This window comes from Mesocricetus auratus, unplaced genomic scaffold (assembly GCF_017639785.1).
Source record: "Mesocricetus auratus isolate SY011 unplaced genomic scaffold, BCM_Maur_2.0 Super-Scaffold_100020, whole genome shotgun sequence".
NCBI lineage: Eukaryota > Metazoa > Chordata > Mammalia > Rodentia > Cricetidae > Mesocricetus > Mesocricetus auratus.
The window spans coordinates 33380391-33452479 of NW_024429201.1; positions in this window are offsets into that span (position 1 = coordinate 33380391).

Consider the following 72089-nt stretch of genomic DNA (forward strand, 5'->3'; position numbering starts at 1 on the left):
TGGGGCAGCCCCGCCTCAGGTGAGGGGTGGAGCCAGGTCCCCTCTGCCCACATCATCAGGGTCAGTTCTCCCTTGCCAGTGGTGAGGGGTAGGGCTCTCTCTTCTGAGTTCAGGGGCAGCAGCTCTCCCATGAGGATTGGGAGCTTCTCTTCTCTCTTGCTGGATACTCCGGCGAGGGGCAGGGCCAGTTATCCCAGGGTCACCAAAAGGCATAGCCACCTCAGCATGGCTTTCTGATTCCATCACTCACGGTTCCCCTGGCGCCATGAGGTGACACTGGGCCTCAGACATCAACACAGACCCCAGGTGCAGGTGAACCACGGATCCAGGTAGAAGCACAGGGTGCTGCTGGTGGTGCGGCTTCGGGACACCAACAAGTTGCAACTCCGACCCCAGGCTTCCATGTAACTTTTGGTAGCCACACAGACCCCAGCTGTGGTGGGACCACGGACCCAGACATGGTCCTCGGTAGCATCCAGGTCTGGATGTCACCATTGTCCCAAGTGGCAGGGCAAGCCACTCAGATTGGCACGGCCCCAGCGGCAGAGTGGGCCTCAGACACTAACTTGGCCACAGATCTCAGACATCCATGTGACCTTAGATGGTAACAGGAACCTCGCACAGCAACACTGACCCTGGCTGTGGTAGGACCACAAACCGAGACATGGCCCTTAGCTGCAGGGGAGCAAGCTTTTTAAAGATAACTTGCCTTAAAAATAGAACTAGAAAGGAGGAAGAATTCCGTGTCCTCTTCTGCACCGGACCCTGGTGGAGATGGTCTCGTTTAATTCTTACCGTATCTCAGAGAAATAAATGGTATTATACCCACTTCATAGGAAAAGAAACTGAGGGTTGGGGTGGGGGTTATAATAAGATACACAAATTCCTATGGCTCACAAATTTTAGGTTCAGAAGTCTGGCGCTTAATCTCAGGCCCTTGGCTTACCTATGAGAACATCCACGCCTGTGCACAGAATCTGTGAGAGAAGAACTCCTTCTGCCTGCTGGATGCCCAGCTCCAGGTACTGGCAGGGGAAGAGGAAATCTCACCCCAGAGTTGTCCTCTGGCACCCACGACATGCCTTGGCATGCACATCTTACATACATCATGCACATATACATACAGTAACAATAAAATTATTCATCAAGAAGACCAAATGAGAGGAATGAAGAACAATAAATATGCAGTAAATAAAATGAGGTAAATTAAAACAATTAAAGTATTTGAAAGCAATAAATACCACATTCCATTTTAAATTCTTCTTTTATGTCTGTGACCTGAATAGTAAGGGAACTGGATGTCTTATCAAACCGGGGAATTTTGAAAATGAAAATGGCAGTCCTAAAATTTCTTTTGGGGATTAGAATATAGATAAGTAAAGTGCTAGCACATGCAAGCCACTACAATATTTAATACTACCAAAAATAATATAAAAAAGCATTATGGCTGGGCATGTACAAGTCAGGAGCTTTAAGAACAATGAAGGTTTGGAAAATATTTCATTCTGTGGAAAAATGGTTACCATTTTGCTCAGGACAAGAATGGCAAAAATCCAAATTTATTGTGTCTTCAATGTTACTAAACTTCCCTCAATCTATAATTTTTCTTTGTGAAATTTTACTCCAGTTTCCAAAACAGAATCCCATAGGAGAAAAGATTTTAAGTAGCATAACTGGCTGAATATATTGTCTATCCAGCAGTGCTTATATTTTCATATAAGACTATGTCTGAAGTTAAAGAAATGAAATTGTTATTATAAGGTATCAGATAAATACCACTTGAGTATTTGGGGAGAAAGCAAGAGTACCCTTGGCATTAATATAAAAAGAAAGCATACTAACTGTGAGGGGGAAGGGCCAATCCAGCTGAAGTAAAGTACAATCCAGAAGAGAACTCTGAGTCTCATCTCTTTTTTTTTCTATAGACAACTCAGAAAGGCGACTATAGTACACAGGTGTCCTTCCTGTTACCTTCTCAGCTGTCTTTTTGTAAAAGAAGCTGGGTGTCCCCAGTGAATGCTCTAAAATATCTCTCCATTCAAGAACCAGGCAATCAAACTAGTCAAATATACAAGTGAGTGTATGTTTACCTAAGACTGCAGCGGCATGCAGCAGAGTCTGAGGCATTCAAACACATCAGTGATTAAGAAAAAGAGGTGTTCTATAATAGCAGAGAGGAGGCCTCTGACTGTTAAATCCCATGGCTTTCCACATTCAGGACTCAGACCTCCACCCTGAAAAGTCAGAACACTAAACAGACAGCAGTAAGCAGTAAAAGAGACCAAAACGAAGCCTGCGGCGTGTGAAGTCTCCACATGAACACACACACACACACACACACACACACACAGAGAGAGAGAGAGAGGGGGGGCGTTTATAGTAAAAACTGGAGAGTGCGGGGCTGATATTTAGAGATGGATCCCTTCTTGGTTGAGACGGGAAGAGTTACCCCTGGGAGTCAAATGATGACTGCAAAGATGAAATGTTTTACAGATGGGTGAAGAAGAGGTAGAAGGGACTGAGCAGGTAAGGGAGGGGTAGGCTAAAAGAACGGTGTTTTTTACTTAGTAACTCCAAAACAAACATTTCCATTAAAAATATATGACACAGGCAGTTAAAAAGTGAGTTATAGCTGGAGAAAGTAGCAGCATCTATACACTGGGGAATGGAAATGTCGTTGTAGACACAGGAGGCAAAGGAAGTAACAGAGGAGTAAAGGGGCCAAATCCATCAGGGCAAAAATGCAAACATGGAGTTTTCACGTTAAGCATCACTAAGAGGGAGGAAAGCAAACCATCAGAAGTGATAAAGTAATAAAAACAATCACACAAGATAGTAATAAGAAGATAAGGAAGTAGGGGCAAAGCAGAGCAAGGAAACAGCACAATTCTTTACTCAGAAAATTCTACCCTCAAACTCCCCCCATTCCCACACACGCACTCTGAAGAAGCAGCCACACAACTCTTTTCCCAGACACTGAGAATGTCTCTGGCCCCAGACGTCACCCCTGAGCCCCCCCCTTACAAAAATTCTCTGCGTGTGTGACCATCTCCTGGGAAAAGCAACTGCCCAGGCCGCAGTGCCTTGGTTGGGCCTTCATTAGAATAGTTCTCTCAGGCAAGCGGCCTCGCCAGTCATACACCACCGGAATCCCATATGGCAGGCACAGTCTGGACCTCGCAGAAGGGAAATCTGCATAAAGTAGGACGAAACCAGGGCCAGCACAAAAGGCGAGACACACATGTAGCAGCACTGGCTCCGTGCCCTCTGACCCAGCTCTGTGCCTGTTCCCACACTCGTACAAGCCCAGGCGAGTATGTCCTAGGGCTTGTTGGAAGCCGCAGCCTGTCACAGGATGAGCATGGAGCTGAAAGGAAGCTTAGAATTAGTCCCCCGACAGTGTGTGGATCAATTTTAAGATAGTGTCTTGTCATCCAAAAAGAAAACCTACATGTGGCTGTAATTAACCCAATTAGCCTGTGTCTAACATTGTCCTACGGTCAAGAAACAGCCCTGTAGAGAGATGACCAGGGCAGAACACTGCTTTGAAATTAGCAGATTGACTCAGGTCTTTCCTTTCTGGGACTGGAAGGAGCTGGCTTAACAATCTTGTGTATATGCCTGTGTGCTGTGAGTGACCCCAATCGTTTTTTATTGTTATTGCTTTCTTTCTTTTCTGTCTTCCTTTTTTTGTCATTATGATTGTTTTAAGTAAAACCACTTTAAAATAAAGGTATGCTTGTATCAGTAGTTCCAGGGGAAAATCAACTGACAGTCAGGGTTATAAATAACAATGTTGTATGGTATTGCAAGCTGTTTGTTATATGCCATATACTTTAATGCACTAAGAACCTTCTCTTAAAAGAATGCACACGCACATACACAGTGGACACCAAATTCAAGATACTCGATACGAAAACCAGGCCAGCACTGCTCCCCGGCTTCTAAGCGTGCCCACTCCCTTAAAAAAATCAAAAAGGTGTGAACTAATTCTCAGTATCAGTCAGCCACTTCATAGTTGGCAATATTAAATTACAATTATAAGTCAAAACTCATGAAAAAATTGTGACTCTGGTTCTTTATTTCAAGGTAGATAGTGTTTTTTAAGCAGAAATGTTTCTTTAATTTTCCTAATTTTCTACATAATTTTTCTACATACATTTTAAGGTGTTCACTGCACTATGACATCAACTATATCACTGAACTTAGTCTTTTCATTTAGAATGGGGGAAAGCTTTAACTCTTCTCTAGCGAGCTGTTGGTGTCCGTCCACTGCTTGTTTAGAAAGAAATCAGAACTCTGTGCAAGTAATTGGGTTCTTCAGAAACAAGGGAAGATAGTTTTCTCTCCTTTCCAGGCATGCCAGGATCTTAGAAACCTGCATCAAACATTTTGCAACTAACATGGTCTCAAAGGGCTCCTCTCTGAAGACTGTCTTCTATTGATTTGCCATGTGTCTTGACACATGATACAAAATCCAGGCAAATCGCTGTGCTGGAGTCTGCAGACTCCATTCACATGGCCCCATGAGCTGCTTCATGGTCACTAGAAATGGTCAGGATTTCTCTGTTCTGAAGATGTAGGCAATTATCATAATACCCACTATGCATGCCCCATGTCGGGAGGCACTTGGCAAATTAGCCAGCCACAGTATCCTGCAGCCCACCTGATTCTGGTCTGCTCTAGGCTTGTGTGGGATTATTGCAACAGCATTCTTGTTTTATCGGAGTGTGCTGACAGATTCAAATGCAGACAGGGGAGTGGAAAGAGGAAATGTGAAGCATGGGAGGCATCCAAAAAGAAATTAAAACCATTGTTTTCTGTTGCTGCTAAGGGATCTCTTGCTATTTGCTCATTTGTTTTCTAAGTGCAGGAGTTAGAATCCATGCATATGCTAGGCCAGTCATCTCCCACTGAGCTATGCTGCTAGCCTGGGCCATTTTTTAACCTACTTAATAATAATATCTCATTTGAAATCACAAAAACTTGTTTGTTTCTGATTTGTTTGGGGATGTTTGACAAATTGGTCCATAATCATAATTGTTAACAGGAATATTATTTAAGGCATGGCTGTAGCTCTATGATACCAAGCTGGAGCAGGAGCTTAGTACATTGAGGCCCTGGAATTTAACTCAGTCTAAAAGAAAAAAAAAAAGATTACTGCTTAAATATTGTATTATTTCCAAAAAGTCTGCTGTACTATGGTGTTGTACCACTATAAGGCATTATAATGCCTGATAATGCTTACTAAGCATATTATACTGACTTCTAATCAGTTATAATGTCATACAGTTTTATATGACATGCATTACCTATTATTTCTTTAGTAAGAATTCTGTAAGATATATTTACTTTAAATTGTTCTAATTTAATGTTATTTCTTATTAAGTTAAAATCTAAAGTATAAAAAGGTGACATCTTTAAAAAGACAAAATTATAACTTCAGGACAAAACATTCTTGCTAATAATAGCTGTGTGTTCTGATGGAAAGTTAAAGCACACTTACTGTGCATGTCCTCTGGTACTCAACTGCATGCAATGTTGATAAAGATTTGAGAGTAAGTGAAATGAGATAACTAGAGGTATGCTAAGATTATCCTCTACCATAACAAACCTTCAGGATGCCAGCATTCTAGCATTAATACTGCATTTCCTTGGATCTATTTTTAAGGAACAGATACCCAACTGAGAAGGCTCTAAGTCATACCACTAACACATTACCACCAATGGGAGCCCTGAAAGTACTGCTTGTTATAATTCAGTGGTCTATGGAAGAAAGAAGCAGGGCTTAGCTCTGAAGTGCTAGACCGACTTCACCCTTGTATGTAGGAGGCATTCCCAGCTTCTGCATGTAAAGCTTCAGTGTAGCCAGTCACCTGCACTGTGGGCTGACTGATGTCACCGGTGAGGGCATCACTTACCTAGAGCATCCTGCTTCCAGATAGTGAGGAACATTTGTAATGTGCAGCAGACAACAGAAGGATTTTATTTTTTGCAGTATTTAGCGACGTACATATTCTACAGTGTAAGTCATATTTTAAGCCACTCGTTTTTAAAGCACGTGTCCATGTGTTCACAGGTGCCTGCCGAAGAAAGCAAGGCCCCAGAGGGACACAGCCAGTGCTTTGGAAGCCCTTGGTTCTCTCTCTACAGTGCACTAAACCCACGAACATTTCGGGTAATTGGCAGCAGGATTGTTGTTCTCTTGACATTTTCCCATTTTCCATTCTGCCAACACTTTTCCGAGAGCATTTTACAGGACAGGAAAGTTAACTTCTTGTAGAACAATCTTAAAGTGTTACCAAGTGAAACAATTAACAGGCTGAGTTGGAAGGCCCTGAAGAGCATCCTTTCTGTGTGCTACTGCCCCAGCAGCCCTCTCCTGGCCTCCCATCTCCCATCACCTCAGCAACAGAAACCCTCTGGTGCACAGGTTACTCTGCTGGGTCTTTGATAAGACCACACTCCCTGTGGGTGGTCTGGCTGTTACAAGTGTTTACACACAAATACATTAATGCAGCCATTTCAAAGCAACTGATCCTTCTACTTTTTCACTGAAAAGAAAAATCATCCTAGCAAGTCTTTGCTCCCTAAAATGTTGTTTTTGTTGTTTTAATCTAGCAAATCCAAATGATGAGTAATTTTCATGCTGTCGATAATTCCTGGTTTCCTATCACCCTTCTTCCATGTCATCAGAAGCTCATGCATTGATGCATTGTAGTGGTGTTTTCAGCTTCCTGTCCTCTGACCATCTGCATGTTTTGCTGCACTGCAATGATACTTAGTATCCTGTCAGTTCCCTGGTGACAAGGAGCGCTATCAGACATTAAGCATATTCCCCATAGCACAGGTTGATCAAGGTCTCAGAAAGTGTAGGGGTATTTTCTTCATGATCAAAGGAAACATTATTTACAACAGCTGTACTCTGAAGACGAAAATCTCTGATTCACTTGTAGATTTCTAAAAAGCAGGTTGTAGTAAGAATGAAAGGGCCTTACTTCTTCGTACTCCTTCATAACTGCTAAGGAGAGAAACGGCAGGGCTTTTCCAGGACTCTTTCTGAGATCTGAGTTCTGAGAAAGTTGCAAAGGTTCTTAAAGTTCTGGTGGCTCAGGGAAGAAGCAACCAAATTAAATGGTTTGTTTTTCAAGGTTGGGGATGAGGAAAGAGTAAACAGTGAATTATTCACAGGGCCTAGTATATATAAATGTTTGTAGCTGGGCCTTGGTGGCACACACCTTTAATCCCAGCACTCAGGAGGCAGAGGTAGGTGGATCTCTGTGAGTTCGAGACTAGTCTGATCTACAGGAGTGAGTTCTAGAACAGGCTCTAAAGCTACACAGAGAAACCCTGTCTCAAAAAACAAACAAACAAACAAAAAACAAAAATTTGTGGGTGCCTATATTTTTGTGTGTATGCATGCGCGTGTCTGTGTGAGTGAGTGTGTGTGTGTGTGTGTATGCGTGCACTTCATAAGAGAGACAGAAAGAAAGAGAAGAGAGAGAGAGAGAGAGAGAGAGAGAGAGAGAGAGAGCAAAGAGGAGGAGATCTAAGGGACATTGATTGTCACTAAACAAACATAGGTGGGTCAATTTCAAAGGAAGCTAAAGAGAGAAAGAAGTGGGCTTATAATAGACATTGCAGGTGCTGGTCTACCAGTTCCCTAGCCTCATATCCAGTTCCAAGAGCCCACCCACCTCCGGCTTCCCCGGATGTGTATCTTTGGCGCTCTCCCTCCTTGTTAGCACAGCTATCCTTGTTTTGCTTTTGTTCCATCTGGCTTCTAGCTTTGCTCTCCTCTTCCCTGTAACCTCTGGCACTCTTCAGAGGCCCTGTGTCATGACCTTATGCATGTTTTGGGTTTTGTTTTGTTTTTTTCCAGGTCAGACATCCTTGAACTTCTCCCTGACCCTGAATCTTGTTCTGGCCACACTCTTATTGTAGTGCTGCTGACCAGAGGGCTGCCTGGAAGGACTATGGACAGTGCTAGCCTAGCTAAATAGCCTGAACCGTGCGTTTAAAATCCCTTATTGACACCATCTTCACAGGGATGGAGTATGAGTCAATTTTGAACCTGAAAATTTTGCATGGTTTCCAAATTCCCTGAGTATGTCCTCCTGTTTCATGTGATTATCACTGTGCGGCATGCTGCCGGCTACCTAAATCCCATGCAAATCACTTGCAAGACGCAGGCTCAGTGGAAACTCTCCCCCATGCACAATAAAAACCAGGCATTATTCCCTACAAACCTAGCTGTGAGAAATGAAAAAGGGAGGTTATTATTATTTTTAATATTAATAGCAACTATTAACTGTTAATTTGGCCTAAGTCATCTGGAAGGGAAATCCGTGCTGCTTGCTTGTTAGTCGACCGGAATACATGATAATGTTCTGTTGTGTGCTATGTGGCATACTCAGTTGCTAGGTTACCCGGAACATCAGGAATTCAGGGAACAATGTACTTATATCTTTTTCAATTTTGAAAAATAAAATAGGTATTGACATAAAATACAGTGTGGCACTGAAGTAATTTTGTAGTGGAGAGATCAGAAGAAGGGGGCCTTTCATCTCGGTGACAGCAGTTTACTCCTCGTGGTGACTTACTGAGGGCAGGGGCAGGACAGCACAACAGGAAGTCAGTCTCTGGCAGAATGCTTGTGGTCCCTGTACCCCAGCAACTCTTTCTTGAGGCAGGCTCCCCAAAGCCATCCTGCAGCTGCTGCTCTGAGCTGTGTCAACTGGTCCTACAGAAACCTATGACAGGTCCAGTGATGTATGGGCCTGCAAGGGGACAGCAAAGGCTTTCATGCTAAGAACAAATATGACAGATCATGCGAAGGTCCTCAGCTAGCCAGGGCCATGCCAGGAACTTTTTTTATGATGATGATTATTATTATTATCACCTTCCTACTCCGAGATAATGTCATAATTTACAGTCAGGCATTGTGTGACCCAAATGATTGATGCCACTTGGACATGAATTGGTGGGGTTAATAATTATCATTCAGTGTGGCCCAGCATGGGAGGAAGCACTCTCAGAAAGGCTGCCTTTGCTTTGATATTCTGCTCGGGACAGGAAGGTGGACTTCTGGGCATCAACACTCCATCACAGTCTGCTCCTGACAGCATCCCTAGGCCCTGGTGAAAACTAGGGACCGGGAAACCTCAACGCTCCCTCTGTTCTTTCCAAGAATACTTTTGATTTTGTTTAACCTTCAGCCCTAGATGCCTGCACTGAAGTTCCATTGAGAGGTGCAGCCCGAATTCTCTGATGAAACATGAGCTACATTTGCAAATACAAAGCCAAACCCCAGACAGAGAATCTGCTCCATTACTAGCAGCATTTTTTTGGTGGGAACCTAAGCTAGAATAAATTGCTCCCATATTCTCTTATTTATTCATCCTGGAATTATTCCAAATGCTAAGAAGAAATCGACTATGATTGGGGTAAGAATCTTAATTTTAAAGTGATTAAAATTAATTGGGCATACTGTAACAAAATTTAAAAAAAAAAAGGTTGGAGGAAACAGATCTGTTTTCTTTCAAGGTGGAAGATATTGAAAGGCAATTTTGTAAACCTTAAAAAATTTTAAATTGAATCCAAGCTAGAAATCCAGGCACCGTAGCACCTGTCTCAGACCCCAGAGCTCAGGAATCAGAGATCACAGGATCATGGGTTCAAAGCCAGCCTCGGATATGTAACAGTTCCAGAGAAGCCTGGGGTACATGAGCCCTGTTTCAAAAATAAAGCAATGCAAAATGAGATCATACAACAAGCTGAAAACCAGGACACTGCCCTAAAACTCTTGAGCTATTTCTGCTGCTCTCTCAGCAAATGAAGAGATAACAATGCATGTTGATGAAGTTTTTCAAATGCTAACATAAAATGCTGCAGCCATTAAGAGGATCTACCCTCTGAACATCAGAGAAGGCTTCTACAGTGCTCATGACAATATAGACCTTCAGAGGTGATCAGTGTCAAAGAAGAGAAAAGTACCTCCAGCGCCATAAAAATCATGCTGGGAGCCATTTTTTTCTGTTTGGAGAGGCACTGCTTTGTTTTCAGCAGTGCTAAAGAGGAGAACGACTCTTTAAAATGATTAAACTCGGACAGCTTGTGCCATTAAGTAGCAGCATTCATTTTTCTCATACACAGCAGTTCACCTGTCCCTCTGAAACACATTATCAAGCCATCACCATATAAGCATCATTCATCTTGAATTTTCTTTTTAACTTTATACCTATATTCAGTAATACCTTTCCTCCAAAGGCCCTAAAGCACTTTAAAAACAGATGATATTGTTACTATTTTACTGGCAATGGCAAGGAATTGTATCTACTATGTCTAACACACTGTCCCTGGAAGGATCAACATATCCTAGTGATAAAGTTAGTTCTTTGTAAACAGAAGGGGAAAAGGGCAGAGTTATTGGGTACTGAAATAAGGCAGAATTGTTTCATAAGCACACAGTTATTCAGTAATTGTGAATAAAATCAACTCTAACAACACATCAATGTCTTCAAAAAGCAACTTAGCTTAGTGTCCCACTTCTTTAATTCTGAATAAGTCTTGTCAGCTTTTAACAGACTTTCCCAGGTGCCATAAGAAATACCAGACTCATCAGTACGGCATATAGTGGCTCTCCACCATTTTACCATAAACTATGCCAAATCATCTCCTGAGCTCTTCTCTGAGTGAGCTTCCACCTGTTCCCCACAAGAGAAAGCTCTCAGTGAGTCTCTGAGAAAGCCAAAGTAAAGCTATTGTGTTCAGGAGACTAGTGAGGTTACATGATCAGCAGGTCCCCATTGCTCTCATTCCTCAACTGCTTTACTACCTACCCATACATATGTATGTATGTATGCATATATGTATGTATGTATGCATGCATGTATAAACTATAATCTCTGACCCACATATGAGAGAGAATGTGAGCTGCAAATCTTTCAGAGACTGGTTTATTTCATTTAACATAATGCCTTCCAACTCCATTTTCATGCAAATGTCAAATTGTAATCTTTTCTTTTTCCTCCTCCTATTCTTCCTTCTTCTTCCTCTTCCTCCTCTTCTTCTTCCCCCAACCCTCCTCCTCCTCCTTTTCTTTAGACATCCTCACTCTGTAGCCCTGACCAACCCTAACTTATTGCATAGACCAAACTGGTCTTGGTCTTGACCTTAGAGAGATCTGCCAACTTTTACCTCTCATGTGCTGGGATCACTGGTGTGTACCACCATGCCGAGTCTTCAATTTTCCTTATGGCTGAATAAAATTCCATTAGTTATATTACCACATTTTCTTTATCCATTTGTCTGTTGATACCCATCTAGGAAGGTCTTATTTCCTGGCTACTGCAGCAATGAATATGGATGTATATGTCTCTGTAGTGGGACTTGGAGTCCTTCCACTAGAGACGTAGGAGTGCCATAGCAGAGTCATTTAATAGTTCTACTTTTGGAAAGCCTACAGGCTGGTTTCCATAATGTCTGTACTAGTTTACACTTCCACCAATAGGGTATAAGGGCTTGATGGGGGATGTCCTTCTGTATGCTGTGAATATGTTTCTCTTATTGGTTGATAAATAAAGCAGTTTCAGTTAGTGGACAGGCAGGGTGTAGCCAGGCAGGAAGTGTAGACTAGGAGAATTCTGGGAAGAGGAAGGCAGAGAGAGACGGAAGGTAACAGCCAAAGGAGTAACATGCCAAAGCATTATGGGTAAGCCACACCATCATGGCAATACATAGTTTAGTAGAAATGGGTTAATAATTAAGAGAGAGCTAGCCAGTAAGAAGCCTGAGCTATTGGTAAACAGATTATAATTAACATAAGCCTCTGTGTGGTTATTTGGAACTAAATGTCTGCGGGACCAAGTGGGACAGAAACTTCTGTCTACCAGAGCTTCCCTTTCCCCACATCCTCTCCAGCAGGTGTTGTCATTTGAGTTATTTTATCATTATTTATATTTTAAGTGGATGAGTATTTGCCTGTATGCTATATGTGTACCACCTGCATGTCTGGTGCCTGCAGAGGCCCAGAAGAGAGTGTTGAAGCCCCAGGAACTGGAACTACAGACGACTGAAACCTACCGTGTGAGTGCTAGGAACTGAACCCAGTACTCTGCAAAAGCAGTCAGTTCTCTTGAGCTAACTGCTAAGTCGTTTCTCGGGTTCATCTTTTGCTTTCCTGATGCTAGCCATTCTGACTGAGGTGAGACAGACACTCAAAGTAGCTTCAACTTTCATTTCAAAATGAGTCATATATTCCAACACTTAGAAAACCCACAAAGTAAGAGAGTCCCAGAAATTTGATTTCTGAAGGTCAGAATTATTTCAGGGTTTTGGGTTGGGGAAGAAAACTGAAGAAAGAGGAGAAGCCAAGGGGAAAGTTCCTCTGTGGGGACAACTGGAATCTGATCCATTTCACCTCTAGTCTGTCATTGTCATAGCACGTATCAAGAAGCTTCCGCAGACGGCTACACTGGGCACGGCTTTCCCAAGATTCTGCATGTAGCATGAGTCTGTTCCTCCTGTGTCTTTTATTTGTAAGGAATGGAGATTTCTGAAGAGTCATTTGTCATCATAACTCTTGATGCTGTGTAAGCTTTTCCTCCCCTGTACATTAGAGTCTTCCTTGGGTCCCTGTTTTGCTGAGAATTCCTGTTGTGGGTTGCATTGTAGATTCTTCATCAGGCCTTATTTTTAATACAAGTTGAGCCCTTTGACACAAATTTTCTTATCCAATTTTTTGTTGAGGTATTTTTGTCTGGGGCTTTTAAAAGTCAGTATTGACCCTAATGAACTAACCTCTTGTTCTGACCTTTTGTATGTCAAGAAGCTGTATGTGAGACAGAGAAAGAGCAAGTGTCCTGTAATGTGTCTATGAGAGAAAGAGTGTGTGTGAGAGTGTGTATGTGAAATGTGTATGTGGAAGGGAGTGTGTGTGTAATGTGTGTGTCAGAGAGAGTATGTGTGTGAGAATGCATGTGTGTGAAACTGTATGTATAATTTATGTGTGAAAGAGCACTATAGTATGTGAATGAGTATAAGAGTGTGTATAATTTGTGTGAGAGAGAGTGAGTGTGAAAGAAAGAGAATGTATGTGGAATGTGTATATGAGAACATAATGTGTGTGTGTGTGTAAGGGGTGTTTTGTGTAGTGTGTGTATAATGGACATGTGGTACAGTCTGTGTGTATTTGTGGCTCATATATATATGTGATTGTGGTGTGTATGTGTGGTGTGCTTAGTATGTGGTATAGAGTAGGGAATGTGTGGTGTATGTGTGTGGTTTGTGTATGGTATGGTATTTATATGTGTGTAATTTGTATATGGTATGTGTATGTCTGTTTGTGATTTGTGTGTGTGTGAGAGCAGTATGTTATGCTGTGGTGTGTGTAGTATGGGATGGGGGATGTGGTATGTATGTGTGTATATGGTTTGTGTGTGATGTGACATGATGTCTTTGCATATGTGGTGTGGTGTTAATATTTGTGTGATGTGTTATGATGTATATACCTGTGTGGTATGGTGTATATGTGGTATGTAGGGGTGTCTCTGTTGGGGGACATGTATTTGGTATGCAAACATGCAGAAGTCTGAGGAAGGCTCTTTTTTGCCCTCTCTAATGTAACAGAATATTTGTTTAACTATGCAAAGATATGTTGCATTTTTAGCTATGTAAAGATATATTGCATTTGTTTATATTGTGGAATATTTGTTTAACTATATAAAGATATGTTGTATTTGTTTAAGTATACAAAGATGTGTTGCTGTTTTATCTTGCCTACCTAAGGCACCTGATTGGTCTAATAAAAAGCTGAAAGGCCAATAGCAAGGGAAGAGGGATAGGTGGAACTTCTGGGCAAGGAGAGAAAATAAGAGAAGGAAATTAGGCTCAGGGGAAGAAATAAAAAGAAACAACAGGGAGATGCCAGGGCTCCAACCAACAAACTTGGAAGAAGCAGGAAAGTAGGACATACAAAATGAAAGAAATGTTAAAGAAGCTCTGAGGCAAAACATAGATGAATAGAAACAGGTTAAGCTAAAAGAGCCAGTGGGGCACGCATAAGCTAAGGCTGAGCATTCCTAATTGATAATAAGTCTCTGTGTCTTTATTTGGGCGCTGATTGTTGGCCCAGAGAGAATTCTAACTCCAAACTTCAATACAGGGCCCAAATTTTACAAAGGGCCAGAGAAACCTGAGGAAAAAAATGATATGGCTTCTTTAAGGGGTGCAACAGAGCACTTGAGCAGCCAGCACACTTAGTAGAACTAGATAGCTAAGCAAAAACTCCTGCCACCATTAAATGCAGTTCTCCACCAGGCTCACTGATTGGAAGGGGGTGGAGACCCCCAGCTGAGTCTCACAGCAGAGGGTTAAGCAGACACATAGTAAACAGGTCCAGACCAAGCAAAAAAAATCTTTAAACAGGTCACAGAGTGTGGATGTGCTTAAGAAAGAAAAGAAAATTGGTATAGACAGTCATGGGAAAAATATAGCTTTAAAACAATTAAGTAAAGTCTTTAAAGAAAGAGTATAGTAATATAAAAATGAGCCACATAAAGTTGAGAAATACTCAGGGAGTCTGAATCTTGTATGATGTTTGGTTGATTTTGATTTTTTTGAATGCTGATGAGCTCATGACAGCTGCTGAGAGACATAGGTTGTAAAAGGAATTGCTTAATTAAACCAGCCTAGATAATTTAGGAATGCCTTAGCATTAAAATGGAGTTCAGAAAATGTTTTGAATTGGGAAAGAGATTATACTTTTGTTTCCATAGGAAATGAAAGTTTGTAGATTCCTTCAAAATTAATAGATAGCAGACTTGATTTGGGGAGACAGCCTGAAAATCTTGGCAATAAATATAAAGAAATAAACCTAGAAAAACTACAAGACAGACGATGTATATGCTGATCCCTCTACTATGGGAACAGCTCTGAGACTGGATGAGACAAGATATATCTTGTTAGTTACAGAGTCCTTATGACTTATTATTACATGACATCCTTTCATATGAAATGGATAGTGGTTTGGTGATATAGTCCAGACATACTTATAAATTCGACAGATGTCCCTTACCTGCTCAAGCATAAAACAAAAAATCACATTTGGATGGCTTGGGTTCAATGCACAGCCCACACTTGTGTTAATTCAGATATGTTTCTTACCTTTGAAAGTTTGTGTGTTCTCAGAGCAAGGGAATAAGACACCAATGAAAATGGGTGGTCCATGTGATCCAGCCTTTCAGAGTGTCTCTGCTGCAGTTTCCTCAGAGTTCTGCATTCAGAACAACTTCAAGACTACTATTGAAGATAATTCAGCCCTCACAGATTATCCTAACCAGGACTTCAGATAAGCCTTGTAATTTCCCATTGCACATAGACGGGACAACAAATGTTATAACTTGTTTCCTTAGGCATTGATCATTTTCAATCTTCTCCAGGTTTTCTTGGGAGTCCATCACCTCCAGACAACAGGAAATAGTACAAGAACAAAACACCTAGATTATCAATAGGTGGAGTGGGTAGATTTTGATCAATAGGTAGGTTATGGATATTTGTCATTATTTAGTGGAGATGTAAGAATATAGGATAAAAAGGAAACTATCATCTCAAATATTTTACATTTGTATATTGATACAAATTTATGGTTATTTTTGTTATGCCATATATATGTTTCTACTCTTGTTTAAGGTACTGTAACTATGAAGCTCATTAAAATGTAATACAAAGTTCTAGTGCATAAAAGCAATTATTATAAACTATTTGAAATAATTAAAAAATTCAGGTTAATAATTATCATTTGTAACAGTCAAACTAGTAGCGACATCAGGTTTGCTTTCAAGGTTAAACAGATATATTTTAGATAGGTGGTGTTCAAATGTTTCAAAGACATACAGAATATGGCATTTAAGGTATTTAAAAACCTAAGGATTTTCATGACAGTGAGAAAAATCTGCTACTGGCAGCACCAATCGACTTCATAAAAGGATGTTGGGTTTCAAAGAAACTCCATACGGAGTTCGCTTTATTGTGGAAAAGCTAAGAATTTGGGCAAGAAACTGCCTGTGCCTCAACTGCTGACAGTTTACTGTATTGGAAGACTTTTCTTCATTGATGTTGGTCCTGCTGGACTGGTTTCTTTCCACCCAGTATGTGCAAAGCTGCTCCAAAGTTGCTTATAAATAAAAATTCAGAGATTAAATATACATTTATAATTGTTTGACTATTGGCTCAGGGTTCTTACTGGCTAACTCTCTGTTAATTAACACATTACTATTAATCTGTGTATCACCACATGGGTTGACTTAGTGGCGATACTGGGCCTCTTGATTCCCTGGTGGCTACATGGCATGTGTCCTTATTTTTTCATTTTTTATTTAAATTAGAAACAAGCTTCTTTTACATGTCAATCCAAATTGCCTCTCCCTTCCCTACTCCCCTGACCCCACCGAAACCACATCCCATCCCCTTTCTGCTCCACAGGGAGGGTGAGGCCTTCCATGGGGAATCTTTAAAGTCTCTCACATCATTTGGAGCAGAGCCTAGACCCTCCCCCACGTGTCTAGGCTGAGGGAGTATCCCTCTAGGTGGAGTGGACTCCCAAAGTCCATTCCTGTAGTAGGGATAAATACTGATCCACTACCAGAGGCCCCATAGATTAACCAGAACGCCAAACTGACATACTCATTCAGGGGGTCCAGAACAGTTCTATGTTGGTTTCCCAGCTATTAGTCTAGGGTCAATGAGCTTCCCATTGCTCATATCTGCTGTTATTGTGGGATTCTCCAGCCTGGTTTTGACCCCTTTGCTCATGACTCCTCCCTCTCTGCAACTGGATTCCAGGAGTTCAGCTCAATGTTTACCTGTGGGTATCTACTTCTTCTATCAGCTACTCAATGAAGGCTTTAGGATGGCATATAAGGTAGTCATCAATATCATTATCAGTGAAAGGCATTTAAGGTAGCCTCTTAACTATTGCTTAGACAGTTGGGGACCACCTTGAGATCTTTGAACATTTCACAAGTGCCAGGTTTCTCTTTGAACCTGTAATGGCTCCTTCTATTATGGTATGTCTTTTCTTGCTCTCCTCTGTCCTTCCACTCTATTCTTCCTGCTTTCTCATGTCCTTCTCTCCCCTTCTCTTCTCCCCTTCTCTTCTCTCCTTCTCATTCTCCTAACTCCCTCTAACCTACCCCCATGTTCCCAATCAGCTCAAGAGGTCTTGTCCCATTGCCCGTCTCTTAGTGTCCTCCTTGTTTCCTAGCTTCTCTGGTGGTATAGACTATAGGCTGGTAATCCTTTGGTCTATTCTAAAATCCATGTATGTGAGTGCATACCATGTTTGTCTTTTTCAGACTGGGTTATCTCACTCAGGATGGTTTTTTTTCTAGTTCCATCCATTTGCCTGAAAATTTCAGGATCCCATTGGTTTTTTTTTCCACTGAGTAGTACTCCATTGTGTAAATGTACCACATTTTCTCTATGCACTCTTCAGTTTAGGAGCATCTAGAAGTTTGACTTCTTCTTTTCCAATTTGTATCTCCTTAATCTCCATTTTTGTCTTACTGCTCTTGCTAGAACTTCAAGCACAATATTGAAGAGATATGGAGAAAGTCGATAGCCTTGTCTTGTTCCTGATTTTTACAGGAATCATGTTGAGTTTGTTTTGGATTTGGTGGTGGTTGGTGGTGGTGGTGGTGGTGGTGGAATTGTGTATGGATTTCCACCCTTATTTCTTTTGGCTGTTGGTAAGGTAGAATTATCTATTGCCTATGTTTTATGGTTGTACTTAACTTCCTTGGGTTAGAGATTTCCTTTCAGAGCTTTCTGCAGGGCTAGATTAGTGGATATGTATTTTTAAATCTGGTTTCATCATGGAATATCTTGTTTTCTCCATCTATAGTGATTGAAAGCTTTACTGGGTATAGTAGTCTGGGCTGGCATTCATGGTCTCTTAGTGTTGGTAGAATATCTATCCAGGACTTTCTGGTTTAAAGAGTTTCCATGGAGAAGTTGGGTGTAATTCTGATAGGTTTACGTTTAAATATTACTTGGCCATTTTCCTTATATGCTGTTAATATTGTTTCTTTATCCTGTATGTTTGATGTTTTGATTATTATGGGGCAAGGGACTATTTTTGTGCTCCACTCTATTTGGTGTTCTGTAAGCTTCTTGTACTGTCATTGGCATGTCTTTCTTTAGGCTGGGAAATTTTTCTTCTATAATTTTGTTGAATACGTTTTCTGTACCTTTGAAGTGGCTTTCTTCACCTTCTTCTATACCTATTATTCTTAGGTTTGGTCTTTTCATGGTGTCCCATGTTTCCTGGGTATTTTGTGTTAGGGATTTGTTGGACTTAAGATTTTCTTTGGTTAATGAATCTATTTCTCCTAGTGTATCTTCTATGCCTGAGATTCTCTCTTCCGTCTCTTGCATTCTGTTGGTTATGCTTGCATCTGTAGTTCCTGATTGTTTGCCCAACTTTTCTATTTCCAGCATTCCCTTAGTTTGTGTTTTCTTTATTGCCTCTATTTCAGTTTTCAGGTCTTGAACTGTTTGAATTGTTTCCTTCATCTATTTGATTGTTTTCTCTTTGTTTTTCTTTCTTTCTTTAAGAGATTTATTGATTTCTTGTATTTTGTTTGTTTGTTTGTTCTTCCACTTCTTTAAGGGATTTTCTTATATTTTTTGAGGCCCTCTATCATTTTCATGAAGTTGTTTTTAAGGTCATTCTCTTATGTTTCATCTGCAGTGGGATGTTCAGGTCTTGCTGGTGTAGAGTCCCTAGACTCTGGAGTATCATATTGTTTTTTCTGTTGCTGAATGTTTTTATGTTGTCCTCTTCCCATCCCTTCTTCCAGTGGGTGCAGAAGGAGTCTCTTCCTCTTCTGGTGGGTATGGGACCAAGGTTCTCTTCCAGTGGGTGAAAGCAGGTCCAATACTCTGAAGGTTCTCCTCTTCCATTGGATGGAGGTGGGACTAATACTGGGGCCTTGGCAGTCTCTGGGTGAGCTGGACCACCAGAATGACATCTCCAGTGTATCCCCAGGCCTCAGGAAGCTCCAGGCAGGGCTGGCATCTGTCCTTTGTCTTCCTTTTCCCTGTTTCTTTGTGCAGGAATCCCACCTAGCTAAATTCTGTCTGCCCATTGGCTGAAACAGCTTTATTCATCAAACAATAAGAGAAACACATAGGCACAGCATTCAGAGGAAATCCCCCATCAGTAGAGTGTACAAACTGAACAAGTAGGACACTAAGGAAAAAGACTGAAAACCTTTGCCAAGACAAGTTGGAACAGTCCTTCAAAATTCTGCTTCACAGAAAAGTCTGTCAGATATTCTAGGACTATAGGACAAAGATTTTGCTTGGCTTTTTTTGCCTTCCACCCAACTCCCAAATAAATCACACACAGAGAGAGGCTTATTCTTTCTTATAAATGCCCAGCCTTATGTTTGCTTGTTTCTAAACTACTTTTCTTAACTTAAACTATCCCGCCTACCTTTTGCCTCTGCATTTTTCCTTTTTCTACTTCTGTCTATCTTTCTTTCACTCTTACTCTGTGTCCTGCTGTGTGTCTCTGTGGCTGTGTGTCTGCATGTCTGTGTGGCTATGTGACTGTGTGGCTGTGTGGCTGTGTGGCTGGCCCCTAGCATCCCCCTCTCCTTGTTCTCTTGCTCCTTCTTTCCCTCCCAGACTTCCCCTCCTATTTGTTCTCTCTGTCTGCCTGCCCTGTTTATCCTTTCTCCTACCTCACTATTGGCCAGTCAGTGCTTTATTAGACCATCAGGTGTTTTAGACAGACAAAGAATCACAGCTTCACAGAGTTAAATACATGCAACATAAAATAATGCAACACATCATTTCAGCATTAAACAAATGCTACACAGGATAAACAAATGTAACACATATTAAAATAATATTCCACAAAACGAAGATGCCACAATGCACAACATAAAGATGCCCCAACGCTGAGAGGAACTTTGGGTGACTGTCCAGACAGCCAGTTGATACTGTCATTTCTATAGTTTTGGAAGTTATTTGCTCTATAATTCTTGTTTACTCAGGGAATATTACATTCTTATTGGATATTTGATGATGTTAAAGAAAAGATATGTATAATTATATTTTTACTCATTACAAAATTTAGAAAAATAGATTTACATAAGAGATATAAAGCTTATAAAACTGTGAAACATAAAAGTGTAAATTGTTTATCTAAGAAAATGCGGAGGTCTAAAAAGATAATTTTGGGTTGGTAACACAAGTTAGTACAGAAAGTAAATAGGTACAAAACTTTGTACTCACAAAAATAGGATAGATAATGAAGTATTTTCTCTGAATTTTCCAAATGCAAATGGACTACATAATGCAAATGTTATCTTACTTGATAATTATTCTTATTGTATATAGTCTTGCCATGTTAAAGTAATAAAACCTTTCTTTTTATTTAGACAAAAAGGGGAAAGGTTGCAGAGTATTTGGTTAACTATGCAAACATGTGTTGCATTTTTTAAGTATGTAAAGATGTGTTGCTGTTTTACCTTGCCTGCCTAAGGCACCTGATTGATCTAGCAAAAAGCTGAATGGTCAATAATGAGCAAGAATGTGTAGGTGGAACTTCTAGGCAGGGAGAGTAGGTAGGTGGAGGAATTTAGGTTTGAGGAAGAAACAAAAAGAGATGACAGGGAGACACCAGGGGACAGACAGACAGACAGACATGGAGGAAGTAGAAATGTAGGGCATACAGAGTGAAAGAAAGGCAAAAAGCCCGATGCAAAAATGTAGATTAATAGAAACAGGTTAAATAAGTTAAAAGAGTTAGTAGGGCAAGCCTAAGTTAAGGCTGAGCATTCACAATAATAATTACTAATTTATTATTACTATTTAATAATTATTAATAAGTCTTTGTGTCTTTATTTGGGGGCTGGTTTGTAACGTGATAAATGAAAGTACTGATATTGGGGTTCAAACATCAAGCTGATATCAGAAAAGCGAAGCAAACAGCCAAAGGGGTGATCTTCAAATTGCTCCCAACTTCAGTGCTCCTCAGATTCACTCAGACTGCTATGATCTCTGCAATGTGACTAGAGACTAATTCTCTGACCAAATGTCAGCTCTGAGACCCTGCTCCTGCCTTATGTACTTCCCTAATGCTGGGATTAAAGGCATGTGATCCCAAGTGCTGAGAACATCTTTTTGTGTGTGCTGTTTCTCTTTAGGACTGGATCAATTTTGTGTAGCTCAGTGTAACCTTGAACTAACAGAGATCCACCTCCCAAATGGTGGGGTAAAGGTGTGTATCACCACTGTCTGGCTATTATAGCTGACTTTTACTTTCTGAATCCTCAAGCAAGCTTTAGTAAATCATAAATAATATATCACCACAGTCGCTGGTGGTCCAAAGAAAATTCCAACTCCACTCTACCGTAACCCTTTTATAATAGGATTGATCACCGAAACTGAAGCTCACTGCCTCAGCTAGACTAACTGGCCTATGAGCTCCTGAGATCTGTTTCTGTCTCTCAATGTGAGGATCATAATAGATATACAAAGCTTTTATGTGGGTTCTAGGAATCCCAACTTGGGTCCTCACGTTTGTGTGGCAATCACTCTCATCTACTAAGCTATCTTCTCCCCAACCCTGCTCTGATCTTACTGGTTTTTGTGCATTTATTTGCATTTTTCCTCTACCTTCTGGAAAATTATCTCAACCTGCCAAATTTCTATTTAAATATCACTGTTGCAATACATTGTGTTCAATTCTCAAAAACTCTTCTGATTTTGTTTTCTGTGTATGTTTTGTAATTTCATCCTGTTCTTAATTCACAGATCTGGTGTGCTCACTCTACTCTCTAAGTGCATTATGTTAATAGCTTTGACTTTGATGCCCACATCTACAGACTCTACTACATTATTGGGTAGCTCTCTTCACTATCACTGTTGCTTTCTGTCTCTCAGTCTCTCGCTCTATTTGTCTGTCTCTGTCTGAATGTCTCTCTAAGTATCTACATGTCTCTATGTCTCTGTATCTCTGTCTGTCTCTCTCTATGTATCTCCATCTCTGTCTTTCTCTCTGTATCTCTGTTTCCCTTGCCTTTCTTTCCTTAAGAAAAAAAGCATTTCTGTTTAATACGTGTGATGTTTATAGTGTATTTGGTCAAACCCCATTCCCTTCCCTCATTTCTCCCTTTGTCCTTCCTACCTTTTTTCCCTCCCAGCTTCACATTCTCTGCTTTTCTGATTGGAGGCTTTCCTCTGTCAAAAGTTACGTTGATGTTCATTCACATTTTAGTATGATTTAAGTGTGTGTGTGTGTGTGTGTGTGTGTGTGTAGTGTAGTGTGTGCTTTGAACAGTAGAACTCTCTGACCATGAAATAAAACTTCTGAAACTTGGAGCCTAAATAAAACATATTCTTTTAAAATAATTTCTCTCAGGTGTTTGTGGCAGAAATGAGAAATCTAATACATGACCCAGCTATTTAGAAGCAATGTATTGAGGCAGAATTTATCAGTTGTTGAGTTTCACAGAAATTTTAGCTGATTCATTCTTGCTTTCAGTGGTAAAGGCTGTCTCCAAGTTCTGAGACCTTCTGAGTTTCTTTACCAAAAATTGACTTGTTCCTCTTGGACTCAGTTTTCAAATTATGCTAACCCATTTATATCATCAAAATCTGTTTATTCCATTCTGAATATGCTATGTCAGTTCATAACTCTCATATTTTTCACTCTAATAAGGTAAATATATGTATTCATTAAGTTTGATGTATACACCTTTTTCAACCCAATGGAGTGGGAACTCCCTGCAATCAGCAATATAATTGATTCTGCCTTCTGTCTTCTGCCTTCATCAGCTCTTGCATACAACATATTCTCAATAAATGTCTACTTTACTATAGAGTTGGGAAACCACCTGAAATTCTATCCAGAAGCTTACAAAAACTACTCCCTTCAAGGCATTTGAACAACACTTTTCTATAAGAACAACATATTTAGATTAAAAACCTGTCATCACCAATTGTTGGAACTGTATAGATCAGCCTATATATCTCTTGTCTCATTGGTCAGATTTTTTTCATTGACTCAATAAGTGGTTTTCACTTATCCTCCACTTTTTAACCAAACACCAAACATAGCATTACTTACAATGAAACAAGAATAAAAGATCTCTGTTATTTCAAAACATTGAAGACAAAGGCAGGCAGCATCTCATTGTAAATAGAATTCTACACTGTGATAGAGAAATGCAGGTCTCTCTGGGTTAGACTTCACACTCAGTGTTGAGAGCTCTTGGCACTGCTATTGCAACTTCAATGCTTCTGCCATGAGTGACATTTTGATTCGGTGACATCTTCAACTGTGATATGAGTATTGACCTTCTACACAACCAGGGATGAGGTAATGCACTCTGGGTACAAAGAGAAAAGTATAAATTCATATTTGCTTTTCATGATACAGTGAGTATTCTTAAATCCGCAATATTTTTTCTCCATGGCTTCTTCTATGAGTATATATCTTTTTAAATTGCTCTTCCTCATTGTGCCATCATTTTAAACTGAGATTGTTTTTTCAAATGTGTTATTTGAACTGCTGTGGTTTTATTTTATGTATTTTAATTGAAGTTTTAAATTTTGTGCTTGCACCCCATGGAGTAATAACTACAAAGAAGAGAATTTTATTAATTGGAAAAATAAATTTGAAAACAATGCCCTAAATAAGTTAGACAGATAGGTTATAGATGAACCTCTAAGAAATATATGGATATCGGTCCATCTATGCTTCTTTTTATTCACTAAGGACAAATAAAATGGCAAAAGAAAAATCTAAACTACTTTCAAAACCATACTATATTCATAGACCTGTTCAGTTATGTGTTGAAATGAAGTTTTCACAAATATTACAACATTATAAATTAATAACCACCAAATAGTCATGATAAAACGCATTCTGTTAGGCACTATAGAGGAAAAAAACAATCCAGTAAGAACAATCACTTCCTATCAAGAACTTTAAAATCAAGAGACAGAAATGCAAACAGTTTAAAAAACAATATAAATTCTGGGTGAATAGATACAGATACAATCTACAGAGGCAGAGGTAAAGGACTACTTCTGTGATAAATTTAGCTTGTTTTACACATCAAATTCCAGATTAGCCTAATGATTAATTAACTGAAATAAAATTAAATTTAAATATAGAAGAGGGAACCCTTTAGGCTGAGGCAAACAGTTAGGCTTTATTCAAGAAGTAAAACATTCAGTCTGCATGTTAGCAGCATTTGTCATCAATGAGAATTACTTCTGAGAAACAATTCAAAGAGAAGAGCATCCTCTTTGTCCCACAGTTTCACAGGTTTCAGTTCACGGTCATTGGCTCCATGTTTCTGAGTCAGAATTAAAAGGAACATCATAGTAGAAGAGCATGATGAAGTTGACCTCATGACAATCAGGAAGCAGGGAAGGCTGGAACAAGATACATCTGGGCAGGGTATACTCTCTGCTTCCTGCTTCCTCCAACCAGGCTAACCCCCTTGTTTTCACCATCTGTCAACAACGCCAAGACTACATCTGTGATGCCAGGGTTACATCCATGGATGTAACCATTTTTCAGTGATAATTTCAGTAGCTAGTAGCCTCTGAATCTTTCAGATCACTTCAGGTCTTAACTAAAAATTCGTCATTCTAGTTGTAGAAACAAATGTGTGAAGCACAGAGAAAGGAATCCTGAAGTTTAGCTTGCAATCAGTAAATGAAGTAGCAGGTTGAGAGAGAAGAAGGAATCAGGAAGGTATGCAAGAGCCATGCAATGAAAGACCTTTTGTTTATTGTAAGATGATTGAACCGCAGGCAGTGGGAGTTAGTTAAAGGATTTTATGTAACCAAATAACAAAATCATAGTTTAGTGGTGTCACTGTGATGTGAAGGGTGAACCACAAGAGACAGAAAAGGAGGCAGAGGGGCTGTTGCACTGAACATCCAAAAAGGATGGAGAGAAGATTCATGCTGTATTTAAGGAAAAACTTCTTCAGAATAGGTTACTGATCATATTAAGCTGTGAAGAAGAAGGAGACGTTAGGAATGATAGTAGCAGATGTGCTTCGAGTGACTGTGTAGATAACAGTTGCATCTCTTGAGGAGAGAGGACATAATAAGAAGTTAGTAGTCTTAGAAGAGAAGGTAGGTGGTACCTTTGAATGAATTGGTACAGGAGATTTCTTCCTGAACATAACACCAGTAGCACAGACACTGAGAGGATGTGGAGAGAGGGGAACTGTCCTCCACTGCTGGTGGGAGTGCCAACTCGTACAACCACTTTGAGAATCAGTATGGAGATTCCTCAAGAAAATGGGAATCAGTATACCACAACATCCAGCAATTTCACTCTTAGCCATATACCCAAAAGATGCACATTCATACAACAAGGACATCTGTTCAAGCATGTTCATAGCAGCATTAGTTGTAATAGCCAGAACCTGGAAGCAACCTAGATGCTCCTCAACTGAAGAATGGATGGAGAAAATGTGGTACATTTACACAAAGGAGTACTACTCAGAGATTTTTTAAAAAATGGAATCTTGAAATTCACAAGCAAATGGATGGAACTAGAAGAAACCATCCTCAGTGAGGTAACCCAGTCACAAAAAGACAAACATGGTATATACTCACTCATAGATGGATGTTAGACATAGAGCAAAGGATTACCAGTTACATTCCACACCTCCAGAGAAGCTAGGAAACAAGGAGGAGCCTAAGAGAGACATAAATGGTTCCCTGGAGAAGGGGAAAGGGACAAGATCTCCTGAGTTAATTGGAAGCATGGGGGGAGAGGGGAGGAGGTTAGGAGAAAGAGAAGGGGAGAAGAGGAGGGAGAGAGGACATGAGAGAGCAGGAAGATCAAGTCAGGAGAAGAATAGAGGAAAGCAAAAAAGAGATACCATAATAGAGGGAGACATTGTAGGTTTAAAGAGAAATCTGGCACTAGGTAAATGTCCAGAAATCTACAAGGATGACCACATGTCTGGAGTGAATCAGTCACTGTGACTAAAAAGATAGAAGATTCTGTTTTGTGAAGTTTTGGTCATGCATTCATCCCTGGATCTAAATGGGGAGACCAGTCTTACCCAAGTTGCAAAACTAAGATTGCAGACCACAAAGTCTCATAAAATTAAAAAAACAAAACTATCACATAACCAAGCAATCATACACACACACACACATGTATGTATGTATGTATGTATGTGTATGTATGTATGTATGTATGTATGTATGATTTTTAAAACTGAAGGAGTTGGAAAGAGAGCTCAGTAGTTAAGAGCACATACTGCTCTTGTGGAGGACTCAAGTTCAGTTCCCAACAAATATATCTGGTGACTTACAACCACTTATAACTCCAGTTTCCGGGGATTTGATAATCTGTTTTGGCCTCTAAGGGTATCTGTACTTGTGTGCATATAACCAGATTTTTATGTGTTTGTATGTATATAAAACACAAAATTAAATTAAATTAATACTTTTAAACTAATAAAAACAGGATCTTGAGCTGTAACATGTAGTCTTCCCACCAGCTGCCTGGGCTCTGCCAAGCTGTCTGAACCCCCAAATAACACACAGGAGCTATATTAATTATGAAGCTGTTGGCCATTTGCTATGATTTCTTATAGGCTAGCTCTGACTTAATTGTTAACCCATAATTACTAATCTGAATATTTCCATGTGGTCTTTGCTTAGTGGAGAACAGGGTCCAGACCTCTTACTCCTCTGGCTTCCTACATCATGACTGCCTGTGCCTCTGTTTCCCAGAATCCTTCTCAACTCCTAGTCCACCTATCTTCTTTCCTATTGGCCAACAGTGCTTTATTCAACAACCAATAAGATTAGCACATACACAGGACTTCCCCCATCATTGAGCAAAATGTGGTTGTGTATCTCTAGAATGCCAGCACTCAGGAAGTCAGGTCAGAGGGTTGTAAGGACACCCTGAGCTGCATAAGGAGCCCAGGCACCAAGAAAGAGCAAAACAATAACATAGCAGCACAGGATCCTGAAGAGATGTGTGTACACCCATATTCACGGTAGCAGTGTTCACAGCACCAAGAGGAAGATGAAATCTAAATGTCTATTGAAAGAGGATTAGTAAACAAATGTAATAGTGAACTACAATGGAATATTATTTGTCTTTAAAAGGGAAGGAAATCCTGTCTCATGCTACAGCATGGATTAGAGCTTTGAAGATGCATTAAGTTAAATAAGCCAGTCATAAGAAGGCAACCACTACCATTCTACTTGCAAGACAGAGAGATAGGAGATATATAAATGATAGATAGATAGATAGTCAGACAGATAGAAGATAGATAGATAGATAGTCAGACAGATAGAAGATAGATAGATAGATAGATAGATAGATAGATAGATAGATAGATGGGGTAGAGAGGTGATAGATAATAGTCTAAATATTTGTCTCCCTCAATTCATATCTTGAAATTCTAGTCTCCAGGGTGATAGTATTAGGAATTGATGATGAATATCACAGTCACCACGCGAGAACACCTTTTAGGTCTCCAACTATGAGCCAAGAAATGGGATCCTAACAAACAAACACCAAACCTATATACTTTTTGATATCAGATTTCCAGCCTCTACAACTGTAAGAAATAGATTTCTCTTCTTTATAGACCATGTAACTATGGGTCAAAATGTTATGGGGAGATCTTGCCTCATGGATTCCATCTAATCCCAAGTGAAGCAGCAGTCTTGGCCCCTATGCTGCTGATGGAGAGGGACTCATATCAGACTACAGGTAGACAAGCAGTCCAGGTTTATTGTTAGCAGATAAGTGAGAAAAACTAAGCTTACCCTCCAGCAAGAAAACAAACAGCCCACTGGTAACAGCAGAGCCTCCTCCATAATCTGAACAGCCATTTCTCTCCCTCTTGCCAGAACTGTGGTGTAGCAGGGTGGTCCCTTTCCTGGAATAGATGGAGGCTTTCTTAGAAGCCTTTCCTACCCACAGTGCAATCAGTTACTGTCAGATGTATTAGATACAAGAGGTGTGAAGGTGTAACTATTAATAAAAGCTGTTTGGAAGGAGAAAAGTTAACTGCCTTCTAGAGGTTCTTCAGGGAAGTTCTCCATGGGAACTGGCTGGAGACTTCCTGGGCCAACTTTGCTATTTTTCTGGATCCCTAGTCTTCTTATCTGGTTATCTGGGCTGTCTCATTCACTAGCTGCAGGCTCTCTACCCTCCTCTAGGTTCCTCGCCTTACTGTTTTAATCCTAACATTTATTTAACCCCAACAAAAAGGTTCCTCAACACATTTGTCTTGACTAAATTTCCTCATTACTGAAGCTTGTTTTTACAGCATCATTGTAATTCTCAGCATAATCGTTAAATACTTAAATTAGGAATTATCATTAAATTATCATTCCCAGAGATTGTCTGGTGAAGACCAGTAAAACATATCAATTTGTTTACGAAGCTAGCTGTTATTTAATGTGATACTAATATACTTAATAGGAGCTGTAAACACAAAAGAGAAAGTGGTACTAGGTGTGGTGACACATGTCTGTGACCATAGCACTCAGAAAACTGAGTCAAGAGGATGAGGAGCTCAAAGCCAGCTTGAGCTGCACGATGAAAACCTGTCTTAAAAATACAAGGGGGATGCGGGGATATTGGGGATGTTGGAGGGAGGGCGCGGGAGGAGGGGAGAAAAAGGGAGAGGGACCTGGAATTGACATGTGAAGCAACCCTGTTTCTAATTTAAATTTAAAAATAAAATATAAAAAAAATACTAGGGGGAAGCCAGGTGCTGTATGTAGTGTATGCCTGTAACTGCAGCACTTAGGAGGTAGAGACAGGAGAATTAAAAATTCAAGGCCAACATCAGCTCTATAGCAAGCCTGAGACCTGCAAGTTTGAGAGCAGCCAAAGGCTATGTGAAAAAGTATAAGGAAATACTTTCTAAGCCCAATAAAAAGTAATGAAAGGTTGCATGGGTATTTACCGCAAACTGAGGTCTCTTTTAAGAAAGGCATTCGATAGCATTTTCATTGGCATGTATAAAAGGAGAAGTGACTATGGCATTTGCAACATATAAGGCAAAGAGCTTTGAGAGAGACGAAACTGGAAAGGTTTTTTGGGGCCATGTCTGGAGCAGAGCTTGAATCTTAAAGAGAGTTAAAAATGTTTGGAGAAACTGCTGTGTGGGATGAGCAGTGAGTCAGCAGGAGAGGAATAAAAAAAAGTGCTGAATAGAAATGATGGCTCAGCTGGGGTGAATCTGTGGCCAGCTCAATCAGTACAGGTTTCTCTAGTGACGTGGCTCAGCCCAACAAGGAAGCCATTGGAAGTTCAAGGTCAATGGGAAATTATAGGGAACCAAAAAGACAGCTGATTGGATAACCGCAGAAAACTGCATTGGTTGAGATGAGATGGGAAGGAAATTAGCAGACAAAAGAGCAAAGTACAGGGTGGATATAGTTAATGTGGAGTAATTGGCATGAAGGAACATAGAAGAACGGGACACTCAGAATCAGCGAGACTAGATACAGATGATGAGATCCAAGTGTGAAGAGAAACGGGGGATCAGTGATGTCACTGAGGATCTACCGAGTGAGACACTCACATGGCAATGATACGCCAAATTCATTGAGTACGCTAAAAAGGACATGATAGGCCCAGTAGAATGGGGGGGGGGTAGCTGAAACATTAGGAAGAGGGACAGCTGAATTTCCCCAGCCAGAAAAGCAACTCAGAATGATTAATGGATACGGTCCGTCTGCCCTTGTCCTCTATGCTACATTAAAGAAAGGGAAGTGTGGGGCTGAAGAAGTGGCTCGGCAGTCAAGAACACTGTTCCCAGCACCAACATGGCAACCACAGCCCATCTTTAATTACAGTTCCAGGAGATCAGATGCACTCTTCTGGCCTCCAGGGTCATTGCGTGCATGCGGTGGGTGCACAGACATGCTGACTGGCAAAATACTCATACACAGCAAATAAAAATAAAGTCTTTTAAAAAGAGATGGAAGTGGAGAAGACTGTCCTGGGAAGGGGTCCTGGGAAGTAACGTTACTGGGAGGAAAGCTGAGTTCATAAGGAAAGCTTTTCTGATTAGGAAGTGGATGCTACAGGAAGTTTCCATGAAAATAACAGCACTACCATGACTTGTCAGCCCCAAAAGACAAAAACCACCTCTGGGCTCCTTAGAATCTCACATATTCTAGCTTGAAAATCAGACATAAGTGTGGAGTTACTTTATCTAATTAAATGTGATCAAGTGATTTGTGCCACTCCCAATGGGAGCTTTGTAATCTGTTGGGCAGTGCACCGCCTACCTCTTGACCCATGTTGCTCAGAGCCTGGTTTATAGAGAGCTTCAGTGATCTGGGACTTGGATGACTGAAGAACAAGACCTCCTTTCCAACTCATGACACACAGTTTTGCATGAGTGCAAACTAAATCTTTGTTGATGTGAGCAATTGAGCCTTGGAAGGTGGTACTTGTTACTGCAGCCAAATCTATCCTGACTGATAGGAACCCAAATAACTAGAAAAAAATTTGAAGACGTTACCCCAAATATGTTTACTTATAGTCTATTTAAAAAGTATCCTTAAATTATAAAAGTTTTTCTGAAACACATATCCCCCCAAAAAAATCCATGCTAGTTTAGTCAAGAACATGCCAAGATTCAGAAACCCAGTACCTATTTGTGAAGAGCCAGCAGCACCGCAGCCAGACCTAGCTGTCCCAGCAGCCACCTGGACCCACCCCAACTCAGACACCTTAGCACCCCTGAGACACATAACCCAGAGAACACAACAAATCACCCTGAGTGGGACACTAGGTCTGAGCTGAATATGGAAGCCACACCAGACAGGAACTATGTACACCTGGGTGGTATGCAGGGAACAAAGCAAAACACGGCCAGAAAATGGATCAGATGCTCACTAGGCACAGAATCTCATGGTAGGAAAGGCAACTAAGTCTCAACTAATGTTTGGCAATTTAGCAGTGATCAAAGAGGCATCAAAGCTATGGTCTTTTGAGGACTGATAGTGTCAATGAACGGCAGCATGAAAAGGGATGTCTGCTTTCTGCTGGGAATGTCTTCTGTCTTTCACATACTAGGAAATGTGTAAGGAGAATTTGATGCTGTGAGATGGCTACAGTTATGCTTGCCAGCATCCACAAAACTTTTCATCAGTTTGTGATGTTTTTATTTTTAAAATAACCTGGTAGTGATGAGCCTGAAGAAAGAATCTGCGTCCTAAATCAAAGAAGCGCGAAACATACACCTAATTTATTGTTAGTCAGTGTTCTCATTGCCAGCCCCACAGACTCTTGCTCATCCAACAATCAGGGATTTTTTTTATTATGCGTGGGCTCCTGCCTTCCATGGAATGACTCCAGCAGAATGTGGCAGACCCCACCCCCCAAGCAGGATAGCTCACTCAGAGCTGTCATTTATGGCTTATAATATATAGTACACTAATAACTTCATGACATGGCTATTCCCTTTCTTAGCTGCTCAAAGGACACCTGGCTAAATGGAATGACTAGCTTATTTTGTCACACTGTAGGTCATCCCGACCCTTAGAAACAGAATTGAAGGGAGGAGGGAGCACCATGCAATTGTCACACCATTACTCCAAGTTCCAGAAATGCAAGGAAATACCGAAGTTCAGAGATGCAAAAGAGACTGCTGGGAAGGGTGGCAGCTCTCTTAGATCTGACAAAGATAATTCCAGAGCTTATGGCTTCTAATAATAAAGTTTCAAATTGGCATCATTTTGATGTATGGACACTATTGACAGATTCCTCTTAAGGTTATATAAGGGCTCTCAGGACTTAACTCCATAGGCACAGTCTAGAAGATGAAATGAGATGCATTTATGCATTTCAGTAAGATGTGTATCAATGAGGGGGCGATGGGGTAAATAGAAGTTTTGCGCGTGTAGATCCTGAATAAGCATTGCTTACCTATTGTTGTCACCATTAGACTATTTTCCATGTATTAAGCTTATCTATTGTTGTCACCATTAGATTATTTTCTATGTATTAAGCATTTTCAAAGCCAAATACTACAATGTGGTTTCTTTTGTTGACTTTACATCTTCTTCTTTTTTTAATGAATGAGTAGGGTCTGCCACGTTAATTACATCGAATGATATTCCTTCTCCCTTGTCATTTAAATTCTGTGTAAGCCATGCATAAGGTACCACTTCCATTTAAACAAATTAGGTTAATGGAGTTTTGATAACTCTGCCACTTTTATTCAAAATAAGCCTAAATTAGACATAGGTGCTGCTAACTCAGTAGTGAGTTTTATTCGAAAAGTATGTCATTGGTTAGATAAGGCTTTTTCCAGCTCTCACGAAATACTTCTGACTTTCAATGGCTTTCATTATGCATCTTCGTGATATAAAACTTGGCTATGGCTGGGATTTTGCCAGGCGAGAAATTACAAAGAGAAATTATTTGTCAGACCTATGGCCATAGTAAGGAATTTTCCTTACTATGGGTCCAGAGTTTGTACAACCGAGGACTTGGAACTGCAACTCAAACAGTCATTGCAGCAGTAACTCTTGAACTTTCAAAAATTCCAGACTGTGATAGAATAACAGAGCTGGGGTTTACCTGTTTACATACACAAATAGAGCTGCCTGGTTCCTTTTCTTCCTCTTGCTGCATTTGAAGGATTGTATACAAACACTTGTATTATTCTCCAAGGAATATTTGAAAAAGATTGGAAGGAAGGTGAGATCATAAACAGGTGACCCTGTTTCCAAGGAATATTGAGAAAATGAAAAGAAAATAATTCTTTAGAGCAGAGGCATAGAAACTAAAACAAAGTTAGAAGGTGGGATCTAAATGGGACCCCTCATACCAAGGGCTTTGTCTTTTTTTGTTCAGGGTCTATTTCAGTTTCTCCTCCCTTCCTCCTCCCATCCCTACCTCCCCTAAATCCCACCATCCACTCTACTTCCTTTCTCTTCAGAAAAGTAAGGGCCTCCCACTTACATTAGCTAGCAATGCCATATCAAGTTGCACTAAGATTAAGCCCCTCATCTCTTACCACGGCTGGACAAGGCAACCCAGTAGGAGGAAAGGATCCAAAAATCAGGCAGCAGAGTTAAAGATAGGCCCTTCCCCCACTGTTAGAAGTCCTACAAGAAGACCAAGCTACAAAACTGTAGCATAGATGCAAAGGGCCTAGGCCAGTCCCATGCAAATTCTCTGGTTGGCGTTTCAGTCTCTCTGAGTCCCTATACGCCCATGTTAGGTGATTCTGTGGGTTTTCTTGTGGTGTACTTGATCCCTATGATTCCCACAATCCTTCCTCCTCCTCTTCCACAGGATACCTCAAGGTCTGCCTAATGGTTGGCTATACGTCTCTGCATTTGTTTCCATCAGCTGCAGTTCTACCAGTAAAGCCTCTCTGATGACAACTGAGCTAGGCAGCAATCTATGAGTACAGCAGAATATCATTAAGAATCATTTCATTGACTTTTTGCCAGTCCTGTTTGGTTCTATCCTAGATCTCTGTGCTGTCCTGCCTATGGGTCCTGGCCCTCCACCCAGTGTCAGGGGTGAGTTCCCTCTCATGGGATGGGTGTCAATCTGGACCAGTCATTTGTTGGCTACTCCCATAATTTCTGCACCACCTTTACCCCAGCATAAATTGTAGCCAGGGCAAATTGCCAGTCAAAGATTATGCAGTTGGGTTGGGGGTCCCAATCTCACCACTGGAAGTCTTTCCTGGTTACAGGAGATGGCCAGTTCAGGCTTCATATTACCCAGTGTTAGGGATTTTAACTGAGGTCATCCTCATAGATTGCTGGGCGTTCTATTGCACCAGGTAACTAGCTCATCCCAGAGATGCCCCTGATTTCAGTTTTCTCTCCCAGTACTCTCTTCTTCCATCCTTCCCCCACCTGATCCTTCCTTTTCCAAAGGCCACCCCTCCTTCAAGACCCTTTCCCAACCCGTACACCTGTGATATCTATTCCATTTTCTGATCATTGTGAGATGTATGTGTCTCCCCTTGAGCCCTCCTCATTACTTAGCTTCTTTGGATCAGTGGATTTGTAGCATGGTTATCCATTACTTTACAACAAGTGTCCATTTATAAGTAGATACGTACCATGTTTGTCTTTCTTCTGGGTTACCTCACTCAGCATGATCTTTTCTAGTTCCATCCATTTGCATGCAAATTACATGATGCAATTATTTTTAACAGTTGAGTAATACTCCATTATGTAAATGAGTCACATTTTCTTTATCCATTCTAGATTGTTTCCAGTCTCTGACTAATACAAATAAAGCTGCAATGAACATAGTTGAGCAAGTGATATGATTGAGCATCCTTTGTGTATATGCCCAGGAGTGGTATAGCTGGATCTTGAGGTAGGTCCATTCCCAATTTTCTGAGAAACTACCATATTGATTTCCAAAGTGGCTGTGCAAGTTTACAATCCCACCAGCAATGCTATACATCCTCACCAGCATGTTCTGTCACTTGTGTTTTTGGTTTTAGCCATTTCACTGATGGCTAAGGGTGTTGAACATTTAAGTGCTTCTCGGTCATTTGAGATTCCTCCATGGTGAATTCTCTGTTTAGATCTGCACACCAATTTTAATTGAATTATTTGTTTTGTTGATGTCTAGTTTCTTAATTCTTTATATATTTTGGAACTCAGTCCTCTGTCAGATGAAGAGTTGGTAAAGATTTTTTTCTCATTCTTTAGGCTGCCATCTTGTACTATTGATGGTGTCCTTTGTCTTACAGAAGCTTTTCAGTTTCACGAAGTCCTCTTTGTTAGTTGTTGGTCTTAATGCCTGTGTTATCGGTGTTCTGTTTAGTAAGTTGTCTCCTGTGCCAGTGCATTCAAGGATCTTCTCCACTTTCTCCTCTATCAGCCATAAGTGTAACTGGATTTAAGTTGAGATCTTTGATCCACTTCGATTTGAGTTATTTGTAGGGGAATAGATATAGATCTATTTACATTCTTCTACATGTTGCTATTCAGTTAGCACAATTTATGGAAAAATGCTTTTTTTTCCATTTTATATTTCTGGTTTCTTTATCAAAAATGAGATGTCCACATACATATGGATTTACATATGGATCTTTGATTCAGTTCCATTGATCAAACTGTCTGTTATTATGCCAATGCCATTCAGTTTTTATTACTATTACTCTGTAGCACAGATTGAAATCAGGAATGATGATATCTCCAGAAGTCCCCTTATTGTACAGGGTTGTTCTAGCTATCTTAAGCTTTTTGTTTTTTTGTATGAAGTTAAGTATTGTTCTTTCGAGGTCTGTAAAAAAATATTGTGCTGGAGTTTTGGTGAAAATTGTATTGAATCTGTGGATTGTTTTTGGTAAAATGGCTATTCTTACTATGTTGATCCTACCAACCCATGATCATGGGAGATCTTTTCATCTTTGATCTTTCCATCAAGAACCCATATGTAAAACCACATACATATGGACACCTCTCTCTGATAATTTCTCTACCTTCTTTCTTCAAAGACTTCAAGTTCCTGAGATACAGGTCTTTCATTTGCTTGTCAGAACTATAACAAGATGTTTTTTATTATTTGTGGCTATTGTGAAGGATATTGTTTCCCTAATTTCTTTCTAAACCCATTTATGTAAGGAGGGCACTGATTTTTTTTAGTTTATTTTATATTCAGCCACTTCTCAATGTATTTATCAGCTGTAGGAGTTTCCTGGTAAAATTTGGGTGGGGGGTCACATAAATACACTATCATCTGCAATTTGTATCCCTTTGATCTCCTTTGGTTTTCTTATTGCTGCTGTAACTAAAACTTCAAGTACTCTATTGAATAGATATGGAGAAAGTGAACAGTTTTATCTCGTACCTAATTTTAGTGGAATTACCTTAAGTTTCTTGTCATTTAATTTGATGTTGACTATGACTTGCTGCATATTGTCTTTATTATGTTTATGCATATCCCTTTGTATCCCTGACTGCTCCAAGACTTCTGTCCTGAAGTGGTATTTGATTTTGTCAATGTTTTTTCACCATTTAGTGAGATAATTATGTGGGTTTTTTCTTTCTGTTTATACGGTAGATTATATTGCTAAGTTTTCATATGTTGAACCATCCTGCATTTCTGTGATGGAACCTACTTGGTAATGGTGGATGATCTTTTTTATTTTCTTGGATTTGGTTTGAAAGTATTTTATTGAGTATTTTCACCAATATTCATGAGGGAAATTGACTTGTAATTCTTTCTTTGTTGAGTCTTTGTATAGTTTGGTTATCAAGGTGACTGTGGCCTCATAAAAGGAATTCAGCAATGTTCCTTCTGTTTCTATTTTGTGGAACAATTTGAGGAATGATGCTGCAACGATAAACGGTACACTTGTTGAGGGTATAGGTAACTGTTTATTGTAGAAATTACTCACAAGAGAAAATAAGCAACCCAGATGAGTCAAGTAGTTTTCCGTCACTGAACTGGATTCCAAAAAAAGAGCGAGCACTCTGCTGTTCAGTCTTTTATTCCTTCCTCCAAACATGCCCCTAGCCATGCCCAAAAGTGGGCCTGGCTAGTGGCATAGTTCTGCCGCCCTGTCTCTAGTCATGCCCAAAGTGGGTGTGGTTAATGGTATGGCAAACCACCTCTTTTATTACTTCATCTGTATGCTCCTCTAATACGCCATGTGGCTAATGGTGGAGTCCTAAGTTTCCCCCTACAGAGGAGTATTGATATTAACTCTTCTTTGGTGAGCTGGTATTAATCTGTTCTGAAGCCATCTGGCCCAGGGCCTTGTCTTAAAGTTAGCCTGTGGGGAGATGGTCTGCTGCTTGAGACCAGGGAGGAGGACTGAAAATGTCCTTGCTAAGATGCCCTGATACTGAAAGAGACAAACTCCTGCTACCAGAACTCATTTCACATTATGCAGATGCACCAATGTTTGCTACAAAATGATCATGATCCTTGTGGCTTAAACAGGAGGATTTAAGATGGTTCTTTGTCTATCAGATGGTTATCTGTTTATTATATGGTTCCCTGCCTATAGGATGATTCTCTCCCTATCAGATGGTTCTCTGTCTATCAGATGCTCTCTGCCTAGTGTATAGTTCTCTGCCTACAGGATGATTTTCTGCCTATAGGATGGTTCTCTGTTCTTGCTCACTGTAAAGATTTGTCACTATATTGTTTTAATAAAATGCTCATTGGCCAGTAGCCAGGCAGGAAGTATAGGTGGGGCTACCAGACTAGGAGAATTCTGGGAAGAGAAAAGGCAGAAAAGAATTGCCAGCTGAACACAGAGGAAGCAAGATGAAAATGCCATACTAAGAAAAGATACCAAGCCACGTGGCTAAACAGAGATAAGAATTGTGGGTTGATTTAACTTGTAAGAGTTTGTTAGTAATAAACCTGAGCAATAGGCCAAACAGTTAATAATTAATATAAACCTCTGTGTGTGTATTAGGGACTGAATGACTGCAGGAGGAACAGAAACTTTCAACAATATGTGGCACCCAAATGTTTGACAAGAATGTCCTTGTAAATCCTAACAAAAGCTTAAAACAGGATTCTAAACACAAAAGAACAAAATCAAGCATGGCTTCTTGGTAGCAGAATTTTCTCAGGTGGGCTCTGCTTACTAGAGGCAAGCAGAGGCATGGCTACTTTAAGAGAGGCTTCCTGACTCAGTGTTAGCAGCAAAAACTACATAACTCTTTAAAGAGGTCAAAGACCTGTATGATGCTTAAAAGCAGCCAGCAGCAAGCTCCCTGGTGGTAACCTAGAAACTCAGTAGAGTTGTGGCAATAAACATGGCTCCCACCAGTACCTCTGTCATGAAGCTAGAACTCTCAGGAAGCCAAGGAATGGGGTAGAGCCAGCCACCAAAGCCTCAGCTGTAACTCTAGCCATGTTGTTTAGCAGATTGAAGACTCATGTGGTCAGAAAATGAAAGAAATTAGCAATAAAGACCTCTAAATGGTTTACATTGTGCTTAAAAATATGTGTAGGCTTGAGAGAGAAAAGAAAAAGGATAGAGAAAGTCCTTTAAAAAGTAATAGAGTAGCTGGGCATGGTGGCACAGGCCATTAACCCCAGCACTCCGGAGCCAGAGGCAGGTGGATCTCTGTGAGTTCAAGGCCAACCTGGCCTACAGAGTTCCAGGAGATCCAAAGATACACAGAGAAACCCTGTCTCAACAAAAACAAAAAAATTAAAACAAAAATAAAAGAAATGGAATGGAATAATAAAAAAGTCCACATAAACATGGAAAATACACAGTGTCTTGATGCTGTGTGTTATTGTGTTGTCTTTAAATTGTTGGATTGCTGGCCGGGCAGTGGTGGCACATGCCGTTAATCCCAGCACTCGGGAGGCAGAGGCAGGCGGATCTCTGTGAGTTCAAGGCCGGGCTGGACCGATAGCCTCCGAAACAATACAGAGAAACCCTGCCTCGTAAAAACCAAAAAAAAAATTTGTTGGATTGGTAAGGAATGAGCAACAGCTGCTAAAAAGCATTTGATTATTATGTCGCTGGATTGATCCAACCTATATATTTTGAAAATACCTTGACTTGAAAACTTAAGTCTTAAGGACATATTACTTTGAAAGAGATTCTGCTTTTATTTCCACAGAAAATGAAAAGCTGTGAATTCCTTCCAGACTAATATGGTTTGATCAAGCAAGACCCCTTGAAGCAGTGGCCCCAGTGATTCAACATCCAAACAGATGAAACAATGCAGCCTCACAGACTACTACAGCCAGGATATGGCCATGGTTCCGGGTTTCCTCAGGATTCCCAAACAGCAGGAAGCAGTTTGGAAAGAACTACACCCAAATTCCCAAATATTGTTTATGTTTTTTTATTTAAATGGGGTTGGTTATAAATTGTTAGTGATCACAGTCAATCTCTTTCTAAAGAAAAAACAGAATATGATATAGAAATAAATCCTTTGCATTGTTATGGATATTGGTTTTTTGATACAAGTTTAAGGTCAATTTTGTTATGTGTATATTTCTACTCTTGTTTAGGTATTGTGCTTATACAGCTCATTTAAAAATGTAATGTTTAATTAAATACAGACTATAGATAGTCGCCTAAGATAGTCAAAACATAGTTATGTTAGTTAGGTTTTCTAGATATACAAAGATATATTTCAGTGGATAGGTATTCTTCAAAACCTTTTAAAGACCTACAGAATATGTCATTTAGAATGGTTTATTAGGTATTTTCTTGACAATGAGACACAACTCCTGGCAATAACAATTACATCAGAGAGGAAGATTAGCATCGAAGAAAGTCATTATGGAGCATGCTTTCAACACGGCAAGGATAGCCATTTAGACAAGAAACTGCTCTTGCCTGGACTGGTTGACAGCATGCTGTCCAAAATGAACAAGCAAGTTACAAAGAAAAGTGACTATTGAACTTGCCAAGGGACAGGATGGTCCTTCAAGGTTCCTGCTTCATCAAAAAGTCTGCCAGACATTCTGGGCCTATGGATGGAGAGGGATGCCTCAATGTTACAGAAGAACTTTAGGTGACTGTCCAGCAGAGAGATGTCTCTGTCAATTATAGAGTTTATATATTATACTTCTGTGGTCTTTGATGAAGTTGAAGACAGATAGTTATGGTTATGATTTTCCTTAGTTATGATCAAAGATAGGTTACCTATGAAACTTTAGACTCACAAAGATAGGATAGATGGTAAAATATTTTCTTTAAATTTTACCAAATGTAAATCAACTAAATATTGTTAGCTATAGTTCTTGCTTTATAACTGTTTTATTATATATAATTTTACTATGTTAAAGTTAAAACCTTCCTTTTTATTTAGACAGAAAAAAGAAGATGATGGGGTATGTCCTTCTGTATGCTGTGAATATATGTTTCTCTTACTGATTGGTGAATAAATGCTGAATGGCCAATAGCCAGGAAGGAAGTATAGGTGCCGCTACCAGACTAAGAGAAAGCAATCTTGAGTGAGACGCTATGTAGCTGCCGAGGGAGCAAGAAATCTAGGCATCACCTGTAAGCCAAGATCATGTGGAGATACACAGATTAATAGAAATGGGTTCATAATTGAGAGAGAGCTACCCAATAAGAAGCCTGAGCTATCGGCCAAAAAGTTTATAATTAATATAAGCTTGTGTGTGTTTGTTTGGAACTAAATGGCTGTGGGACCAGGCAGGACAGAGACTTCTGTCTATAGAAAGGAAGTTAAGCAATAGGATTCATTAATTTCTTCTGATTGTGTATGTGATGTGACCAGTTGCTTTAGACACCTGTGGCCCATAAGAGATTGTACCCTTGAGCTATGAGCCAGAGTAAACTCTTTCCCCCCTAAATTGCATTTGTCCGCATGTTTTATCACAGCAACAAGAAAAGAACATTCATTTTCTCTTATAGACACCCTTACCAAGTCATAGCCCAGCTGAAGTAATGGCAGTTTCCTCATGTATTCACAATGTCATTAAAACTGTCTTCAACACACCAACTAGAGGGAACTGGGAAAGCAGAGTAGTAAAGAGAAAGTCACTTGTCAGCTAAAGAGAAAACACGGAGTAGGACAAGTTTAAGATTCCTGAGCATAGATAATAGGTAGTGATCTCACTAACCTAACATCATTGACTATTGACTGTGTGCAAGAGAAACAAAGAAAACTTGGGACTGTAAAGATAGCCTAGTGTTTAAGAGTAATTCCTATTCTTACAGAGGACATGAGTTTGGTTCTTAGCACCCACATAAGGATATTTACAGCTCCCTGCTACTCTATTCCCAGAGGACCTGACTCTCTCTTCTGGCCTTGGCAGGCTCCTGTATGAATGTGGTGAAGAGACGGACAAGCAGGCAGGCAGAAATGCAAGCACACACGTGCACACAGATACACACACACACACACACACACACACACAAGCACGAAATTTAAAATGTGAGTCAAACTAACAAATAAAAAAACTCTAAGAATAATCAATGATTAAGGCAATTTATGAGAAAGATCTTGGTGGGCAGCTGAAGTATATAAATAACTAATTTCAATACCTGCAAATCATTTAATTGGGAAAATGCTTGCTGTTCACACAAAAAAAAGAGAATTTTATTTTACTGTAGTTGACCTTGGAAGAAACCACACAATGATGTCTATTTATGGCATTACTACACTTTAGCTTTGGTTGCCCCACCACAGTGTCAAAATATTTATGAATTCCCATGGTGGTCCTGTACTCCTTTACCATGGAGAGATACAAACCTAACATTGTGTCTGAATTCCGATAACAGCAGACCCTTTAGAAAGCTCAACACTCAAGAAAGACAAGCAAAGCATTGTTAGATGACAAGATACAGTATGGCATCTTATCATAAACTTTAATAGGCTTTTAAAGAAAATTATAGATGATAATGGATCCGTGATATAATAGACAATCCCAGAGGAACTACAAATGGAGATACACATGAAGGGGTCTACCAGGACCGTAAACAGTGACCATGCAGTGCCAGTAGTTTATGAACAGACAATGTATTTACAGACGACATTCAGCTTTGTATTAAAGTCAATATCATCTACTGATATTTAATTCTTAGCAACGATTTTTATTGATCTCCATGTTGCAGTAGCATATGCAAATAAATGCCTTTAAACTTCAGAGACACACTTATGGAAAGAAAAACTTTTTCCAACAAAGTATGCTATTAGAATAGCTCTGCACTCATTCATTTCTTCGCTCATTAAATAAATCTTAACTGAGTCTCTTCTCTCATAATAAATGCCGTAGGGATATAAATAATGCTAATCACTCGGTCATCCACAGTGTAACAGCTTACATGACACTGTCCCACGTAACATTCTATTTAATAGTTCCACAAAGCCTGTGAGATGGGCATTTTCATTCTGACTTCACAGCCAAAAAAAAAAAAAACAAGAGGCCCACATTATCAAGAATCTTCCGACAATTTCATCCTCTTGGGAACAGATAGAAGAGTTGCTCCATCTCAATTCCCTGTCTCTAAAGCAGTACCATGAAATATGATGTCTTTCCTAGTTTCTGGAATCTTATTATCTTCAAATCATTGTGCATAAATAATTGTAAAACATGAATAATTATAATAAGTATAATGCCATTAACTAGTATCTTTCCAAGTACCTGAATATCTAACAAATCACATTTTCTGGAGAATTACCTCTCTCCACCCACTGCTGTTTCTCAAACCAAATTCCAATCTTAATCTTGAGTTTTATCTCTCAATTTACAGCCATTTTCACAATGAAACACAGCTTTTAATGAGACCACAAAAGTTACTGCCTATGTTACACAGAAGAACAGTTAAGCCCCACTGAAGACTAAATCCTAAGTAGACCATGACTCACTCAGCAGTGAGAAAATTCACTGTTTGGCCTGCCAGCTTTTTGGCAGACAAGATTTGGATTGCACCTCAGAAATGTTGAAGATGCCTTTGAATTGCACATCTGTGCCTTATGAGTAATCAGACTTCAAATGGCTTAGCCATAAATGGTAAGCCTCTATAGTGTACTGAAAGTCCTGTGGAAAGAAAAAAATCATAAAAGTAAACTGTAGCTGATGGCGGGCAACGAAGAAGGCCTAACAGACACAGCAGCTCTAGAACTGAGCGCTGATGTTCCTGCTGACATTGGGAGAATTGTGGGGAAGAGAGGGCATTTCCTCCTCCTTGTGCAGAGGCAGGGATATAAGGGGCATCTACATCTGCTGTGGATTGATTAAGTAGTTCACAGAGAGCAGGCTGGGAGGTGGGAGTAATGACATTAACCTCATTTACTACCCATGGGTGTCACTCATCGTTTAAGGCCACGGCTGTGTGAGAGTGCATTTGGCAAAAAAAAAAAAGTTTCTGAGAATTTTCTATCTTCCTCTTTTTCACTAAACAAGTACACAGACTAGAAATAGCAGCTATTCACGATCCTGACTGTTCTTATACCAGGACTTAAGTGACCCAGACATGGTCAATAAGGTAAAAAGTAAAGTCTTGGCACTTACCTGGGAAAGCCCCTCTTCTGTGATGAAGAAAGAAGCCTAATATATTTGTCCAGTCTTTCTGCTGTGCGTTGAAGACCTTAGAGATGTTACTACTACATTGTGTCCAAGAGGAAAGGTCCACACAGGAAGTTCAGTACAATGACATCGCAGAACTTTTCAAATAACCTCTGAAGCCTCTCCTCATGAGCTCCTTGAGATGGAAAGAAAACTAACTTCCTGTCTCTTGAGCTCCTCTTGATCTATTTTTCTTTTACTCCCATCCATAAGAAGCTGGTGTCAGAATAATGCAGTAACACTGATGAGAGGTGGCAAATTTCAGCATGATGTCATGCATGTACACAGGACAAATCATCAGAAGGCCTTGGACAGATTGGCATCATTATTCATGAAAGTTCTCTCATACTACAGAATCATCAACTTGTAACAGGTAATTTTCTCTTTTAATCTTAGCACATAAAATTAATTTATTCAAGTGTGTGGATGAAAAGACCTGGGAGCTTCTCCAAGTCTAGCCCAGAATGACTCCCCAGCTCAGAATTATAGTCTAGGCCTCAATGCTAACCCAGAAGGCAAGCCCAGGATAGAATTATTTTAAAAAGATAGAGAGGGGGGGGGGAAGAGGGAGGGACAGTGGGAGGAAGAAAGTCTTAACTTGATAATTAGATTTTACCTGTCTATATTATAAAACTTTGCTTTTATTTGAAGTGAAGAGTGAGGCTGTGTTCCTGAGCACTCTGGATCAGGTCTCAGACATGAGCTCTATGACCAGATCTAATGCCTCCCACTTTTATTTGAAGTGAAGAGTGAGGCTGTGTTCCTGAGCACTCTGGAACAGGTCTCAGACCTGAGCTCTATGATTAGGTCTAATGCATCCCACTGCATTTTTCATGCTTTAAGCAGGTTTGGAGCTGGTCAGGACAGCCTTTGTTCTGCTTTCATCTACAAGTCACCTCTCCAAAATATCAACAAAATAAAAGCAGAGCACATGAGAGGGAAAAACATAATCAGCACTTGGTAGGTTGAGGCAAGAGGACCAGGAGTTCAAGGCAGGTCTCTGCTATGTAGAGAATTCAGGGCCAGCCTGGGCTACATGAGCCCCTGTCTCAGAACAAAACTAAAAGGTAACAAAAACTCATCCTATACTCTTTGGGCTAATTACTTCAGAATGGTGGTGATTTTAGTAACAAACAGATTTCTGAATCAGTGGGGATGTTGGGAGCTAAGAAGTTAAACTTGTGTTGGGACACGCCAAATGTTAAGGGCAAGAGAGAGTACCAAGTGTGTAAATCTTCAGAATGTACCAAAAAAAGAGGCCTAAAGCTCACTGAGAAATATTGATTAAATACGTGTTTTATTGGGGTCTGTAAAAAAAGTGCATGTTGCCACAAGAGCTGGATGAAAACCAAGGTGTGCTGGAAGCTCGAATTTGTATCCACCATGTTTTGGTCATTGTCTTGGGAACTGATTGTTAAATTCAACATCAACACAATACTAGGAAGAAAAGTCTACAAATTTCATTTGTATGAGAGCAAAAAGAATAGGGAAGTGGGTTTCCCATGAGTCTTAAGGTCCAAAGGATAGGCATAACCAGTATTGAAATATCAGTGCATAACTACAAGCCTTCATGAGTGAAACTTTCAAATTTGGAATTTAAAATTTACTTTTAAGCCAGGCAGTGGTGCCGCATACCCGTAATCCCAGCACTCAAGAGACAGAGGCAGTTGGAGTTCTGTGAGCTCAAGGCTAGCCTGGTCTACAAAGAAAGTTCCAAGACAGCCAGAGCTATTGAATAGAGAAGACCTGTCTTGAAAAACAAAAAAGGAAAAACAAAAGATTTAGTTTTAAAATTTGTAAGATATATTTCTTAGTTTTTAGTATAACAGAAAAAAGTAAGAATCAAAGCATAAATATATACTTTAGTAATGATCACAGAAAAGCTATCATTTTAGATTTTTTTGAAACCTGCACAAGGTTAAAAAAACACAACGTAAGCCATGAACCAACAATAACTCAGTGTTACTGGATCCTTATTGTGTGTGGGGAAGGAAAGCTTGAAAAGCCCAGAGAAGATGACTTCCCAAAATACAGACACACAGAGAGATACAGGGCATAGATTTTAAAATCTAACAATACTTGGCAGTACATGATAAGTTATTAGAACTAGACATTTGTAGTTTTTTAAATAACTACCTTCCAGCATATCCCTTTGGCTTTTAGATTGTCATCCACAATAAATCATTGAAGGCAGATTGTTAGGAGTAAATTTCTCCCAGCAAGTATACTCAAATCTGTATTGGTTTCCCATGCAGTATGAGAATTGTCTAAAATATGGAGAAATCTCTATATTTTCATGGAGTGTTTGCTTTCACCGTGCTGTATTTATCTACTCAATCATGCTTATTTACTCTTACTTCCTCACCACTAAGTTATTGATCCAACTATCACAGAGTGGGAGGTGCAATTGAAGTACACTAAGCATCAGTTCAGATTTGGACATAAGCAGGAGAGTAAATGTCCTTCCTCTATAGGGGCTCTTGAGTCACAGGGGAACATAGTCCCAGCAATGACAATGTTCAAGTCTATATTTAAAAAGCACATTTCTACTAAATGTTTTGACATGCAAAAAACATAGACTTCACCCTGGAAATGAGAGACTTCTGATTGAGACCAACAGTAATGAGGTGGTAAACTAAATTCTTCTCTGTGTAGAAAACTAAAATCTGGCATTAAGGAAGTTTGAATGAAAATGGCTCCCATAGACTCATAGGGAGTGTCATTATTAGGAGGTGTGGCCTTGATGGAAATGGTATGACCTTGTTAAAGGATGTGGGTCAGTGAGGGTAGGCTTTGAGGTTTCAAATGCTCAAGCCAGGCTGAGTGTCAACCTCTTCTTTCTGCCAGCCTATCCAGATGTAAAATGATCAATACTTCTCCTGCATCGTGTTGTATATGTATTATCATGCCTCCTTCCATAATGACAATGAACAAACCTTTAAACTGTAAGTCAGACCCAATTAAATGTTTTCCTTTATAAGAGCTGCCATGAGTAGCATGGTGGTGGCAAATGCTTTTAATCCCAGCACTCAGGAGGCAGGGGCAATAGATATCTAGATCTCTGTGAATTTGAGACTAGCCTGGTCTACAAGAGCTAGTTCCAGGATAGCCTCTGAAGCCACAGAAAAACCCTGTCTCAGAAGAAAAAAAAAGGTTTGCCATAGTCATTCTTAGTATCTATTTACAACAATAGAAACCTGGCCTAAGACAGATGTTGGTACCAGGAGTGATGTATTGCCATGATGAACTGGTCACACTTTTGTTTGGACAAGCATGATCTTTGGGTCTTTGGGCAGGTATAATGGACCTAGCAGGAACATGGAAAACAGTGGTGCTAATCATGATTTGCACTGTGGGGGCTGGCTCAAGAGGTTTCAGAGGAGAAGAAAATTATTTATTGGACTTAGGGACTGTTCTTGTGATATATTGGCAAAGAATGTGGCTGCTTTCTACTCTTGTCCCCTAAAGAATCTGCCTAAGACTAAACTGAAGAGTTATGGATTAGCAGCTTCAGCAGAGGAGATTTGCAGATAGCCCAGTATTGACTGTGTTACTTGGTTATTAGAGGCCATGTTTATGCAGGCCTGTAATAAAAAAAGGAGCAAGCTGAACAAGGAAAAATACAAAATGTGCAGTTTGATGAGAAAAGGGACAGTAGAAAGTTTAATGGAGCTAAGTCCTATGTTCAAAGAGAGGAACAGATTAAAGAAAATCCTGATTCTAAATGCAGTAAAAGGGAGTGGTGACCCCAGAGCAAGACCCCACCCAACTAAACTTCCTACTTGTAAAAAATGGAATTAAAGGCCGGGCGTTGGTGGTGCATGCCTTTAATCCCAGCACTCGGGAGGCAGAGGCAGGTGGATCTCTGTGAGGTCGAGGGCAGCCTGGTCTACAGAGTGAGTTCCAGGACAGCCTCCAAAACAATACAGAGAAACCCTGTCTCAAAAAACCAAAAAAAAATGGAATTAAAGAAAAGCTTAGGTCCACATGTGATGGCGCATGCCTTTAATTCCAGTTCTTGTGAGGCAGAGGTGAGATCTCTAAGTTTGAAGCCAGACTAGCCTACAGATTGAGTTTCAGGACAGCCAAATTTAAGCAGTGAAAGAAACCATCAAACACAGAAAGCTGGTGAATATGTGTTTAAATGTGGGAGCTGAGTTCCAGTCCCAGGAAGCAGCAGAAATTGGAAGCTTCAGCCATGTGGCTTTGGCTTTAGTGTCAATGATACAAGAAAGGGGCTGTGGAATCTCCTCTGAGGCTAATGAAAGCTACTGAAACCAGGCATGTGGCAGAGGTATGGCTGCATGGAGACTTAAAGAGGCCATAAAGTTGGGGAAGCTATAAAGTTGAAGCCTGTATTGCTTTGGAAAACCCAAGATGTTAGAGATGTCAGAGTCCTGGGATACCTGCTGTAGAAATCTGCCAACAGGGAATGGAACCAGCCCAAGAGAAAGAAGTGTGCTGCAGCCAAACAAGCTGAAATGAGCCGGAGATCTAAAGAGTACTTTGACATCAGACATGGAGATGCAGAGTTTAGAGTTTACTCAGCAGGGTTTCAGTCTAGCTTTGGTCTGGTATTCCCTCACTATGCTCCATTTCTTACCTTTGGGAATGGTAATGTATATTCAGCACCATTGTATGTTGGAAGTGTGTGAACTGCTTTTCAATTTTGATTTTACAGAGGATTATGGTAAAGGAATTGCTTAATTCTCAGAAGAGACTTTGAACTTTGGACTTTTAAACATTGTTGAGATGTTGACGGACTGAGAACTTTTGGACTGAATGTAGTTTTGCATTGTGATACGAGCCAGTGGGGACCAGAGAGTGGAATGCAGTGGTTTGGATAAAGAATGGTCACATAAGCTCATATTAGGAGGTATGGCCCTGTTGGAGGAAGTGGGTCACTGGGGGGTAGAACTTGAGGTTTCAAATGCTCAAGCCAGGCCTAGTGTCATTCTCTCTTCTGGCTGCCTTCAGATCTGGATCTAGAACTATAAGCTTCATTTCCGAGCCTCTCCAGTGTCTTCTCTGCCTGAATGCACCCATGCTTCCCACCGTAAAGACAATGGACTAAACCTCTGAAACTATAAACCAGCCCCAATTAAATACTTTCCTTTTCAATAGTTGCCATGGTCATGGTGTCTCTTCACAGAAACTGAAACACTAAGACAAGGGTATGTCCCACCAGAAAAATATTTTTTAAAACAGGGAAAACATGGTTTCTTTCTGTAATATTACAAATTACTCTTTAACAAATGTGATAGTAGCTGCTCATTAGATTACACAAATTTGAAAGATAAAAATAAGCGTTTGTGACTGCAGTTCCCATCCCAGAAGGAGCCAACCCACCCAGAGACTGCCAGCATCCTAGTCCCTTCCTCTACCCACGAGACTAGGTAAGTATGGGTCTATTATAGGCCCATCTTCTAGTGCCCTGCTTGGAGCCAGCTGAGGCCTGGGGACTGTGCACTGCTGATCCCATCCCAACAGGTTCCAGCCCACCCTAAGACTGCCAAGGTCCTGGTACTAGGAACACTTCCATCCACAAGAAGAAGAGAGTTAAACGAAAAAGTCAAGAAATAGAGGAAAAGACAAAGGAAAATTGCAATAAACAATTAAAACAGGGAAAGAGTTGAAAGCTGAAATAGAGACAATAAAAAATACACAGTTTGAGGGAATGCTGGAAATAGAAAAACTGGGTAAACAGGTACTACAGATACAAGCATACCAACAAACAGAATACAATAGATTGAAGAGAGAATCTCAGGCATTGAAGATACACAAGGAGAAATAGATTCATGGACCAAGGAAAATATTAAGTTCAACAGATCCATAACTCAAAATATCCAGGAAATATGGGACACCACAAAAAGACCAAACCTAATAGTAATAGGTATAGAAGAAGGTGAAGAAACACAAATTAAAGGGACAGAAAACATATTCAACAAAATCATAGGAGAAAACTTTCCCAACCTAAAGAAAGACATGCCAATGACAGTATAATAAGCTTACACAACACCAAATAGAGTGGACTACAAAAAAGTCCGCTTTGCACATAATAATCAACACCTCAAACATACAGAATAAAGAAAGAATGTTAAGAGCAGTTAAGGAAAAATGTCAAGTAACATATAAAGGAAAACCTATAAGAATTACACCTTACTTCTCCATAGAAACTCTGAAAGCCAAAAGATCCTGGATAGATATTCTACAAACACTAAGAGACCAAGGATGCCAGTCCAAACTACTATACCCAGCAAATCACTATAGATGAAGAAAACAAGATATTCATGCAAAATTGGATTTAAACGATACATACCTACTAATCCATCCCTATAGAACATTCTGGGAGGACAACTCCAACCCAAGGAAGTTAACTATAACCAGAAAAACATAGACAGTAGATAATCCTATTTTACCAACAGCCAAAAAAAGGGGTGGAAATACACACATAATTCCACCAACAAAAACAAATCCAAAGCAAAGAAGAATGAACAATCAATGGTCATTAATATCCCTCAATATCAATGTTATTAACTCGCTTATAAAAAGACACAGGCTAACAGAATGGATTCAAAGACAGAATCCATCCTCCTGCTGCATACAAGAAACACACCTCAGCTTCAAAAAAATGTGACCTCAGAGTTAAGGGTTGGGAAAAGATTTTCCAATCAAATGAACCCAAGAAACAAGCAAGGGGAACAATCTTAATATCTAACCAATTAGACTTTAAACTAAAATCACTCAAAAGAGATGAAGAAGGTCATTTCATACTCATCACAGGAGAAATCCACCAAGATGAAATCTCAATTTCTGAACACCTACGCCCCAAATTCAAAGGCATCCACATTCATAAAATAAACATTACTAAAACTCAAATCACACATGAAACCTCACACATTTATAGTGGGAGACTTCAACACCCCACTCTTACCACCAGACAGAAACTTAACAAAGAAACAAAGGAATGAATAGAAGTTATGACCCAATTGACTTAAACAGACATCTTTAAAACATTCCATCCAAAAAGAAAAGAATATGCCTTCTTCTCAGCATGACATGGAACCTTCTTAAAAATCAACCACATACTTGGCAACATAGCAATCATCAATGGATACAGAAAAAATTGGAATAACTCAGTGTATCTTATCAGACCACAAGGCCTTAAACTTGGAATTCAACAAAAACACTAATTTCAGAAAACCTACAAACTCATGGAAATTGAATAATGTGCAATTGCACCATTCCTGGGTCAAGGAAGAAATTAAAGACTTTCTAGAATTCAGTGAGAATGAAGACACCACATACCCAAATTTATGAGACATTTGAAAGCAGTGCTAAGAGGAAAGTTCATCACACTAAGTGCCTACATGAAGAAACTGGAGAGTAGTCCCACTAGAGAATCAACAGCACAACTGAAAGCTCTAGAACAAAAAGAAGCAAACTCACCCAGGAGTAGACACCAGAAAATAATCTAATTGAGGGCTGAAATCAATAAAATAGAAACTAGGAAAACAATAGAAAGAATCAATGTAACTAAGAATTGGTTCTTCGAGAAAATCAACAAGATAGACAAACCTTTATCCAAATTAACCAAAAGACAGGGAGGGAACATGCAAAGTAACAAAATCAGAAATGAAAAGGTGGACATAACAATGGACACTGAGGAAATCCAGAGAATCATCAGGTCATATTTTGAAAACCTTTACTCCTCAAAATTAGAAAACCTAAAGGAAGTAGACAACTTTCTGGATAGATGTCACCTGCCAAAATTAAATCAAGAACAGATCAGCAATTTAAATAGACCTGTGACCCCTAAGGAAATAGAAGCAGTCATCAAAACTCTCCCAACCAAAAAAAAAAAAGCCCAGAGTAAGAAGATGGTTTCAGTGCAGAATTCTACCAGAAATTCAAAGAAGAGCTAATACCAGTACTCCTCAAACTGTTCCACACAATAGAAGCAGAAGGTTCACTGTCAAACTCTTTTTATGGGGCTTCAATAACCTTGATATCCAAGCCACAAAAAAAACTAATAAAGAACAGGTCAGACATGATGAACATTGATGCAAAAACACTAATTAAAATGCTGACAGCTTGAATGCAAGAACACTTCAGAAAAATCATCCGCCATAATCAAGTAGGTTTCATCCTAGGGATGCAGGGATGATTCAACATGAAAATCCATCAATGTAATCCACCATATAAACATGCTGAGAAACAAAAATCACAGGATCATCTCACTGGATGCAGAGAAAGCCTTTGAAATAATCCAACACCCCTTCATGATAAAGGTCTTGGAGAGATCAGGGATGACAGGAATATACCTAAACATAATAAAAGCTATAAACAGCAAACCAACAGCCAACATCAAATTAAATGGAGAGATACTCCACTAAAATCAGGAACAAGACAAGGCTACCCCCTCTCTCTATATCTTTCCAATACTGTACTTGAAATCCTAGCTAGAGCCATATGACAACAAAAGGAGATCAAGGGAATACAAATCATATCATTTACAGATGATATGATTGTTTACAAAAGGGAATTCCTACAGCTGATAAATACCTTCAGCAATGTAGCAGATTTCAAGATCAACTCAAGAAAATCATTAGTAGCCCTACTATATACAGATGAATAAAGAGCTGAGAAAGAAATCAGAGAAACATCACCCTTTACAATAGCCACAAACAACATAAAATACCTTGGGATAATGGTAGCCAAGCAAGTGAAAGACCTGTATTACAAGAACTTTGAGTCTTTAAAGAAAGAAATTAAAGAAGATACTAGAAAATGAAAAAATCTCCCATGCTTTTGGATAGGTAGGATCAATGTAGTAAAAATGGCAATCTTGCCAAAAGGAATCTACAGATTAATTGCAATCCCCATTAAAATCCCAGAACAATTCTTCACAGACGTTGAAAGAACAATTCTCAACTTTATATGGAAAAACAAACCTATACAATAAAGGAACTTCCAGAGGCATCACCATCCCTGACTTCAAGCTCTATTATAGAGTCATACTCCTGAAAACAGCTTGGTCTTGGCACAAAAATAAACAGGTAAAGCAATGGAATAAAATTAAAAACCCTGATATTAACCCACACACCTATGACCACCTGATTTTTGACAAAGAAGCTAAAATTATACAATGGAAAAAAGAAAGCATCTTCAACAAACGGTGTTGGCATAACTGGATGTTGGCAAGTAGAAGACTGCAGATAGATCCATATCTACTGCCATGCACAAAACTTAAATCCAAATCAAACACCTCAACATAAATCCAGCCACACTGAACTTCTTAGAAGAGAAGGTAGGTAGTACCCTCGAACGAATTGGTACAGGAACATGACACCAATAGCACAGATACTGAGATTGACAACTTCTAAATCGGACCTCCTGAAACTGGGAAGCTTTTGTAAAGCAAAGGATACAATCAACAAACAAAATGGCAGCCCACAGAATGGGAAAAGATATTCACCAACTCCACATCTGACAGAGAGCTGATCTCCAAAATTTACAAAAAACTCAAAAACCAAGTCTCCAAAACACCAAAGGATCCAATTAAAAAGTGGGGTGTGGAGGAAGTCCTGTGATTATGTCAATAAAGCACTGTTGAGCCAATAGGAATCTAGATAGGTGGGACTAGGAGTCCAGGAGGACTCTGGGAAGGAGAAACACAAGGGAGTCAAGATGTAACGCCATGGGGTAGGAAGCCCGGAAACTTCTCCAGTAAGAGACATACTTAGATTAACAATTATAGGGCAATTACTTAAGTCAGAGCTAGCCAGTAAGAAACAAGCAAGGCCAACAGCTTCATAATTAATATAGCCTCCTGTGTGTTTATTTGGGACTGATGCGGCTCTAGAACCAGGCTGGCGGGAAGGCTTCTCACAAGGAAAAAGCTTCTCTTTACAGTGGGGCATAGAACTAAATAAAGAATTCTCAATAGAAGAATCTAAAATGGCTGAGACACATATAGGAAAGTGCTCAACAGCCTTAGTGATCAGGGAAATGCAAATCAAAACAATTCTGAGATACCATCTTACTCTTGTCAGAATGGCTAACATCAAAACCACCAAAGACAGTTTGTGCTGCAGAGGATATGGAGAAACCGGAACACTCCTCCACTGCTAGTTGGAGTGCAAACTGGTACAACCACTTTGGAAATCAGTATGGAGATTCCTCAGGAAAATGGGAATCAGTCTACCACAAGATCCAGCAATCCCACTCTTAGGCATATACCCAAAAGATGCACATTCATACAACAAGGACATCTGTTCAGCCATGTTCACAGCAGCACTATTTGTAATAGCGAGATCCTAGAAGCAACCTAGATGCTCCTCAACTGAAGAATGGATGGAAAAAATGTGGTACACTAACACAATGGCATACTACTCAGAAGAAAAAAACAATGGAATCTTTAAATTTGCAGGCAAATGCATGGAACTAGAAGAAATCATCCTGAGTGAGGTAACCCAAGCACAAAAAGAGAAACATGGTATGTACTCACCCATATATGGATTTTAGACATAGAACAAAGGATTACCGGTCTACAATCAAAACCACCAGAGAAGCTAAGAAACAAGGAGGACCTTGGTCTCCAGGAGAAGGGGATTTGGACAAGATCTCCTGAGCTAATTGGGAGCATAGGAGTAGGGGAGAGGGAGTTAGGAGAAAGAGAAGGGGAAAAGAGGAGGGGAAAGGAGAACAGGATAGAGTAGGGAGATCGAGTCAGGGGAGAAATAGAGGAGAGCAAGAAAATAGATACAATAATATGGGGTCCATTATAGGTTTAAAGAGAAATCTGGCACTAGGTAAATGTACAGAGATCTACAAGGTTGACCCCAAATAATAATCTAAGCAATCTTCAAGGAGCTACCTTAAATGCCCTTCTCTGATAGTCGGTTTGATGTCTACATTATATGCCATCCTAGAACCTTCATCCAGTAGCTGATGGAAATAGAAGCAGACACCCACAGCTAAACACTGAGCTGAACTCTGGAATCCAGTTGCAGAGATAGAGGAATGATGAGCAAACAGGTCAAGACCAGGCTGGAGAAACCCACAGAAACAGCTGACCTGAACAAGGGGTTGCTCATGGACCCCAGACTAATAGCTGGGAAACCAGCATAGAACTCTTCCAGACTCCCTAAATGAGGATGCCAGTTTGGAGTCTGGTTAATCTATGGGGCCTCTGGTAGTGGGTTATTATTTATCCCTAATACAGGAATGAACTTTGGGAGCCCACTCCACATAAAGGCATACTTTCTCAGCCTAGACACATGGGGGAGGGTCTAGGTCCTGCTCCAAATGATATGTCAGGCTTTGAAGATCCCCAATGGAAGGCCTCATCCTCCCTGGGGAGCAGCAAAAGAAGATGGGATAAGGGGTCAGTAGGGGACAGAGGAGGGGAGGGAGAGGAAACTGAGATTTGACATGTAAAAGAACCTTGTTTCTAATTTAAATTAAAAAATGAAAAAAGAATACAAGAAAAAATAAGCATTTGCCTGTGTACAGCTTTAAGGCTAGGAAATTTGAAACAGACATTTGAAAGTAGTTAAATAAACAACAATGATATTTTGGAGGATTTGGGTAATATAAGAGCAAGATTCTGTAAATAAATCCATCATACCAATGCTGGAAGAAGTACCTAAGTCAGAGAAGCTTCCTAGATATTTCACATCAACTGTGGTTCATTTCTCACATCAAAGAAAAACTCTTTGAGCGCTAGTAAAAGGAATTTGGGGGCAAGGTGGGTAGCTCCATTGGTAGAGTGTTAGGAATTCATGAAGTCTTGGGATCAGTCCCCAACACTGCCAAGCAATGTACCACCTACCTGTAGCACTATAGTGGTAGAGACAGGAGGATCAGGAACTCAAGGACATCCTCTCCTCCCCAGGGAATTTGGCAGCAGGCTACACTATATAAAAATCCTTATTTTAAAATAATTGAATAAAGACTTCGCATAATAACTGAAAATAACATGAACTCATGCTTCACTTCTAACATAGCTTTCCAGTTCTTTTCCTTGAAACGAGTGCACAGTTAAATGACCTGGTATATATCCCTGCCTCGTCTTTAGACTCTGTTCCCCTCTTTCTTTCGACTGATTTCTTTCAGTGCCTTTGACACTGGTAAAATGTCATACAAATTGGAATAAAAATATCTCATAAAAAGTATTCATAATCAATTGTTGAAAGAACAATATAGAGGAAAACTATATTTAACTTATGGGAACGAATAATTTGTAGGACAATTTAAGGAAACAGTGAGATATTTCTTTTGCAGAAAATTCAGTTCCCTCATAAATCACGCACATATATGTAACCACCTTTTACGTCAATAAACAGATTGCTCCTCCAAAAATCTACAAAATTTTTGGAAGATGGAGATAGGGGTCAGAGTAAGTTTTGTCTATACAGCACATCCAGAGAGTCAGAATAATCAAATCAGTACCATTATGGTAGCCATATTTCCTGGGTTTCCTAGAATGCTCAACAATAAATAGTCTACATGGTTTTTTAAAGTTAAGATGTCCAGAAATATCACTGTATTGGCCAAGTTCCCAAACTATTTCTCATACCTGAAACAAAAATTGTATGATTTGCCATCCTAGATACTCCAGTAGGGATTTAAGAAAACTGTCCATCGTATACAGCTCCTCACAGTAGAGAAAGTATAGTAAGGGGCTGAGATATGTATGGTTTAATAATAAAATACTGTGTGACCCTCTCTGGCTTTGGTCCCTGGCAGAAGAAGGAAGAAATGGAAGAAGGGTGGAAGAAGGGAGGGAGGGGAGGAAACCAACGAACTTAGCTACATCATGGCCCTGTTTTCACTGGTGCTCTTAGAACATGAGCAGGAGCTAGCTGTCCCAGAATTTTATATAAAGATAAGTCAAAACACCTTCATAAATGTAACTTTAGTTTTTATTAAATCATTTTAGAACTCTTATAAGTGTAATAAATTCATTTTCCATTACCAAAGTTCAAAACAAAAGAATGAAACATAATTTCAAAGATCCCAACATGGAGGCATGGTATGACCAAACAACATACATCAACACTCAAAATTTATCCATTTTAGCATTCCTTAATGATCTGAAGGCCAAATAAGATAGATTGATAACTCAACTTAAAAATATTAATTTTTTAAATAAATTGATACCTGAAGCAAAAAAAAGGATAAGAAATGAGAGCAAAGGAAAACCTTTATGTCAATAGCATATTAAAACCACCTCATCAGGGAATAAAAGGTTGAGCACTAAAGCCTGTCTACAAATGAAAAGCATAGTGGAGTGAGTCTGTGTACCTCAGGGGTTGATGAAACATAATCACATCTTTACTCTTCTGTCGTTCACTTGATCCTTTGGTTGGCTCCTTGCGTACTCAGCATTTGTCAACTGGAAGTACATGTTCACCTCCTTTTTACTCTACACTTTTTAGTGAGGAAGAGGAGAATGAGACATTGTAATTAACATCATGTAATCCACAGCTTGGAAAAGCACATGAAACATAGGTACCATTTGTGTCTCCATGAAACAAAGTAACCAAAAGGGAAGTAAAAGGCCTACTCTGTTGTTCTGAGTTATAACAAATTTAGATCAAAATTATGAATTCCTCTGGCATTTGTAGGTAATCGTGCATGTATGTATGCATGTATGTATGTAATAATATTAATTGTCTCTACCTACACCTGTTAACATTAAGGAAAGTTCAGGTAAAATCATAATTGGACCTTCCTGGAGTCATCAGAGCACAGAAATCTGAGAGAGACCACCCCTCTAGTATGTCAATGATCTCAAGGCTCACACTCCCTCCTTAAAGTGACTCAAAAGCAGTGACTTTACAGTCTACAAGACTTCAGGTCCTTCTCTGACCACAGCCTGAGAGATGTTCTGTCTCTTAGCAGAAAGGCGGCCTTACTCTGTTCATTCACATATCATGCCAGCCATGTTCTTTCTGTCTGTCCTGGGGAAGTCCTCTAGGGTCATAAAAACCTACTCTTCCCTTAGATTTAACTCACTACTTCCAAAATCTGTCCCTCTTCCCCACGAGCATTATTGAATTTATCTTAATGAGGAAAACTGGAGTAGGAAAAAGCTAATAAGAGCATAGGGTATCTTTAGAATGCTATAGATATTTAGAATAACCATAGAGTTGCTTGGGGAAAACTGCCATGAAGTAAACATAAACAGGAAACAAGAGATAAAGAGAGCAGTTTTATTGTTAAAATAGTCATTTTCTACATTCTGTAAATCTTTTTAGGTCTTGTTCAACCTAATATATTTTTAAATGTTTTCTGTTATATGTGTTTGAAAAATGAACAATGCTCACTAAATTGATTTTTTTAACTGATCAGTTACCTTTTCCAACCACTTCAACCCAAACCAACTGTTTCCCAGAAGCAATCACTGTCTGGAGTAACTCTCCTTAACATTTCAATATACGCTCTTTGCCTCATGGATTCTGCTCCATATGTGGTATCTTCCTGTACTTAGGCTGTCATCTTAGCCACATTGTCACGACAGGCCAGGAGAAAATCAAAGAACAATGAATCCAGCTACTCCTGAAACTTACTTTGTAGACCAGGTTGGTCTTGAGCTGTATGTTTAACTCCAATAGAGCAAGTGATGTCCTTTTGAGTTATGGGTCAGGGCTGTCCAAGGGACTCCCAAAACATGCAGGCTATTGCTGTTTCCCTTGGTTACATCTCAGAGGTGGAAGTTAAGCCCCTATTGCTCAAGACATACGCACTTCAGAAACAGTGCAAGAGACCCACAAGCTGGAACTGACCAGAAAGCCCCATCCCTGAGAACTATTTTTCGTGATACTAGACGGTGCCATGCAAACTTCCAAAGGAGGGAACAACCAGTCCTATCCAGCTATAATAACTATGAGCCTCAGCAACAATCAGCACAGAAGGGTAGCTCTAAGAGCGAAATAATAGCACATACTTTGGTAGTAGCCAGCAGCTCTTTAATTGGACTTAAGATCTGCTCAACAAGAAGGAAACCATGCCTAGTCCTAGAAACCTATCTAGCTACTCAATGCTAGTGAAGTCATGGTTATTAGAAAACAATGGACAACTACTAATCTAACAAGCCAGCACAATCCTGAAGAACAATCTGTAAACATTTGCCCTCATATCCACAGACAAGTGTGTCTTCACCCCTTATAACAGAAATGTCTCTGCAACAGATGGAAACCCACACAGAAAATCACAACCAATCAAAATGCACTTTCAGAACACAATCTCAATGGATTCATCTACAAAACACCCCCTCACCTAAATAAAGCTTAGGGAACTTTACAGAAGAGGGGTAGGGGAAACGATGGCAAGAGTCAGAGGATCAGGGAGTTTGCTGTGCTGTTGAGTCTCCTAAAAATGCAACAGTTGTATCCATAAAGTCTCACCAACTTGGCCACCCAAACATGAGGTGAACAGGGATGAGAGGAATGAATGTGCCCAACCGGACAGAGAAAAGCTCCTGCGGCCAAAACCCTTCACAGAAAGCTACAGGCAACCGAGGAAAACTGGGAACAGGTGAGGTGGGCCTCCTTAGGCAAGAACACACCAGTTCATTGTACAGGGCCAAATAGTTGTGAAAACATACATCCAAGTAATGTTACACAGAACAGGTAATATTCAGAAATATGTGTACATAAATATACTTACATGCATGCAATAAGAATAAGTAAAAAGCAGAGAATGATGCCTCATTAACCCCAGCACTTGGGATTCAGAGGCAGTTGAATCTCTGAGCTCAAGACCAACCTGGTCTACAAAGTGAGTTTCAGGACAGCCAACGCTATGCAGAGAAGCCTTGTCTTGAAAGAAAAGAAGAGGAGGAGGAGAATGAGCCATAGATTTGAAGGAGAGTGGGGAGGGGTATAGGGACAAATTTGGGGGAAGAGAAGTGAGAATTGTAAATAAATTATAATCTCAAATACAGAATAAAAAAAATAAATTGCTTTCTTAAAAAGGCAGTATATAAGCTAATATATGTGACTGTATTATATAATCAAGTGAAATGCTATTTACAAGAACAAGTAGTAGGTCTGTTTATGCATGTGGGCTATAATTTGCTAAAGTGCTCTAGACTGTTATTCCATATTCTAGAGTTTAAAGAAATTGTAGATTTACATATACTAATATTCAAGGTCCATTATTAAAAGACTATGGAGGGACTGGAGAGATGGCTCTATAGTTAAGGGCTTGTCTTCCAGTTAACCACATTTCATTCCTGGCACCAGCATCCAGATGATCATAACTGCCTGTAACTCTAAATCCAGGTGGTCTCATGCTTTCTTCTGTCCTCTGTGGATACCCACACCACCACCACTGCCGACACACACACCCATGCTAGGCATAGAAATATACACACGCTTACACACAAATAAAAATAAATATTTTTAAAAAGAGAGCCTATGAAGGGACCTACAAGGATAGATGTAAGTACTCATAAAATATGCATTCTTTAAAAATAGAATTTCAGGAGCTGGAGAGATGGCTCAACAGCTAGAATCTCTTGTCACTTTGCAGAGAACTGGAGTTCAGTTCCCAGCACCCACTCAATCTCCTGTAACTCTAGCTTCAGAAGATTCAAAGCCGATCCAAAGGCACCTTCTGCCCTCCAGGGGCACCCACACATACACATGCGCAGACACACACAAAGATGCATACACAGACAAACACATGTTCATACACACACATATATATATACACATACACTCTTATTCATACATACACACACACATATATATACATGCATACACATATACACACACATAAACATGTTCATATATATAGACACACATACACTTATATACAGACACAGACACACGTGTGTATATACACATACACACATACACATGTACTTATCCACAAATACGAATGTACATATACACAGGCACACATACATACACATAAATACATTTTTTTAAATCAAATTTCTAAGTAGCAAGAAAACTTCCAAAATTTGTAGTTCCTGTACCTTATTTTATAGGTGAGCAAATGTTTAACAGGCTTTAGCAGCCAGTTCCCCTAACCTCCTACCCCAAATTATCACAATCCAAAAATGTGATTACATAACTCAAAAAGAAAAGCACAATGTGTGCATTAGTAACTCTGGAGATGTAACACTGTCAATCACATCATAAAGAATAGTGGGCCGACTCGTCTTCTTTAATTCCTTACTGCAGTAAAAAGAGGTTTACAACATTAATCAAAAGCCTAGTCCATAGGAAATCCCCATTCTCTATTCAAGACACAAGTTTACTTGAACATGTGCATATACACACACAGAGTCATAGACAATTATGGACTTCCAAAATTGAGGCCAGGCCAACAGAGCCTTTAAGAAAAGGAAACACTGTAAGCTGTGAATAATGGCCCACACCTACCTGTTCCCTAGTGCTCAGGAGGCTACAGCAAGAGAAGCCCTGGGGGGGGCAAAGTGAGCTAGTTCTACATAAGTGAGTTCAAGGCTAGCTGCACAGAGACACTCTGCCTCAACTCTCCCCCCTCTGACTCCCCAAAGTCAACTAAACATCTCAGTGAGCAGGAGCTATTCCTATAGTTTGGAAAGTGTACCAAAATTCCGCCGGGCGGTGGTGGCGCACGCCTTTAATCCCAGCACTCGGGAGGCAGAGGCAGGCGGATCTCTGTGAGTTCGAGGCCAGGCTGGACCGACAGCCTCGAAAACAATACAGAGAAACCCTGTCTCGAAAACAAACAAACAAAAAAAATGTACCAAAATTCCTAAGGTGGTAGGAGTCAGAATTAATGCCGTGTAAATGTAAACATACACCTGAAAACATTAGCAGTGGTGATATTTTTGAGTCTTTAATTTTTCAGCAGTTTTCCAATTTGCATGTACTAATTTCCAATCAGAAAATAATTCACTCAAAAAAATTTCATCTGAAGGCGCCAGTGAGATGAAGACATGGCTTGGCAACTAAAGGCTCTTGATGCCAGCCTAGTGGCCTGATGCCCTGGTGGAGGGAGAGAACTGAGTCTTGAAGCTGTCTTCTGACCTCCACCTTTGTGTGTGCACTCACAGGTACACAAACACACACACACACACACACACACACACACACAAATAAATTAAAATGCAATCAATGTCTCTAAAATTTACCTCGCCTATGTGACTTTTCATAATCTCCTTAGATTAACTTAACAGCACAGTTGTGTCTGTCCCAACATTTTATGTCAAGATAATCATAGTAGTCATTCAATAAATGTGTATGTGGCAAACAGCAGAAAAAAAATTCTCAGATAGAAGGTAAACTTAATGAAGGCATTTAGACACTTAAAAAGTCTAGCAAAATCTTTCTCATCTTTATTTGTAATATCCGCCATTAGCATGCAAAGCTATTTGGCTTTATTACACTCCAAAGTTATGTTTCACAGCTGTGTTTTTGTAGCTGTGAAATTTAGTTCTCTGATTACATCTTAGCTGTTTACATTTTAGCTGTGAAATAGGATTTTGTTTTTAGCTAGCTAACAAGAGAACTTCTGCTACATCAATTTCAAAAATTGTCACATCAGAAATAACATCCTTAAACACCTCAAAATGCCCTTTACTCTTTTTCTTGTGATATCGTCCATGTAATAATTAGTCATATTAAACATTTAAATTAGTTTATCATTTTCTCCTTAGCAATCTCAGTTATATTCTGAACAACATCAGAAAACACCCAATGTAAGGAAATGGCGTGTAGTTTTGTTCCTTATTCATCCATGAAGATCCTTCTTCTAAAGTGAAGCTCATATACACATAAGCAGGAGTAACCTAGCACACTATCACACAGAGCTCACTGTGCAAACCAAACACACAAGCGTGGGTAACCTAACATACCCACACAGAGCTCAGTGTGCAAACCAAACTAACTTGCTTGGCAAGCTGGTTCAGAGTCCAGAGCCTTGGTACTCACAGAGGGTTCTGGTTCATCACCTGGGACCGCTGTAACATGCTAATTCTCAAGGACTACAATGGTATTCTCAAATCGGGTTTTAACAAATTTAGGGGATTTTGCTGGTAGCACATTTGAGAATCATTAGTCCACCACTAGATATTTTCTGCAAGATTCTTGAGTACACTATGCAAGCTATACCTTCACAGATTAGGAGCAAGACTGGCTGGTCACAGATAGACTCCAATATCTGTGCTCAATTTTGTGCCATTCTTAATGTAATCACACTTCGGAGAGATGCATTTACTCCCTAATACTCATTCACTGACACTGTATTTGGAAATCCCTTTTTAGACTCAGTACAACTCCCAAAATCAATGTCATTACTTGATAGTGTCACCTCTCTTGGACCAAACCCAGCTTTTACACTGATTTTACTCAGAACACTAAGCCAAATAGAATTGGGCTCTTTCCAAAATCAAATCTATTTTCAAGTATAAATATTTGCTCTCTTTGGGAATAGTATAAAGACTGGGCTGAAGGCTCTGAAAAAATGAATTCAATAACATTTAAATGATGGCAGCACTATGATATTATAGGGAGTGACTAGTTTAAAGAGAAAAACTCTCACTTATGTACACAATTAAGTTATGCTTGGGTGTTTTTGAAGCAGGATGTGTCACTGAAGAGCTACCCAGCAGAAGGGCCTGCTGGAAACTAAGTGGCATTTTGTTACTGCCACTTTAACTGAAAGACACCAAGATGTTTCTTATTCTGTCCTTTGGAGAAGAAATCTTCATGAAGGAAGGGAGATGCTTCTTCTGCCAGACCCTGAAAGGAAGCAGACATCACTTGTTTGTGGTCCTGGCCCTTCGATAACAAGCTCTATTTCCAGAGCAGAAAAAAGAATAGATCTTTTGTTTGGGGCAAGGGAAAGAGAGGGTGCCTGGCCCCTGCAGGGAATCCCCAGGGGTCAAATGCAGGACAGTGGATTCTGGGAGGAGAGGATGTTCTCCAGCCCAATATGCAGGGAGAGGATGGTGTGTAAAATCCAAGGATGAGGACCAAGATAGGAGTTATGGGAAAACCATTATTACCTTAAGGATCATCCCAGACATGGTGACGGATAACAGTCCCAGAGCACAGAGAATATGAGGCGAAGGGGTCCTTGAAGGAAAGGAAACTTCCTCCAAAGGGACTTTCTACAAAGGACTTCTGTGGAGCTTTGGAGTTCTGTAAGGGGAAGGAAGCATTCCGAGAGTGTGATGTTGAAGTTCAAGCCCATTGAAAAGATCAAATTTCAGCCAGTTCTGAAGCAACTCAGAAACTGAAAACAAATGATGGGCCTGCATCCCAAGCATTGTGGAACACATCGTGACTGACACTTTCCAGTCATGGGTGCCAAGTAAAGACTTTTACAGTCAGCAATTGTCAAGGTGATCAGTTTCACAATTAACAACTCTAGAAGTCAATAAAGTGTGAGGATAGAGTAAAGTGACACATCATTGATCTGTGGTGTAGAATCCAACAGTCTTAAGAGGTGTGTGAAGTCCAAGGACTATACAGTGTATGGTACCCATCACTCATTTTACTGAATTCACATTTGTTTTTTTTTTTCATTTCACATACTGTGCTACATATTAAGAACGCAAAATCCCTTCATCGGTATCTATCAGCTTCATAGCATTGAAGAGAAAGAGATTTTTGAAAACATGTAAACTCTGTAGACCAGCTGATGAAGTTCAAGTGAAGTGGGTAAATTCATGGATTTGCAAGTCAAGTCCATCTAGAATTGTAATACCCTGTATTCTTGGAAGAATCTTATAAAAAGCTTTTGAATCTTGTTTTTATCAGTGATAGCTGAATTGTGGTATATAAACACTCAGTAGGTGTTAGTTGTTGCTGCTGTTAAAAAATAAAGTATATATTCATGAGGTGATTAAGTCTATCAATGTGGTTACAGAAAGCTTCAGGAAGAAACGCATTTGGGTTTTATTGTGTGGGATGAATATGATTGCCCAGGTAGAACGGAGAGAACTGGGATTCCAAGCAATGAACAACATGGGTAAAGAAATTCACAAAGACACTAAGGTATTAGGAAGGAGGCCGAAATGATAAAATGTAAAACTGGCTTTAGTGTAGAAGACCACTCAACCTATAAACAATTGAGCAGCTGCTGAATGTTAGAATAAGAAGGGTGTATCAGTTTTTATTTGTTACTATCAAGAAACACTTTTGTCAGATTACTTCATGAAGAAATACATTTATTCTAGCTTACAGTCCTAAAGGTGTGGGGTTAAGGGACTGCATCTGGTAATATTTTATTGTTGGAGGAATCCTGCCAAGATGCAGAATATTACAAGTCAAGAGATGGGAGGAGTGGGCATGTTTTCTGGTCTCTTTCCTAAGCCACTAGTGGAGATTCCATCCTGACATCTAGTCTAAACACCTTTGAAAGGAAACATCTTCGATCACTGCAGTCAAATTATGTTTCCTCCTTCTCAGCATGTTAAGTCTCAACATATGAATACTTGGGGAACACTCAAGACATCCAAGCCATAGCAGATGAATGGCTGAGAGAGATCTTCATGGCAGCATGCAGATATCACTTTAGGGAGAAGACAGTTAGGGATGGTGGGGCATGAAGAAAGAACAAGAAGATACCTGAAAAGAGTCATAACGTAAACTAGAAAAACAGCAGTCTCTGGGCTGGAGTTGACATGGCAGCACATGTCACTTCCTTTCCTCCCCTCCACATACACTAAACCTACATATGTATTATTCAGTTGGTCATATAAACCCCAGTTTACATGACTGCTCCATCTCCCCAATCATTAAATGACGTTAATGACTGCGTGCTGTAAAGACAAAGTGGGTTGATCCATGAGCAGTATCTGGCAGGTGGGAGATCTGTAGAAGTACTGTTGATCTTGTCTTGCTCTTCTCCATATGAGGAACCCTTCCTTTCCCTGTTTTCTTTTTTTTTTTTATCTAGTCTCTCCTTCCCAAACTAATTCTTTATTAACAAAATTCTAATTATACATTTTTAGGCTTGTAATGTGCGAGGAGTTTACAAATTTGATTCAACTCAATCCATTTTAACTAGTTCCTCTTAGGTTTGAAAATTCTTGAGACATAGTATAGTCTATGCATATAAAGAATTGCCTTCTCTTGGCTAACCTACGAAAATCCAGATTACATTATGGGGAAGGTGATGTATACACAACACTGTAAAATACAATATGAAACAAAACAAAAGCTATGAGAGACAAAATGCAAAACGGAAAAGCTTTGCGGGGTGCTAGGAAACCCATGTTCTAGCACTTTCTTCCCAAACTTCTTGGGACAAGCTGATGAGCCATTTGATCAGCAGGAAGGTGTGGAGGCTAGGCAGGGGCGTTCTTGTCTGAGTCTATCACTTACTGTGAACTTGGTGCAGACTAATTTACTGCTCAGTAGCTTCACCTACCAAACAAAGATCACGATAACATCTGTTTCCTGTAGATGCTGTATTGATTACATGAATCATACCATGTGAAGTGCCTAGAGCACACACTGTTTAGCTTGAAGGAAGCACTTGATAAGATGTTTGCCACGTAAAATGTGTCTAATCCTAAGTATCCTTCAGAATAAATAAAATAAAGACAGTAATTGTCACACTGACTTGAGTGAGAAGATTATGGTGAGGACTTACATAGAAAAGTGTTTTGAATTATCGATTCTATAATATCCAAGTGTGCAGTGTTATTTAAACCTGTTTTTTGTTTGTTTGTTTGTTTTTGCTTGCTTGCTTGTTTTCATGAGCTCTAAGTCAGCAGGTAGCAGGTACCTCCTCGCTGCATCATTTAGACACGGTGTAGATGGAAGTTCCATTTGGAGCCCACCCCACCGGCATAAATTGTCGGCTGTGCTTTGCTGGAATCCTAGCCAGCGAAAAAGTGAGACAAAGAGAGGAGCGGCAGACAAGACCGCTCACTGCTTTGAATAATCATTTGACTGAGCTATCTTAACCGATGAACCTGTAGGCCTTGATGACCACATTTTTTTACATGATATTAGAGTAAATACAGGAAATTCAATCTCTTTTAAATGTTATCCACTTGGGATGTCTGTTGACATTTTGCAAAGCAAACCATAAATGTACTTAAACCAATGAGTAAAACATTAAAATTAAAAAGCAGCCTCTCTTTTCTCCAAGTACCTTTTTCAAATGGCACAGAGAACTTTACACAAGCTCTGGGCACCTCTACATGTAATTCCTAGGGGCGATGGCATTCATCGGTACATTAAGCAGCCTGGTCGTGTAGTGCTGAGTCAACCCCATTCTGGATGTTCCTCCCGTGGATGCAGTCCTGGTCCAGAGATGTCATTACTCCACTGTGATGATGAGGCTCTCTCTTACTGCCTTACAGAGTTTAAAAAGCCAGAGCCACCAATTTATATCAGGCTATTGTAACACGCTGGAAGGGAATCTCACTTTAAAGGATGCTGCCTAGAAGAAAAACACCTAATCCACGATCGTGGGATTGGTAGGCCTCTAAAAGATGTCTCCTCTTCTTTTGTAAATCTTCTTTTTACTTTTCATTGGGGATCAAGTGTTGGTGCTAAGATTGCACAAGCTTATTCATAGCATAAAGCAGATCTCTTAAAGAGAGAGCTACTGCTAAGTCACTGGTATATAGCTTAGCTTGGGCAAGCTTATGAAAGACAGTTGCAACATTAAGTACAATAGTGGTGGTAGTTCTAAATTATCCATTTGAATGAAGGGTTGTAAATTAACCTGTGGGGGGAAATTAGCACTTTCTCATCAAAGCCCTCTAGGAAACACTAGTCTGGATATGCTATAATCAGCTTAACCTGAAAGATGGTAGATGCTAAGACCAATATCTTTGGAATGATTAATGAGTGAAATTTGTGACAACCAAAAGCCTAGAGTTCATTAAGTGCTTCTTACAGGGGAAATCTTCAAAGCATAAATAGCACTGTATGTACTCTTCTGTCACTTACTAAGGGGTAAATTTATACTACAGGTGGACTCTTTTCCCAAGGTGTCCTAGAGCCTTAAAGCCAAAGTGCGACATTTACATCTCTTGATTCACAGACTGTATAACCTTTACTTAAGAATTTACCCAAAGTCAACTCTTTTCTAACTATGTCTGAGGTTGAACGGGTAGACACTTCAGTTCCCAGAGTCACCTCCTCAAGATGATGTCATTAAGAGCAAAGACTAGGGATGACATCCCCTGGATAGCAAATGGATACAACTGTTTTACTGCTATCATCAGACCACAGAACTCCCTGAATCTCAGTGTTAACCACATTTCACAACTAGGTTTGTCTTCTGGCCCACTAGGAAGCACACAGGGAAGGTCATCCACATTTGTTCTCGACTTTTCCTTTCCACCTGATATATGTTACCAAGACAAAGAGAGCTGGCAAAGAGAAGATGAGATCTCTTTTAAATAAATCCACATGAAGCTCTCAGCAGCAAGTAATTCAGCCCTACCTGACTTTGGAACTCTGAGACCAACATTACTAAGTATTTAAATAACAATGGGCAAATGCAGTACCCAGTGTATACAGCCCAACTGCCAGCTTCTCAGGGTACCTGGAGAATAAGCAAAAGGAACCCTGTAGACTAGGTGTAGATGCCATTACTGTGACACCTTTCAAGTGTCCAGGATGCCTTTGTTGGTAGATGCAGTTGTCCTGGATGGAACTTGTGGGAACCACCAGTAAAGCTCAATGAACCTCTGAGGGCAAAGGCCAGTCTTTCCACAGAGGTTTGGGAAACGTTTGGCAATGAGGCATAGACCCAGACATGTGAACCATGCTGATTTCCAACAAGTATCACTAGTCATTCTTTCTGTTCTCCCGTCTGCCCCCTTTAAAAAAAAACTGAGAACCTGTGTGTCTTCTTATACATTTGACTGCAGATTTCAACACTAAATACTGGATTTTCAACTGAGCTTCTGGGCAGAAATATCTGAACATGTTTATCACATGAAGCAATGTAATCATTTATATGAAATTCACATTACACGTGGGAAAAAATCAAGACAATATGTGCCCACCATGACAGTGACATGGGTGAGATGGCTCAGGAGAGTGAGATAGCTCAGGAGAGTGAGATAGCTCAGGAGAGTGAGATAGCTCAGGAGAGTGAGATAGCTCAGGAGAGTGAGATAGCTCAGGAGAGTGAGATAGCTCGGGTGGGTGAGATACCTCAGGAGAGTGAGATAGCTCAGGAGGGTGAGATAGCTCAGGTGGGTGAGATAGCTCAGGAGAGTGAGATAGCTCAGGAGAGTGAGATAGCTCAGGAGACTGAGATAGCTCAGGAGACTGAGATAGCTCAGGAGACTGAGATAGCTCAGGAGACTGAGATAGCTCAGGAGACTGAGATAGCTCAGGAGACTGAGATAGCTCAGGAGACTGAGATAGCTCAGGAGAGTGAGATAGCTCAGCAGACACTTGCTGCTGAAACCTTGCAGGCTGAATCCAGTCCCCAGAACCCACTTAAAGGTGGAAGAGAAAACGGATCCCACAAAGTTAAAACCTCCTCAGGAGTTCTCTGGAATGTTTGCTCCCATGCTCTGCCCCAACACACACACTTAGGACTCACCTACACACAACAACCACAACAGCTAATAAAATTTTAAAACCTGCATTCGGAACCTAAATGGCCTTGACTGGTAACAGGATAAACAGTCTGGTACATCCTAGCAATGGGAAAAAATACACGAAACAGGAGGAGCAAACTATGGTACAGCCAGCAACACAGATGACGTGAAACTCATGAGGCTGCCGGAAAGACAGCAGAGGAGAAAAGCACCATACTATAGGATTCCTTTTCCTTTACATGAGGGGAAGACGTGTAGGGATGAAGCCAAGGTCAATGGTCCAAGGCTCAAGGGCAAAAGAAGGAGCCACCACAAGGATGACTCAAAGGAACTAGGGAGCAGCTGCTTCCTGCATCCATGGCAGTTTCCTGCCCGTGAACGTATGACGCTTACGAACTGTGCACCCGAAAGAGTGGCTTTCACTGTATATAAATTGAAATTTTAATTCAAGGCTGTAAAAGCTTCTTGAGGGCTACACTTTTCCTTCCCCCATTCAGGAAAATTGTCTTCTGGGGATTCCTATTCCTTCTGCTTATCGTATTCAAGATTTTAAATTTAGCATCGGTGCCAGCTTTTCCATAAGGCCTTCCCATGAGTATGTTGCCTCGTATTCCAATTCTTTAAAAAGGAATAAGCATTACTCATAGAGCTAAAATCTTTATGACTAAAACATGTCCTCTCCCTCCTGCAGTGTGCACACCTCATTCCCCGGCAGCAAGCTTTTATACCTCCTCTCATGTGCCTTCTGGGATTTTGTAGTTTGTCACAGTGTTATGTTAATAGACATTAACCTTGCATTAATATCACATTCTCTTTCGTTTCGCTTTTTCACCCAACATCGCCTTCAAGATAGGGCATTCACTTTTAATTGCTGCAGCGTATTTCACTATAGAAATCTACCGGCACAGTTTCAGTGCCTTCTGAGCTCTCTCTGGGCTGTTTTCCTGTTGTGCTGTGAAGCATTATCGACACCTCTCCCCTCCGGCGAGCGCGTGAGCAACTCCAGGGCAGAAGCCTTTCAGAGCTGCCGTTACTTTGCCCAATTCCACGGCACCTGAGAACTGCCCAGACACGTGATATGCTTCTCATGGAAGATGGTGTGTGTGTGCCCGCTCGGCACACAACACGCCCTCCCTAAAAATGCGTTCCGTAAGTAATCTTAGCTAAGTGTGCTTGTAAATTCACTGTGCCCCCACTTCTCCGCGGAGTAAGGTTCGAGGGGCAGCTGCTGCAATTCCCTCTAGAAAACTCCTGCGGTATTTTGGGGCCGAAGTAGATCTACAAGACAAGGTCACCTCTCAGTGAGGCTTCCCCTGCCTCCTTGCAGGATTTGCAAGCACTCTACATGCGCAGTTTCCGCGGTGACATTTTCCCCGACTTTTTAAAGGACTCGAGGTCAGTCCAGAGCAGTCTTCAAAACTTGAATACGTTTTAGGGTGTCTCGGAAGGGCCGGGGTCGCAGTCTAAGTGTACATAATAGTAACAAATTGCCTTTCTCACAGAATTATTTCTCCCCCTTTACGTGGGTCCCGGGTCACGAATCGGGAGCTGCCATTTAACTACCCACCTCGAGCAGGTCCCCCCGCCACTGCTCGCCCGGCTAGCCCCACGTCCCACGCTCCCTGCTCCTGAGAAGACATAGGGCCCTTTGGAGCTGCTCTCCAGCGCTTTGTGGCTTAAGGAACACTGATGTGCAGAAGCATCTATCATCAGCCTGCCTCTGGACGTGGCTGGTACTTTGTGTGTTTCAGAGGAATTAGTCTGGTGTTTAGTGGGAGAAAGCGGAGGCAAAACCAGGCTGCATGCACCACCTCCCTGCAGACCCTGCAGAGAGCATTTTCAACGCCTCTGGCTCGAGCACCGCAAGCCCCAAACTTGACCTTCGAGAGGCTTTCAGAGGTGAAGGTTTCCTCCCTCTCCCTGGCAGGCTCCTCTGGCGCGCCTGGGCATCCTTGTGGGAAGCAGCTGCCTGAACCCGTGCTGGGAACTGCACGTCTAGGCTCGGGGACCAGGCGGGGAGACACTAGTGGGCGGCGGCGGGGTGGGGGTGGGGCTGGGGAGCGGGGCCGAGCTGGGCGGGAGGAGGGGCGGGAGGAGGGGGCGGGAGGAGGGGCTGCGGGGTCGGGGGGGATGGATCTGTCTGCATATGCATGAGCACCCAGCACTGCCCCCTTCCTTCCCTAGCAGCTGCTCCGGCAGAGGCGGGAGGGGGAGGGGAAGGGGAGGACTGAGAAGGGGCGGGGCGCCAGGAGCCGCTGCCAAACTGGACTCGGGTTTGGAAGACCAAGAGGTGATTTGCATGGCGCCCGGCGATTGGCTGAGGTCCGGGGGCTGGGTCTGAGAGGCGGCCCCTGAATGGTTTACCCAGGAACGCTGCATTCCGATTTCTGAAACTCGGCGCAGCGATGTCGATGCAGCACGCAACCCGGCCGCAAGGGGGCGCGATGTCCTATCTTTGTTCTGCTTACGGGCTCCTTTTCTGTCCTCCCTCAGCCGTCCCCGCCCCCACCCCAGCACGCACACTCGCACGCAGAAAGTGCAGAGAAACCCTGTGATCCAGTCAACTGGCACTGCCCCGTCTATTAAGAAAGATGAACGCTCCTTTCTCTTCCATCTCCTTCATGGGAGACCACTTTTCATTTCAGATTATCACATCAATAAATATTCTTCCTGGAACAAAAAAGGCACTTTGCCAAAAGATAAAAGAATATATGTGAAATGTGTGGACTGTAGAGAAAGGCGATACGCGAAGGCAAGAGAATAGGCGCACCTATGTAAATAACGCACATAATCACATCAAGAACACAAAACACGAGGGCAGAAACAGACAGGACACCCGAGGAGAACATGAGCCGCTCCCAAGGTCCGCAGGGGCACACACCACTGACAGTCCCACGCTCTTCCCCACCACACACACACACACACACACACACATACACACACACACACACACACACACATACACCTCGGGAAAAGCATTCACACGAATTCACACACAGTAAAAAGACTGCAGAGGAGATACTGGAGCAGAATTATAATGGTTCATCCCCTCCCCCTCCAAAATATACTCAAGCAGAATTTTATTTGCATAATACTAATATACACAAGGCGCCGTAAGGGGGAAAATGGCTCCATTTGAGGCACGCACTAGAGAATACACACACACACTACACACTCACGCACGCGCGCGTTTGCGGCCGGGACACACCCACAGCCTGTGTCCTCCGCCCATGGGCACAGGCAGAGGACAGATGCCGTCAGCAGTGCTCAGTAGTACAATTGTCGGAAAAGAAACCCACCTTACTCAGAAGAAGCATGTTAGGGCGCCCAGGGTTCCAATATACTCGTTACAAAAGTGAGTTGGATTCAAAGGAAAAATTGATGCATCTCAGATAATTAAGTGCTGGAACATATTTGCTCAAACAATACTTTGAAATGACTTCAGCCTGAAGATAGCTTTCTGAAATGCTTGTAAAA